Source organism: Lampris incognitus, unplaced genomic scaffold (assembly GCF_029633865.1).
Source record: "Lampris incognitus isolate fLamInc1 unplaced genomic scaffold, fLamInc1.hap2 scaffold_248, whole genome shotgun sequence".
Taxonomy (NCBI): Eukaryota; Metazoa; Chordata; class Actinopteri; order Lampriformes; family Lampridae; genus Lampris; species Lampris incognitus.
Genome location: NW_026611206.1, coordinates 1,615 through 73,703, shown reverse-complemented (window position 1 = coordinate 73,703; position 72,089 = coordinate 1,615). Strand labels below are relative to the sequence as shown.

Genomic DNA, 72,089 nt, shown 5'->3' with positions numbered 1-72,089 from the left:
CCTTATTTCGCTTTGGTTTTTGACTTCAGTGGACCTTTGTCAACATCATCCCCATCTTCATCAAACTACCCCAGATCACCGTTGAACTCCTCATCCTCACCCATAAGACGTCAACCACCTACCTTTGTGACCTTCATCGCCTGTACACACCTGCACCACACCAGTCTTCCCCTTCTGGTCCTGTTTTAGCTCCCTCACCTTCATCGTGTACAGTGTCCTTCAGTGTTTCGGGAGGCGACTCAAATAATTAATATGCTATTATTGTTACGGTTATTACTGGTAGACTTTACAGACTTTACATGGCTTACAAGTACGTAAACACTGTTTGAATCGTGTGGGATTTCTTCCAGACCTAAAAGCTGGTTTACACGTTGTCTTGGATAAATTGTAAGTTTACAAAACAAAAACAAAAATCCTAGCAAAGATTTGCCTATGGCAAATGATCAATATCTGTAAGACAAATAAGTGTATTCCTGAATTCCCTAACATAGGGGAAAAAAGGCAACACACGCCAATATTATCTCAAGAGGTGCAGAGTCTGTGAAAACCGCAATAGAAGAAAGTGGAAATGTGCACAGTCTGGATGTACTGTATATGTACGTACTGTTATTTAATGGAACAACATTTCTTTTAGCTATCAGTGCATAGCCAGCTAGACTGTGCAGTTATTTCTGTTCCTGTGTTCCCTTCCACACTTTTTCAAGTGAGTCAAGTTTTGCTACACAGAACCAACACACAATGATAACTAATTTATCTAATAATAAGTTCTTTAAACTAACCTGACCTCGTTTCATTAAAGCAGCTTCACACGTGCCTGGCAACCCAGTCTGAAGTTAGGTGCATTAAAGTATGTCCAGCGTCTGCTTCCACCTAGTGGTAGATATGTGTAAGTGCACTAGTATTCTGCATGCAGAAAAGAAAAATAAAATTCTTTAGTGTCACTGTCCATACGTACAATGAAATTCATTCTCTGCGTCTAACCCATCCACTGCACACACACTAGAAATGGTGGACTGTGAACACCAGGAGCAGTGGGCAGCCATAGTGCAGCGCTCGGGGACCAGCTCCAGTTCTTTGTCATCCCCTTGCTTCGGGGCACAGGCAGGAGTATTAACCCTAACATGCATGTCTTTTTATGGTGGGAGGGAACCGGAGTGCCAGGGTCAAACCCACTCAGACACGTGGAGAACATGTAAACTCCAGAAAGGACCTGGGATGGCCTGGGGTTCGAAACCAGGACCTTCTTGCTATGAGGCAACAGTTCTAACCACTGGGCCACCGTGCTGTCCACACGTGAAGCAGCCAGGAAGAGGCTGCTTAAAAATCTCTTTGAAACACTTGAACTGTCCTGAAAACAAACAAACAAACAAACAAACCAACAAATAAATAAATAAATCATTGGGCCTCATTCATCAACCATTCATAAGCACAAATTTGTTCTTACACACCCAGGGATTTTTTTTTTCGCTCTGAAGTTTGTCTCAGAGACCAGTGTAGAACCTGGTAAGTCACCTAGGTCCTGGTACTAGAACCTGGTAAGTCACATAGGGCCTGGTACTAGAACCTGGTAAGTCACATAGGGCCTGGTACCTGCTGGTAAATCACACAGGGCCTGGTACTAGAACCTGCTGGTAAGTCACATAGGGCCTGGTACCTGCTGGTAAGTCACCTAGGGCCTGGTACCTGCTGGTAAGTCACATAGGGCCTGGTACCTGCTGGTAAGTCACCTAGGGCCAGGTACCTGCCGGTAAGTCACATAGGGCCTGGTACTAGAACCTGGTAAGTCACATAGGGCCTGGTACCTGCTGGTAAGTCACATAGGGCCTGGTACTAGAACCTGGTAAGTCACATAGGGCCTGGTACTAGAACCTGGTAAGTCACATAGGGCCTGGTACCTGCTGGTAAGTCACATAGGGCCTGGTACCTGCTGGTAAGTCACATAGGGCCTGGTACTAGAACCTGGTAAGTCACCTAGGGCCTGGTACCTGCTGGTAAGTCACATAGGGCCTGGTACCTGCTGGTAAGTCACATAGGGCCTGGTACTAGACCCTGGTAAGTCACATAGGGCCTGGTACTAGACCCTGGTAAGTCACATAGGGCCTTGTACCTGCTGGTAAGTCACATAGGGCCTGGTACCTGCTGGTAAGTCACATAGGGCCTGGTACCTGCTGGTAAGTCACATAGGGCCTGGTACTAGAACCTGGTAAGTCACATAGGGCCTGGTACCTGCTGGTAAGTCACATAGGACATTCCAAAACCCTGCTCTGTGAATTCTTTGCCTTTTTCTTCTCTTATGGATCTAAAATAGCTGTCATACTGCAGCAGACCTCAACAGCTGGGAACAGAAAAAGATTTAAAGCCCCACCGCTAAAACTTTCCTGTTAGCCTTCGGTGTCTGGATTTATCTCCCGCTTTAGCTCCTCAAACTGCTGTTTTTTTCTTTCTTTTTCTACTGTACTACCTAGATTCTGTCAGCTCTCTCCCCTCCCTTCGGGTTCATCTCCTTGTCTGTGGCTAAATGCATGCCTTCCAGCTTTCACTTGACAGTTGAAATGCTCCCAAATGTGTTTGGCTTTGGATTAAGGATGTTGCTCGACCTGTTCTGCAGCCTCTCAGTATCAGGTACTGATACTGTCACACACATGTCCCATAGTCCTGTGTTTTCTGAATTAAGCTGAAGTCATCGTTATGTCATGCAGCAGAATTACAGTGTGCTGTTAAGATGCTCACATGCAAATGAATGAATGAATGAATGAATGAACGATGATTTATTTCCAACATGTAAATAAGTAAATAAGCAGGATATAACATACAGATAAGGGCAAATGAACTAAAGAAACCAAGGAATGGACAGAGACGGGGCAATAAACCCCCTCCGAGTTCAGTCATCAGGTCAAACTGCCTGCATCGGGCCGGACTGTTGGCAGATGTGTCAGGATACTCAGCTGTCGTCTGGAGGACAGATGTGCTGTTAAAGCAGACGCTTTCCTGGTGTCCACTGTGCACTGTAAAGTCTAAAAGTTAAGTTTACTTAAAGATTCAAAAAAGGACTGGTTGTTAAAATCCCTAGAGTTTGCACTAGGGATTTATTATTATTATCAAAATATTATTATTACTATTATTTTATTATTGTTGTTATTATTTTTACTGTTATAATAATAATAATAATTATTATTATTATTATTATTATTTTAGACCTAAAACAACAAATCTACAAGTAACTTGACAGGCAGCTGCCCCGTGAGGGTGTAGAATTCAAGATTACACTGTAAATTCTAATTAAGTGTACATAAAAAAATAGGAAACCAATAACACGTGGGAAAAGTATGTAAATTAACTTAATTGTGTCAACTTCATTTCACACAACTTGATACAATTAAGTTAATTTACTTGCTTTTCCCAAGTGTAATCGGTTGCCTATTTTTTTATGTACACTTAATTAGAATTTACAGTGTAATCTTGAATTCTACACCCTCACGGGGCAGCTGCCTGTCAAGTTACTTGTAGATTTGTTGTTTTAGGTCTAAAACAATAATAATAATAATAATAATAATAATAATAATACTATAATGATGATAATAATAATAAAAACAATAATTACAACAGTAAGAATAATAACAATAATAAAATAATAGTAATAATAATATTTTGATAATAATAATAGAAATAGTACTAGTAATAATAAAACAATAATAATAATAACAAGGATAATAATTAATAATGATAATAATAGTTAATAATAATAGTAATAATAAATACATGATTAAAACAAAAACAACAACAACAACAACAACAACAATAATAATAATAATATAACGTTATTTGTGTAGCGCTTTTCTAAACGATGGTAAAAAGTGCAAACCTGCCTGGTTGGAGGCTGTCTGACCTGATGGTGAATATAATGGCCTACCTGGCAGAATAGAAAACCTGTAGTGGTGGTGGTACCTAATGAGGACCTGACTGAGGACCACATCTAAGCTACAAGTGTCTTTGGGTGAGACGTGACAAAGGCGGGGGGAGACGGGGACCCCTCTGACATTAGAGGAATTAAGGCCCTCCCTGTTATTAGTGAGCAAAACTTTTCCTCGAAACAAGTCGACTTCGGTTGTTTAGTTGATCACGTCAACCGATCAGACATCTGGTGAGCACGTTTACTACAGTGAAAAGAACTAGTGCCACTCAAAACACAACCAGCAGAGGCTACGATGAAGCCCAGTCTCTTGGGAGGTCTGTACACTACTTCTCAGATCCAAATAGTGAGTCATCTTATGTTTTCAATCATATCCGATGCAACAGAAAGAAGAAACGTTACGGAGTCTGCTAGTTCACATAATAAAAACATTTGCCTCACTCCAAACACTGAATTAAAAACAGCTCAGCAACCCAGTCCAAAACCACGTAGTCATGCTTATTATACGTCAGTCTGTACAAATAACATCTTAAAACATTAGTTTGATACTTTGATAAAATACTATGTTTTCATATTATACTTGCAGAGATTATATATATATATATATATATATATATATATATATATATGTGTGTGTGTGTGTGTGTGTGTGTGTGTGTGTGTGTGTGTGTGTGTGTGTGTGAGGCCTCTACTGTACTTTTTTTTATTATATATTTTTTTGCCATTTATTTGATAGTGATAGTGGAGAGACAGCAGACAGGAAAGGCAGGGGAGAGAGAGGGGATGACATGCAGCAAAGGGATTCAAACCCAGGCCGCTGTGGTAAGGACTCAGCCTTATGTGGTACGCCACCAGAGTGCCCTCTACTGTACTCCTTAATGCACTGCAAGAATCAGTCATAGAGAGACAGAGAGAGACAGAGAGAGAGAGAGAGAGAGAGAGAGAGAGAGAGAGAGAGAGAGAGAGAGAGAGAGAGAGAGAGAGAGAGAGAGAGAGAGAGAGAGAGAGAGAGACAGAGAGAGACAGAGAGAGAGAGACAGAGAGAGAGAGACAGAGAGAGAGGGGGGGGGGGGGCGAGAGGGAGTTCAAAAGCTGGAAAATTTAGACCAGAGGTCAGCAACCTTTACTATCAAAAGAGCCATCTGAGCCTACCAACGTTATTAATGTGTCTAAATGAGCATTCATTTATGTGTTTTACCACATGTGTGCTATTTATTATTATTTGGTACTTTAACTTTGCATTTCCATTACAATAATACCATGTTTTGTTGTATTTGTGAAATTATACAACTACAATAAAACACAAACTAAGGGTCATTCAATTCATTGACAAAATCACAACTAGCTAAAACATATACTTTGTTGCAGTATAATAGCGTATTAAAATCACAACTAGCTAAAACATATACTTTGTTGCAGAATAATAGCGAATTAAAATCACAACTGGCTAAAACAGATACTTTGTTGCAGTATAATAGCGTATTAAAATCACAACTAGCTAAAACAGATACTTTGTTGCAGTATAATAGCGTATTAAAATCACAACTAGCTAAAACCGATACTTTGTTGCAGAATAATAGCGTATTAAAATCACAACTAGCTAAAACATATACTTTGTTGCAGAATAATAGCGAATTAAAATCACAACTGGCTAAAACAGATACTTTCTTGCAGAACAATAGCAAATTAAAATCACAACTGGCTAAAACAGATACTTGCAGAATAATAGCGAATTAAAATCACAACTAGCTAAAACACATACTTTGTTGCAGAATAATAGCCTATTAAAATCACAGCTAGCTAAAACAGATACTTTGTTTCAGAGTAATAGCCTATTGACAGCGCTCCCACCCGTTTGATGCGATTTCTGTTTGTGACGTCACTGCAGATCTTCTCCATATCAGAGCTGTAAGATGTAAGTTTTATTTGGGTTATGTAGTTCATGCTTGAGGTAGGGAGACTCTGGGCTAGCCACCGCTATAGAGGTTCGGCCAGAGGGAAAGAAGAGGTCCGGACGGGTCCCGACACGCTGAGTCGATTTGGGCCGTTTTTGTTTTTAATCATAGATCAGCCTCGTGTCGGACTCGGGCTCATTTAACTCCCCATATACGTGCAGAGCACACGTCTTGGCAGTGAATAAACGCCATAGATTATATCAGAAATATCATAAGTATACATTACACGTGCATTACACGTGACAGTTGACCATGCTGCGCGCGCGTGTTTGCGTGTATCGGAAAGAGCGCACGCGTCACAGAGAGCGCGCGTCACAGAGAGCTTAAAGTGATGCTGGTGTCGGTCTCGGGCTCGGGCTGGAGTTTTTGGCTCGTGCAAGGCTCTAAGGGGAAAGGTGCCGGGCCGTGACGTAGGCGGTGACGCACATTTTAGCTGACGAAATCTTAACACGCTTTTTTTTTCGGTGTGGAGAACGTAAGACTCACTTTTTGCCTATAAATGGAAAATAAAAACGTGAAAAAATAACCGTTGTTCGTTTCCATATAATTTTCCTCAAGGCCACAGGGGGCCAGCGGGGAGGGGCCAAAGAGCAAAGTACCGCCCCAGAACGGTGCTTGTCCAATCCCACCTTAGCAACGGTTTCTATGTGAGGGAGCTCCGCCAAGCTTTCAAGCACACAGCAAAATGCTGAAACGGTGTGCCTGTGGGGTCTGCAAATGGGATACTAGATATGTGGAAAGTTTGGAGGGGGGGTCATTTTCTTTCCCTTCCCGAAACCCAGAACGCAAGAAGCGCAATGTGGGCAATAGATTTGGCAGTATAGCAGACCCCATGGCTAGCTTAATCCATCCAGAATCAACACAAATACCTGTCTGCTCCAAGCTAAGCTAGCTACTAGCTATTATTGCTAGCTAATACAGCTAACGTATTATTACTGTTACTGTTACCCCCACAATGACTATTACCATTATTAACATAGCAACGTATTACTGATTACCATGTGCTGAATAAACTTTAGTCAGCCATTTTGTTTTTTGTTGTTTGATTGTTTGTTAATCACAGAAAATGTGATAAAGGTGAAATTCCCTGAAATGCAGTTATGCTCATGGCCCCAGGTCACAAGTGAACTGGTGTGCGGCTGAAACCAGGATTGTTTGACGGCGCGGTTCGTCTCTAAACCGCTGAGTTTTGTGAGCGGAAGTGAAACAATCTCCTCTGTAGCCAAACAGGAACGATATGACAAACCATAAGAAACAATCATTTTAAGATGAGATAAAGACTCACCGCGCTACAAAACAAACACACGTTGTCATGTTGTCACGCTACAAAAGGGTACACTCTATCTCCAAAACAGATAATAACACATAAATAAACGCTAAATAGTAACATCTGATAAAATATATGATAGTAAAAACATTAACGATCCAAAATTAAACATGACAATGGGAACTAATTAACACAAGTTAATATTGTTTAATTTCTGATGTATACTCTGTAGACATAGTAATGCAAAGTGAAATATACAAAATAAAAATATATTAATAAAGTTATATTGTTGCTTCTAAACTAAGTATTCTTTTAATTTTTTGGGCGGAAAGCATATAAATACACACTTTTTAAGTTAAAAATCTACAATTTGTGTTGCGTCATCACGTAATTGACTGATATATTGATTACTGTTTTTCTTACTTTCTAACGTTAACTGATTTCCTTCATATTGTGGCGAACGTAGAAGAAACGACCAAGGTAACTTTGCAGCCCCTTTATTGAACTCACACAGAAGCAAGAACTCACAGAAATGTGACGCAATACATGGGGGTCATCTAGTCGAACAACAAAGTTGTTCAGGGATTCAGTTCCAAGGTTACACAACACAACAGAATGACAACTACAATAAATAGTAATCACATAAACACATAAAACCACATAAAACACTTACAAAACATTTAATAACAACTGACAATCTGCACGCAGTGCCTGATGGGTAAAACAGGACAACTGGCACAATTCTGACGGGGTAGCGACTTCGCTACAATATGTCTATCTTGCACCTCCATTGTTATAAGAAACCACGCTGTAGCTGCCTTGTCTCGTACCCTACTTACAAACCTAACTACAGGTCGTATGGGGTCGTCTTTTGGTGGACGACGGTCTCCAATTGTCCTATAGCTGTACCTCAAGTGATCCAATTTGACTGACAAATCAGCCTTCAGCATCGAGCCCGCGAGGTTTGCAGCCGCCGCCACAGCGCCAGCATTTCCTTTGGACTCCGCTTGTGAACCAGCAGAACCGATCTGTAGGCACACGGCTTGTCCTTCTCCGCTTCTGGGAGGTCAAAGGTCAAAAAGCCCGGGTGGTGCCTGGGGGACAGTCCCAGTCTGTGCAGACACATGCCCAGGTACACGTCGTCGATGGGGAAGAGTTGCACCCTGTCGGACACCTCCCTCAGACGCAGAGCCAGCGAACCGGAGTACACCACCCCTCCTCCTCCGGCGTAAGGCGGGTACACGCCCTTGTAGAAACTCTCGGGGATGTAGTATTTGACCGTCGGCTCGCGGTTGGGCTTGGCGTTGCTGATCACGTCCCCCACGATCAAATCCATCAACGCCTCTGTCTCGTTCCTGCTGGCTCGCCACATGTTGTGCTCCTCCCACTGCTTGTGCAGGTAGTCCAGGAGGGCGCCCGTACGGACAAAGACGTCATCATCCCCTTTGAAGATGAAGACGGCCGAGGGGCAGTGCTCCTGCAGCCAGTGCCAGAACAGCAAGTCCTTAAGGGTCAGGTTGAAGAACGTGTCCCTGAAGTCCCACTGGAGGATGTCGCTGAACTGCTGGTTCTCCAGCTCCAGGAGTCTGTTGAGGTCTGGGTAGGGACCCGTGCTTGAATCCTGCCGCCCCAGCAGGAAAACCGTACGCACCAGTCCGCCTCTCCTGTTTATTTCTCCCCTCACAAAGCCACTTCGTCCCCACGTTTCCCGGATGGCCTGCCTGTTTTCAAAGTTGCCCACCTGGGATTTGACTGCGATCAGGAGCATGGGGTTGTCCAGGCCAAACGTCCTGTTGCCGCTGCACATCCCGGGCTGGTTGATAAGGAGCGGGTATTCCCGGCAGTGCATGGAAAGGACAAACGCCCTCATTTGCTCCGGCAGACTGTCGAAGTCACTCAGCCGAGGGGCTAAACACTTGTACGGGTCCGAGGAGCACGCCTCCTTGACCAGTGGGGAGAGTTTGGTTTTGGGCACCTTTGTGGCGCTGGTGTTTCCTCTCAGTATGGGGTTGTGCTGGCGGTCCCAAACATGCTGCAGCCGGTTCCACAGGGCGCTCTCTTCCAGGCGAAGGTTCCAGAAAGGCCCCATCGGATGACGGGCCAGAGCCTCGGAGTTGGTGGAGGCGCCCGGGGCAATGTAGTGAACTATAATCTGGGGCGGAGTGTAGGAGATGGTGACGAATATGGACACCATGACGTAGATGAGGAGGTGGCCGGTCATCATGCACGGCAGGAGGCACATGCACAGCAGTTTCCCGTTGCACCTGCAGCGGGCCATGGTGTGCTGTGTATGAATCACGCACGCACGCACACACAGACACACACAAACACACTAATTAACATGCAAAACACAAAATCATAAAATCTTGAAACGCCGAGAATCTGATTTGTCCCCTCGTCAGAGTCGGGTTGAGGGCTGATCCGAGCAGGTCTCTAGTTGCAGCAGGGATGCGCACTACAGCCACATGCGGACAAATCCTCCGGAGTTTCTATTACCTTGGTGACGCTCTGCTGAGACCTATTATCTCCACCGGGCTACAGACTCATGCATCATTCTTGCACGCAGGCAAGACGGCCCCCGTAGACATGCTACGGAGGGACGGACAAACCTGCAGCGTCCGCTCTCCTAAAGGATCGACTCCCTAAATCGGGACAAACCGTCACATTGTTCCTAGTGTGGGTTTTGCGCATCCCTGATGCAGTAGTCTATTTGGTTGGTCGTATTGGGAAAATCAAAGGTGATCGATTACCATGCTATACAAAAAAATAATGGTTTTCATATACCTATTGTGATTATGGGATTAAGTCAATCTCAGTGCACCTTGTTTGAGTCTGTATTCAAATTGTCCACTATTCCTCTAGTTAGTTGCTACTGTTACACAGTTGAAATCATATATATGATGACATATAATGAAATATGATGATTTAAAATGCATTAGAAGTACGTATTAGTAAATGGCCTTACCCGGTTGAGAGGAACCGACTGACAAGAAAAAAAAACAATGGCGGGCTGCAGTTTGCTTTGCTTTAATCCATCTTTCATTAGGACAGCCTCAAAACGCACCAGACCTGGACGTGCCTCGTGTTCATACGGACGGGTAAACCAGCAGGCACGATGCAAAACCCCGTCAGGTCAGCCCCGTCCTCCCCAGGCTGCAGCGGTAACCTGGGCGCAGCGTTTGGCAACAGGTGATCGCGCAATGACAGGTAGACGAGAGCGCAAACACTGCGCATGCGCGTCATTACTCCGTTTGAGGTCTTAATGAGTCACCTCAGCGCGGCACGAACCTTCTTTGTGAGACGCTGTTTACCGATTTGCATGAGGCCGAGGTGGAGTTGTGTGGCCTACATTTGCATGACGTGGAGTGCTGCGGACGTGACATGCAACCTGTAGGAAGGGGGAAAAATGCGTCAAATATGTTGTAGCGACCGGAAAAGGTGGTCGCTGTGAGTGACGGCGGCTCCGCGGTGGGGGGAGCGCAGGGGCTGATGCAGGGGTGGGCGATCTTATCCAGAAAGGGCCCGGTGTGGGCGAAGGTTCCAGCCAAGCAGTTACACACCTGACCCCACTAAACAACCAGTAGAGTCTTTGCTGAGGAACTGGATTAGGAGACGCAGGTGTGTAACTGCTTGGTTGGAACAAAAACCTTCACCCACACCGGCCCTCTCTGGACAAGCTCGCCCACCCCTGGGGGACTGTTAATGTTCGAGTTAAAATTGTGTTTTAGTTCATGTTTTGGTTGTTATTGTGCTGTTTGTTTTGAGGTTTGGACTTTAGGACCGTGATTAAGACCGATGTCCCGCCCCTCCCCCCTTTCTCCCCAATCAGCTCTGTCCATAACTGTAGTCCACTGACTTCCGGTTTCTACTGCAGCGGTCATACCAGTTTCCTGTTTGTTGGCGTATGCAGTTGACAAGGGCATATTATTCGCGATGCCTGCAAGATTTACCATGGATAAGTGTCAACGACATGCACACAACTGTCGACAAACTTTCACCTGCACCTACCAACAAACGGGTGAAAAGTGTCAAGGTGTAAATATTGTAACGTGCATGGATAAGAAGACACGCTGGCCGCTGGCTCGCGGGTCTGACCCTTTAGTCTAGCGGTTAGCGATGCCTCCTGCGGTGCGGGCGATACGAGTTCGCGTCCCGGCCGCGGCAGTTCCTGTGGTTGCGTTGGCCCCCGAATTCGCTACCCTGGTGTCAGGAGTGGGATGGGGCGACCGTAAGGCCATCGGAAGCGCATGCGCCCTGAGGCGTGAATGAGCTGATATGCTTAAGCGCGGGGACGTGCTTCCAGAAGGAGGGGGCTAGTGTAACATGCGTGGATAACGAGACACGCTGGCCGCTGGCTGGCGGGTCTGATCCTTTAGTATAGCGGTTAGCGATGTCTCCCGCGGTGCGGGCGATACGGGTTCGCTTCCCGGCCGCGGCAGTTCCTGTGGTTGCGTTGTCCCCCCCGAATTCGCTACAATATCAAGTTACTGCTGGAGCTAGCGGTGTGTAAAAACGAGGCATACTCCAAGGTAACAGTTAAGGGGCTTTAGTGTCGAACTGTTAAGTACCAACGATACAGAGATGAACTGACGCACGCAGGAGACTGCGTGCCTTACGTAACATTAACTACAGTTAACATCCACTGGGTGGCGCTATAATACCACCCGTAACAGTTACGTCCACAAGTATGAGGATGAGGATACTCATCCTCATAGGTGACAATCCACGGACAATCGTTAGCTCCACGACAATCCACTACTACGACTACTACCACTACTACTTGCAACTAAAGAAAAGAAGGTTGAGGAGATATGGATGTCTTATGCAGCAACATTTATCGAAGCTCAAACGAGGAAAACAGATTAGTAGTACAAGTGTGGACGCTGTGTAATGCCAACCAATTGTGAAGGTTACATCCTGATAGGGAGTAAACGTATATTAATCAAAGTGACATTATCCGGATTCTGGTCACCTGCAATACATGTCTAAGAAGAGTCAGCCTGACCTCCCCTGGCCATCTGGAACAGAGCCTCTGCAACTTTGGTCCCCACAAGTGACCAAGACAACTGCCTTGCCCATTCAACACAAGCAGACAGAGAGATATGAACCGAGACAGTCCTTGACCCAACGCTCCCAGGTTTAAAGTAGAGTAGAGTTCCTAGAGACACTGTGTCGTATTATCTTTAAACCTAGGAAGAAAATTCCACCACAACTTCCCTAGGGTTAGGGTTAGGGTTAGGGTTCCCTAACCACCACCACTGCTACTGCTAACGATAATTAGCCTTCTGTATAATACAGCCAATTATCATTACAACATGACACCCCCATGTTGTCTTAATTTAGAAGAAAGACAGCCACATTATTGTGTCATTTTACAGGGTTCAGTGAAATTTGTTTCCTGCATTTAACCCATTCTGTTGTATAGCAGCAGTGGGTAGCTGTGGTGCAGCGCCCAGGGACCAACTCCAGTTCTTTTTCCTATGTACTTGGTCAGGGGCACAGGCAGGAGTATTAACCTAACATACATGTCTTTTTGATGGTGGGAGCAAACCGGGTCACCTAGAGGTGACCCACACAGACACGGGGAGAACATGCAAACTCCATGCCGAAAGGACCTGGGACGGCCTGGGGTTCGAACCCAGGACCTTCTTACTGTGAGGCAACAGCGCTAACCACTGGGCCACCGTGATGCCCCGTTACTTGTTTGCCACGTCGATGTAATATTAGATAGGTTATACATTTTGGGGCCAAGACGCGACAGGCGTGGGGGTAAATCCGTGAATACTGGGATGGTATCCAGCGCTTTACCTGTGCCCCCATCCATAGGGTTAGTGGTTGTGTCAGGGTGGGTATCCGACATAAAATTTCGCCAAATCATCATGCTGATTGATAAGACCAGGAACGGCATACTGGATCGGTCAAGGCCCCGGTTAACAACGACCGCCATTGGTGCTGTGCCCTCACACGGTACTGATGGAAACTATGCGGCTGTTGGGGAATGTTGGAAAAGATGGAGGATGGGAGGGGTACATGAAAGACAGAAAAGGGACAAGTGAATACGAAAGATTTTAGGATGGCCACACTTGATGTTGGTACAATGACAAGCAGAGGGAAAGAAATAGCAGACATGAAGGACCAGTTGGAACAACAATCGAGTTTGAGGTAAAGGTAGGACTGCGTCAAGGATCGGCGTTGAGGCCTTTGTGATACTGATGGGCATCCTCACAGAACATCTTAAGAAAGCCACCATGGATCACGATGTTTGCTGATGACATTGTGCTAGCAAACAAGGACAAGGAAAGGTTGGAGAGAGATCTTGAAGACTGGAGAGAAGCGCTAGAGATCAGAGGACTAAAGATCAGCAGAGCAAAGACTGAGTACCTGTGTATAGATAAGCAAGTAGAAAGTCCAGGTTTGACCTTTGGAGGAGAAGACGTCCCAGAGGTTAACGAATTCAAGTACTTAGGATCGACAATACAGGCAGAAGGCAGTGTTGAAAGGGAAGTCAAGACACAATGCAGGTGGAATTCATGGAGAAAGGTAGCTGGGGTACTTTGTGACAAAAGAATGCCGTCGAGGGTAAAGGGCAAGGTATAACAATCAATGGGTAGGCCTGCCATGCTTTATGGTGACAGTGACGACAACAGAGAGGCTAGAATCTACATTACAGGAGGTAGCAGAGATGAACATGCTGCGTTGGTCCTTGGAGGTGACTAGAAAAGACCAGAAGAGACACAAAGACGCGAGAGCTACGTTCAAGATCAGAGGAATGGATGAGAAGTTGAGAGAGACAAGGTTGAGATGGTTTGGACATGTGCAGAGAGGAGGCATAGACTATACAGGAAAGAAGGTATTGGACCTGGAAATACCTGGCAAAAGAACAAGAGGAAGACCAAGGAGAAGGTGGAGAGACCAGATAGAGGACGACACGAGGAGGGTTGGACTGCGGGAGAGGGATGCGTCAGACAGAAAGCTATGGAGGGGAAAAATCCGCTGTGGCGACCCCTGCAGGCGAAACAGGGAACAAGCCGAAAGAAGAAGAAGTTAAGTTTAGGGACCAAGACATTAGACAATAGGCTAAAATTTGATATGGGACAAAATAACTTGTTTCAATGCCCAGACTATTCAAATCCCATTACACAGACCAGCTGTTTCATGTCAAACTGTGAGCCAGTAACACTGAACAACAACAACAACAACAACAACAACTTAGTTTTGTATAGCGCCTTTCAAGGGACCCAAGGACGCTCTACACTAGATACGAAAAAAGAAGATTAAAACAACTCCGCTTGCTCACTCATATGAATTTCGTATGTCGTCATAAATGTAAAAAAAAAACTTCCATAAATTGGAAATGCAAAAGTAAACGTCGTATGTCTACCCTTGTCTGTTTAATACGAGGAAAAATTCTTGCAATCTTTCTCTGTCTCTCTGCCCCCCCACCCCCTCTTTCTATCTGCCCCCACCCCTCTGTGTGGCACGGATGAGGGGGGGTCTAACAGTTTTTAAATTGAGCTCTGAATGATGACATCATGGGTTATATCCAACACGTCCTATTCTATTCTATTCTATTCTATTCTATTCTATTCTATTCTATTCTATTCTATTCTATTCTATTCTGTTCTATTCTGTTCTGTTCTGTTCTGTTCTATTCTATTCTATACTGTTCTATTCTATTCTGTTCTGTTCTATTCTGTTCTGTTCTATTCTGTTCTGTTCTGTTCTATTCTATTCTATTCTGTTCTATTCTATTCTGTTACCCGCTTGATCTACAATCCATCACGCAATTCCAAAAAGACAATCAAGACGTCCAATGACGGCCGTCGCTGACTTACTTTTCGGCCGCAAAACCCTTGACTGACACAGCCCTGGACCAATAGGAACAACGCCCTTGGTACCACGTGATCTCTCCAGCCCAGCCGCGCGCCCAGTAGGCATAGAGTAAGGGCGGGGTTAAGCGGCGCGAAGAGGGTTCGGTTGAGCGGCGGACGAGGGGGCCATCATCCCGGCGCCTCGGAGAGAAGAGCACAGTTTCAGGTCTTTCTGGCCGGATAGGACGTTGACGGGGAAAGCGGCGTCCTCGGACAGATGTTTAAATACCCGCTGGGTCTGCCACCGTCTCCACCCCGGGTAAGGGGGGGGTGTAAGGGGGGGGGGTTTGAACGCTGCTGCAGCGTGTCGCTGTTGTGATGTGCAACGGACGTGTTTAATTTGTCTGTGGCAAAAGTAGCAAGCTTGTTAGCGTTTTTGGGGAGACGCCAAGTATCAAGTCATTTGGAGACAAAAGGCGGCAGCGCGGCGTCTCCGCGTCCTGCAGGTGACTGGCAGCTGTCTCCGGCTCGCTTCTGTTGACTCCTCGCCATTTAGTTTGACCGCTGTAGCCCACGAGGGGGGCTTGTGCGGTATTGGTTTTTTAAATCGCCGCGGATAGTAGCCCTTTATTGAAATTGTGCGCGCGCGTGCGCGCGCGTGCACGCGCCTCCTCCTCTCCATAGTTTATTGTGCAGGAAGCGCTGTCCCGACCTGCACACCGACCTGGGTAATTAATCCCGATAGCCCCGCTAACAGCCGCCCCGCTAGTTCCCAAGAAGTTCATGCATGTTTTCACCTCCGAGGGCACGAGAGCCCGTGCTTTTTGTTTTTTTTTTATTGTTTTGTTTTTCCAGTGTGGATAATTTATGTAAGCCGTCGTTTCATTTTAACGTGACGTCTGCCAAAGCCAGCCTTAACCGCTGACAAAATTGCTCGGCTGAAAAAGTTGTCCGTCTCCTGCATGACGGCTCGTCACTTAACATGTGGGTTACACTGGTTTTGCTGTAGCCTCACTTGTTTGCGGAGCCCTGAATAAGAAGTTAGTCCCTAAAAGGCCGCATAAAACGCGTCACATTCCGTGCAGCGTGCAAGACCCTCGATGAGGGTCACAGAACCCCCCCCAAAACAGTTTGCTATAATAACCACTAACCACCATTGGCTGTAATTGCTTCTCTCATGGAATGGTCGGAGTGTGTTGGAGGGCAGACGCTGCATGTTTGGTGAGTAGTCTGGGGTTAAGCCCTGAACATTAATTCTGAGGAGGAGCTTGGACTTTCAGAGTAACAGTAAAAGATTATCTCCTTCCCTTCGGCGTTCACTTCAGTCGAGATGTCCGAAGCTCAGAGCTGCTGTTATCTACATTTGTTGGGCACGTTGGATCAATAATGACCTGAGACCGTCTGGTCCCGGGTATCAGGACAGCGTTTCTGTGTCTGAAACTGTGGACCAAGACGGAGGTTGGTGGATCCCCATGTGACAGAAGTATTTACGTTTTAAGTGGATCCAAAGGGAGACTGTAAAATATTAATACTGAATTTGGGTCAAATGTGTAATGAAGTGTAAGAACCCCAGTTACGGTCAAATATGTGTGTGTGTGTGTGCGTGGGGGGGGGGCTGGAGTTCTAGACTGTGCATGTGTGTGTGCATAATGTGTATGTGTGCATAATGTGTGTATGTGTGCATGTGCACACGCATGTGCGTGTGAAGCTGGCTTTCTAGAGTGTGTATGCATGTGCGTGCATGTGTGTGTGAAGCTGGCATTCTAGAATGTGCGTGTGTGTGTGTATGTGTGTGGGGAGCGGGACTTCCAGAGTGTGCATGTGTGTACATGCGTGTGTGTGTGTAGGTGTGAAGCTGGTGTTCTAGAGTGTGCATGTGTGTGTCTGAAGCTGGCGATCTAGAATGTGCATGTGTGTGTGTGTGTGTGTGTGTGTGTGTGTGTGTGTGTGTGTGTGTGTGTGTGTGTGTGTGTGTGTGTGTGTGTGTGTGGAGCTGGAGTTCTAGAGTGTGCATGCGTGTGTTTGTAGGTGTGAAGCTGGTGTTCTAGAGTGTGCATGTGTGTGTGCATACGTGTGTGCGTGTATGTGTGCATGTGCATGTGTGCGTGCGTGTGAAGCTGGCGTTCTAGAGTGTGCATGTGTGTTTGTGTGTGTGAAGCTGGTGTTCTAGAGTGTGCATGTGTGTTTGTGTGTGTGAAGCTGGTGTTCTAGAGTGTGCATGTGTGTTTGTGAGTGTGAAGCTGGCGTTCTAGAGTGTGCATGTGTGTTTGTGTGTGTGAAGCTGGCGTTCTAGAGTGTGCATGTGTGTTTGTGTGTGTGAAGCTGGTGTTCTAGAGTGTGCATGTGTGTTTGTGAGTGTGAAGCTGGCGTTCTAGAGTGTGCATGTGTGTTTGTGAGTGTGAAGCTGGCGTTCTAGAGTGTGCATGTGTGTGAGTGTGAAGCTGGCGTTCTAGAGTGTGCATGTGTGTTTGTGAGTGTGAAGCTGGTGTTCTAGAGTGTGCATGTGTGTTTGTGTGTGTGAAGCTGGTGTTCCAGAGTGTGCGTGTGTGTGTTTTCCTCTCTGGTCATCTGTGCATGAGAGGATGAGTAAAAAGGAGAGAAAGGTGAAATAAGCGCAGAGCGTGTGAATGGTTTTTGTACTTTCCATTTGTTTTTGTCTGATTCGAGCACCAAGACAGCCGGCCGTTCTCGCAGGCCTGCTTTTCAGCCACCACGGTGTCCCAACGAAGTCCAGAACCCACAAACTGCTCGGTGTTTTCAACAAGTTAGACATGATAATGAGATTAGACTGGGACGCAGAGACAAAGCGGGCAGCAGTGTCGGCAAACCTGCCAAACCTTTCGCCCTGTGGGTTATCTTGGCTTTAAGAGTCAGCGAATCGTTTACACCACAACTATTAATCAACTTGTTGAGTTTGTCAGAAAAAATGTCACCAAAAAACTCAGAACAGAAGTGTGTGCGTGTGTGGGGCTGACAGATACTGACAAAATCAAACCCCACGTTATGTTGTGACTAAATGCCTCCATGCTGATGGTGTGATGGTATTTAGTGGATGATTGCTGGTGCTTTCATGAGCGAGTCTCAGCGTTTTTGGTTTTTACCGATTTTCACTGAAAGATACCCAGATTTTATCGAAGGAGCAGATGGGTTTAAACTGATTTTCACCCGGATTTTGTGTTTCCACGGATCCAACAGTTGTTCCTGTTCGTGTGGGGTTATGTAACAGTGTCTTCATGGCTGTGAAAAATCAAAACCGAAGACGCTGAGCCTTGTTCGTGAGAATTCCTGCACAGGAAATGCAGATAAAGGACCTTTAGTAATGTGGATGTGATGACCAGGCAGGTCGAGACACTCGGTGAACGAGTTCAGAACACTGTCTCGCTCCACTGTAACGCAGCTTGATAACAACGACGATATTGATGTGTTATTGATATGTTGCCCGTCTTTAGTGTGTGTCTGTGTGTGTGTAGCGCTACGTGTACCGGTCGACATGTGTGCGTGTCAGTTAACGCATGTCTGAAATTGCTCCCCTTACCCCAATGGGTTTTTTTTTTCTCCTGTTGGCCTCCTCATCTTTTCTCCTCCACCTTCCTTTCTCACCAGGCTACGAACCGGCTGGGGTCACCGAACACGTCCTCGCCAGCTCACCGACGTCCACCGGGCTGCATCCGGCACACCGAGGGACCCAACCCACATGCAGGTCTTCTAGACCTACGTTTTATTACAGATCCATAGACTCCGCTAATGTCATGTGGACCATGCTATGCTAGCTCCGTGCTATGCTAGCTCCACGCTATCACTTCTACCAAGCTAACCAGTCATTATTTCCTGTCAGCTTGGAAAAGCCACTAAGCATTTGAGCCCCTGTTCCTTCAAAGGGGTCCACTCGGGGACATGTTATTTACCTTGTTGTAGCTAAAGTTGGGGTGTGGCCTCCCTTTTTATTTAGAGGACCGGATGGGAGTTTGGTCACTTTAACTCCCCCTGGTAAAATCTATGATTTGGAAATCCACCGCAACCACACAGCTGTGGTAGGCCTTAACACACACACACACACACACACACACACACACACACACACACACACACACACACACACACACAAGCTAAATTAACTGAGCTAGCAAAATACAAAATAATACTACACACACACACACACACACGGGCTACTATGTCGTCCATCCTCCCCTTCACTCCCCCGGTTGTAAAACGTCTCCTGGGGTGGAAGAAGACTCCTGCAGGAAGCGGGGGTGCGGGTGGAGGAGGAGGGATAGGAGGTGGAGGTGAGCAGAATGGAGGAGGGCAGGAGGAGAAGTGGTGCGAGAAGGCGGTGAAGAGCCTGGTGAAGAAGCTGAAGAAGACGGGCCAGCTGGAGGAGCTGGAGAAAGCCATCAGCACGCAGAACAGCAACACCAAGTGTGTCACCATACCCAGGTGAGGGGCGGACACACACACACACACACACACACACACACACACACACACACACACACACACACACACACACACACACACACACACACACACACACACACACACCTATTTGACTGGAGTTAAATGTGTTAAATGTGTTGTGTGAATATTCTCCTGAATGCTGACCTCTGCTGGTCAGTCATGTGAACAACAACAACTCAGCTCGAGTCAAGCATATCTGTTGACATGTGAAATTTTCAATAGATATCAATTTCCTGTGATTGCTGCATAATTTGAGTATGGGCCACATTTTTATTTGGGAGGGGGGGGGGGCAGGAGTTAACACAACAAAAGCCCTAAGCCAGGCTGTCTCTTGTGGTTTTGAAGACAGAGGTCTGAGGAAAAGGAAATATTGAGTGTTTTTACATTACATTACAAACAGTGTTTACATAACATTCAGCAACCCTTGCTGATATTTACCAATTATATTAATCTTCCGGGGGGAGGCACGGTGGCGCAATGGTTAGCGCAGTCGCCTCACAGCAAGAAGGTCCTGGGTTCGAGCCCCGGGGTAGTCCAACCTTGGGGTTCGTCCTGGGTCGTCCTCTGTGGGGAGTTTGGATGTTCTCCCCGTGTCTGTGTGGGTTTCCTCCGGGGCCTCCGGTTTCCTCCCACAGTCCAAAGACATGTAGGCCAGGTGAACCGACCGTACTAAATTGTCCCTAGGTGTGAATGTGTGTGTGTGTGTGGGGGCCCTGTGATGGACTGGTGGCCTGTCCAGGGTGTCTCCCCGCCTGCCGCCCAATGACTGCTGGGATAGGCTCCAGCATCCCCGTGACCCTGAGGGCAGGATAAACGGTTTGGATAACGGATGGATGGATGGGTTAATCTTCAGGAAAGCTGAACTCTTACGTGTAGCCCCTTTACAAAGCAAGCATTGGAATCACACATGCACACATGCACACACACACATACACACACTCTTTTTATCCCATGCCTACTCTCGCACAGACTCACATACAGATTGGTTGAGGCTACACTAACCTGGGAACATTCAAAAACTTTTTTCTTGGTTTTGGCTTTCCATCCACACTAAGCCGGTGTCACATTGTCATGTGATTAACGCTTAATTTTTGTGCGCATGCCTAATATAAGAAACTTTTTGCATTTCTTTGTGTTTCTGTGTTTCAGTGTGGACTACAGATTTTCTTTAAAGCGATTTTTTTTTTCTAAACCTGGTGGAAAATTTTCAAAATCTTTGGGGATCAACATGGATGCAGGCTTACTCTTGTGCACTGCCTCAAAAACTGTTGCCGCACACATTCACAGGTCGGACCGGCGATCTGTCTCACACACATATGCACAAACATATGCACCCTCGCACATACACACAAAATCCCCCACTCCGAAACCAAAATGCAGCAGCGAGTATGTCTACACATGAAAATATTTGTCGTGTATTGCAACCACAAAGATAGGTTTCTGTTGTGCAACACTGGGTCCACTTCCTCACTGCGCCATGCCGAGGGGCTGGCGGGGCAGCAGAAGTGAAACCTGATTGGAGGAAACGGCCGTCTGTCATGTGATGCCACGAGTGTTAGGTTAGAGTGTTAGAGGGTCGACAACTTCGGCCTGTTGTGGGAGTAGTGAAACCGTTTTGGTATGGACAGGGGTCATTTAAACAGAGAAGGGGTCCACACGCTAACCTATGGCCCCCAGCGCCCCACTGCTGGTATTTGGAAGGGGTCAGAAAAATCTGGGAGAAGTAGAACAGTCTTTTCTACCCAGTACAATAAGGACAATGTCATAGATCGTTCATAGACACCCCACCCCCCGCCTCACTTCTGAGATATCTCACACGAGCTAAGGACGCAGATAAAAGGGATTGACAAGATGTTACTGGGGCAACACGGTGGTGCAGTGGTTAGCGTGGCTGCCTCACAGCAAGAAGGTCCTGGGTTCGAGCCCCGGGGTAGTCCAACGTTGGGAGTCGTCCCGTTCCTCCTCTGTGTGGCGTTTGCATGTTCTTCCCGTGTCTGTGTGAGTTTTCCCCGGGTGCTCCCGTTTCCTCCCACAGTCCAAAGACATGTAGGTCAGGTGAATTGGCCGTACTAAATCGTCCGTAGGTGTGAATGTGTGTGTGTTGGCCGTGTGATGGACTGGCAGCTTGTCCAGTAAGTCTCCCAGCATGCTGCCCAGTAGCTGCCGGGATAGGCTCCATCATCCCGTGACCCCGGTTGGGATAAGCAGCTTGGATAATGGATGGATGGAAGATGTTACTATGTGGCACCAAAGGTTCCCGTTTAACCAAAGAAAGCAAGGGCAGTCCCCCTGCAGTCAGCTTTACAAGGCACATCATTTCTAATATTGCCCCCTCTTAGTTTTCCTTTACTACAAGTGATCTGCTTTGGTTCACCAGAGCCAAATGTGTGTAGTCTCAGAGTCTCTTCACCTATTTTGGGGAGGTTTAGCAAACAGGAGAGATCTTGATGCACAAAGGTATGCAGCCTACCTCCATCTAATAGACAACAAGTGAGTTGTCTTTTCACTGGAGTTTCTATCCAGGCAGTAGCCGTCTGAAGGAGAACTGTCTCTCATTTGGATTCACTGGGAGACACCGCATCTGCCGGCTCATTTACCTTTGTCCATTCATTTCCATCACAGGAGCAAAGGGCTTTGTGGTGACATCGATTACATTTCTCACAAGAGATGCCTTTGGTACGACAATCCTTGGCAACATGCCTGGTTCCACAACACAGAAAGCATCTTCTTCATTTTCTCAACTTCTCTCGCTTTTCAGGCACAGGCATCTCACTTGCGCTGTTTAGACATGTGATCATATATCGGTAAAAAGAAGCAAAATTGTCTGTCAGTTCGATTTGAAGCATAAGGTGCAGATGGCGTCATCATACGTGTGGGCCTCTTTCACGTTCCTTACTTGTGTGCTCCTTTGTGGTCTTGGTCATGTTAGCGGTGCGCTCTCGGATGTCCGCTTCCTTCTTCACGAAGCCCATCAGTTTCTCAACCTTCCAGAAATCCTCCTCCTCCGCTTTGTTTGGTAAACCTCAAGAGTCGTCTCCACAGGGAGGCGTTTCATCAGAACTGGACACAGCAGACTACCATAACGGTCAGAAATGACTGCCATAGAAGCCAAATCATGACTCTGTATTTTACAGTTATCATACAAATATCCACGTGCCTTGATATCACTGGCATTCTCAACAGGGTTAAGATTCAGATGTTTGGTCATATGTGCATTAATAACCAAATTTTGTATACCAAACCTTTTCTGTAGCCATTGTATTACGTTATCGTAATTTGCTTCAGTCAGGGGTAATCCTGCAACAACAATCGGTCTTTCGGTCGTGATGTCACAATGCCTCTGATCCTTGGAAGATGGCGCCCGGTGTCGCGTTGCCCTTGGAAACGGCCCAAGTCTGAAAGACCGATAATTGATTCATTTGTTTAGGTGAAGGCAATAACCTGTTATGATGGTCAATGTAGACAGTTAGATAAAGCTAGCTCTTACCTTTGCGAAGATCACGGTGTTGTCACAGCCTGTTGGCTTGAAGCTGTGGAGATCTTGAACCCATCCATTGGTAAATTGCCCGTGTGCTTCGAGGGATTTAAACGATTTAAACTGGTCCATTGTGTAAACACTAATACCATAGACGAGGTAATTTACCGTGTCCATATAAGTTAGTGGAGGAAGCTTGTCTGGGTCGTGGCTCCATTCTTTCGTTGGCAGCTCGTAGGGATCAATGTTATTTAGGGCATTCAATTTTGTCAAATAACGACGTTTGGCATCGGGACATAATTTGTCTCTGTATGTCACCTTTTCTTTGTATCGTTCTTTAAACATCTCAGTGAGGTAAGGGTAAAGGCAAAGGTAACGGTAATATATGGCAAAGTCAATGGCTAAAGTGCTAGCTAATTCGTAAACAATGCCTCTGATCCTTGGAAGATGGCGCCCGGCGTCGCATTGCCCTTGGAAACGGCCCAAGTCCGAAAGACCGATAGCTGCTGGAGCCGTGAGATATGACCTCACATAGCTAAACTTGTCTGTTTTTTTGTTTTTGTTTCTCAATTTGGGATTTTTGTGCACAGATGTCTCAAACTGTCCCCAAACGTGCTGCTACTAGCTGATATCCTCAGCATATTTATTAGTCATGAGTTTGGGCTGTCGAACATTATAACACATAGAGTCTCTTTCAAAAGACATTGAAGAGACTGTATCTCCTTGTGTGGTCCCAACCGCTCTTCTTATTTGGGTCATCCTCAGTGTTGTGTTGCTCATACTCTAAAACTCCCACAACAATGGAGGTTTCAGGACACAGCTGGTTCTGTGATATGCAGTACATAACAAGATAATCATCTACAATACTTTGCAATATCTGTTTAACTGAGGGAAATATACCATAATGGTAAAATATTCTTTTTCAAAAGCAATCATATACTGTATTACTTTGTCTCACAGTAACTAGTCATTTTAATCTGTGCAAAATAAGTTTAACAGAAAACTCAAAATAGTAGATTACTTCAGAAATTAGATAATTACAATGTAAAATCCTTAATCCATACAGTATATTTAATAAAGACCGAAAAACTTTGTACCAGTGTATCAATAATACAATAGTGGTACCAGAGAGTCAAATGTGTCACATGAGAGCGAATCACAATATAATGCTGTCATGATTGTTTTCACTACAGAAGGGTAAGATTTTGCCCATACATTTGCTTTAGTTTTGGGACTGTCTCTCTTATGGCTGCAACTACAAAAAGACATGCATGTTAGGGTTAATACTCCTGTTTGTGCCCCTGAGCAAGGCAATCGAAAGAAGAACTGGAGGTGGTCCGCGGGTGCTGCAGCAGCCCACTGCTCCTATCCCATAGGATGGGTTAAATCAGAGGAAGGCTAGCTAATCTTAGCATGTATGAAACTGCAACCAACAAAAGCTTGGTATTCTTACTCGATGAACGTCTCAAACGATTAGTCGACCACTGAAATTGCAATCGATTCATTTTCTTTTGATCAACTTGATTGATCAATTAATTTATTAATCATTTCATCACTTGTAACACACTAATAATGTAATGATATGACTCTTCGTCAGGCTTGTCTTGTCATTATTTAATTCCACGCTGACATTAAAGGGGGTGCGAGACAAAAATCGCTAAAAGTATTTTCACACTTTAATAAGGCACACAAACTACATACTAGAGTGCGTGCACCCCTGCCGAAAACGCTCCCCCTTTATAGTAAGCAGGTGAGCTTCCATGGGGGGTGACTATTGGGCAGTTGGTTGGTCTTCTCCTCCTCATCTCATGTCTTCCAGCTCACATCCCACCAAGGCCATTTCTTCAATTACTGTGTGCAGACTTGCTACACTCAGTGACTTTCTCATACATTCCTCTGCTATCAGCTAACAGTTAACGATAGGCCTTTATTTGTTCACATGGAGAAGACACTTCATAACACTACCTTTGTTCTGTTTCATACGAGCTTTAGGCGTCTATCTAAGCAATACAGGCTAAAGTTAAACATGGTATTGGTCATACACGGTCAAAGATTAAAAGTAAGAAAACACCATATATGATTATATGGCGAACAAATTGCCTTCACAGGCTCTTAAACAGTAGCACCACTACACAGTTAAGTCAAAGCTATGATGCTATTGTGTTTCAGGGTAGTTGTAACATTAGCGTAGTGATGTCAGGTTTAGCAGAGTGAACTAGTATTTAGTATGAATTAATGAAAAAAAATCAAAAGATTAAAGTATTTTAAAGAAAGAATGATGCCTGGAAGAAAGCGTGTGACTGATTAATAGATTGATTGTTAGATAGCGACCTTAACTGGGTAAAGGTCATTTGTCCTTCGTAATAGTTTTCTCCTGCATCATGTTGTTCAGGCTCCTTGCTCAAGTCATCACACCTCCCTGCTGAGAGACATACAGGCTTTGCAAACCACAGGTCAGGATATGACAGGAGTCTGCTGGAGGAAGCTGATAAGCGTTGGGATAGCAGGTCATGTGGATGCAGATCTGATGACCGTTCTGACCGCTCCTCCTCTCCTTGAGTTTAACTGCTGGAAGACTCATTGGAAATAATCACGTTTTTCAACAATATCTTGCTTTTTATATGTTTGTGTTGCAAGGATAACACTCTCTTAGCAGCCATAATACTGACCGATCTTCTGTACGTCTCTGAAAGGCCACAGAGCTTGTAACAACCGGTGGTATCATTGATGGGCAATCTCTGAATGGGAAAACTACAACCCTTACTTCCTGGTTAGCCACTGTACCATAGGCAGTTTACATTGAGATAGACAACGTTATATCATTAAATGTGAATAACAGTGCTATACACAGCGGTTGTATGTTGAAATAGGTAGAGTCCACAGCAGACTTGCTTGCATTTGCTACTACTGCTACTACTACTACTACTACTGCTACTAATACTACTACTACTGCTACTACTAGACATTTGCTAAGGTTTGATAAGCATTAATTTCATTTAAACCTACAGTGTGAACTTTTGTCTCCACCTTTTGGCAGTGAGAGTAATTACACAAACACTGTCGACGCGTGCTTGGTTAATAGTTACAAAAATACAAAGAAATTCCCACAGTCCCAAGACAACAATCCATTAGATAGAGTAAATTTAATAGCCACACAGCCTACCCCAAATATTTTACAAATACCAACCTGTCCAAGAGCAGTAACATGACATCCGTGTCTGCCATCAGTACTTTCTCTTCTTTCAGCGCTCTCCAACGAGGAAAATGGTTATCTGTGTTTGTCCTCGCCGTTGATCGCTTTCTTTTTTTTAAACTTTAATCCTTCCTCTCAACGCCGGGTTTCTTTTTTCTCTGGAGCATCGGAAACTACTCTGTCGCTACTTCAGCTCTGGTAAAGCAGTCGCGTCTATCATTTTTTCCCAAACCACTTTAGATCCAGCTTCCAGGTGACGAAAGCGTTCACATGCCTCTGGCTAACCCTAACCCCACTCTGACCCTAACCTGAACCAATCGGAGGCAGAATTTGCTGGTTGACATAAAACACATCACTACCGGTATTCCAGCGCTGGAATGTCACACCAAACACCAGATTTAAAACTCTCCCAGACGGCAAAATTGCTGTGGCCCAGACCCGTCCCACACCCGACACTTGCAGCCCAGATACCGCTTGGAATGATGACACTTGGGCGGTCCGCTCCTGTTTGCCAGATCTGAGCCAGAACCAAGCCATAGCAATGCCGCATGTGCCACATATTTGCCAGAGGTGGGCCATATTTGTTTTGTGATATTTGGGCCATATTCACCATTTACCACACGGGCCACTTCAGGGCCACATCCAGATCACATGTTACCCAGAGCATTGCATCTTTGCCAAAAAAGGCCCACATTTGATTTGGCATATTTGGGCCATATTTGCTATTATACATGTGGGCCACTTCAGGCTCACATCCATTTTGTCAGGGCCAGAAGAAGGCCATCAGGGCTTTAACGTAACGGATGTTCGTTTGTATGTAAAAGCCCTGCATGCTAGCTTTAATTCATAAAAATCAACTCGTCTCTACTCGGCTTCGCTTCTTTGCTGTCACAGAACAATTCGCTTTGTCAGTCGCACAAAACCTGAAGGGAAAGCGTTTAGCCTCAGGAGCCTCTATTTTACGCCAAGGATTTATGCCTGCACAGCCTCTTCATTGTCGGCCTGTCGAAATGCAAGCTGCATACTTGCATATTTTCAGTCGTACTTGCCGTCGTGTTTCCGTCACGCTATTGGGTGTTGTGTAGCTTTTGTCTCAACCATTGTTTTCAAAGGTTGCCGTCGTTATGTATGTTTGTTTTTTTTCAATGGAAGTTTAGTGTTGCTTTTTAGCATCACGCTTCATCCTTCTCAAGCTGTTGTGTCTAGACACACCGCGTGACGACGGCGCGTTTCCAGAAAGGAACGCCTTTGAATTTTTCAGCCTCTTAACGTCAATCACAACAAAAGGAAAAATGGGAAATCCTGGTTTCGTTGGGCCTGATTCATATATCGTTTGTACGTGCAAATTTGTTCTTTTACCCGTGGAATTTTTTTTTAGCTCTCAAAAAAAATTTTAGTAATTTTTTTTGTTTCTTTAAAAATGTAAATTATTATTATTGTTTTTTAGGTAGTTGTAGCAAAAAAAAAGTTCTCTCTTTTTGATGTAAAGCCCCTTGAGGCAAATTTGTCATTTGTGATATTGGACTATACAAATAAAATGGACTTGATTTGAATTGACTTGGCGGCACAGTGACGCAGTGGTTAGCGAGGTCGCCTTACAGCAAGAAGGTCCTGGGTTCGAGCCCCGGGGTAGTCCAACCTTGGGGGGTCGTCCCGGGTCGTCCTCTGTGTGGAGTTTGCATGTTGTCCCCGTGTCTGTGTGGGTTTCCTCCAGGGGCTCCGGTTTCCTCCCACAGTCCAAAGACATGTAGGTCAGGTCTGTAGGTGTGAATGTGTGTGTGTGTGTGTGTGTGTGTGTGTGGGCCCTGTGATGGCCTGGCGGCCTGTCCAGGGTGTCTCCCCGCTTGCTGCCCAATGACTGCTGGGATAGGCTCAAGCATCCCTGCGACCCTGAGAGCAGAATAAGCGGTTTGGATACTGGAAGGATGGATGGATGGATGGATGGATGGATGGATGGATGGATGGATGGATGGATGGATGGATGGATGACTTGACTTGACTTGACTTGACTCAAGATTGTCTGACAGTCAGAAGCAAAACCTGATGGTTATTTGTAGTCCCTCCCCCACCTCCCAACATCTGTATTCTCTACTTCTTGCAATAAACAGTCACCCAGGCTAGCAAGGACCTCATTGTTAGCCACTGTTGTCTAAGCTTCGACACTGTCTCTAAGACAGACTTCAGGGCTAAGAAATCCCTTGGGTGTGTCAGAACAAATTTGTACGTATGAACAATTGATGAACGAGGCCTGTTGTCCTGATCACATACTTACACAGAAATTTGTTGAGCTGCATGAAAAACGCTGCACGAAAACTGAAGTTGGCATCATTAGCAGCATGAGTGTTGTCTGTGTCTAATACCCGGTGTGGTTTTCCTCAGCCGTACACACAGACACGCACACTTCACACGTGTACCCTGATTTTGTGTGTTCCCATTTACAAACCATCGTTTCACAGACGTGTGTTGTTTTACGGTGTGACATGTTGCTGCATCACTGTCGTGCCCCAGAAGTCACGTGAAGGAATGTAAATGACTTGTTGTGTAGCTGCCTTGTGCATTCAGGCAATGTAAGATAATGGAAAATGTGGAAACGTCCGTTGTTTACTGACAAGGATGCGAGTAAATGTTTGATGGCGTGGAAAAAGTCAGTTAAAAAAAAAAAAAAAAAAAGTGTGTTTGATATTTTTCTTAACTTTTGCCGAGCTGAGGGTTGTCGGCCATTTTTGTTGTAGTCTATACACAACCCTCCCTTTTGCAATGATCCTAAAATATTGGTTTGATTTTTAATTGTTGGCTCATTTAAACCTTTACAACACCCGGGAAGCTGTAGATACACCCGGTGACCAACATTATCTAAATTTTCACATATGTTTGTGGTATATTTATATTTTATATGTTAATATAATGGACTATATATATATATATATATATATATATATATATATATATATATATATACATATGTGGAGGATAAGTCACATTGAGTAATTTCTTACATTCGCCTGCAATGCCTGATTGCAGCAATTCACTGTGTCCCATTTGGACCTGTCACATCACCTGTCATCCAATCAGCTTCTCTTATTGAGGAGGAGGAAGGCGGGGCCTTGCCACCTCTCAGCCAATAATAGACTAGTATGTTTGTGAAGTCATCCTACTAATTTGTGATGAAACATTTCACTTTTCCCATGTTATTTGTTTTTTATTGTTTTTATTTTTATCCTTTTTTTTTGTTTGTGTGTCTGTGTGTGTGCATGTGCATCTTGTTTGTGTACATGTCTTTGTGTTTTTGTGTATGGGTTGTCCGTGTGCGTCTTATGTGTGTAGTAATTGCTCAGATTTATGGGGTCTAGGCTCAGGCCACACCATAGAGCAGTGGGATTCCTCAGGCATGTATGGATATCAAGACTATAGCAGGTGACCACACACACACACACACACACACACACACACACACACACACACACACACACACACACACACACACACAGAGGAAAATACACAGAAACACACTTGGTACCTTCATGTTTGTACTCGCACACACACTCATAACTCATAACAGGGCGGACTAATATGATAACATAATTATATAATATCTAATACTAAAAATATAAAATATAAAAACATAAAAATGATATATAATACAATTGTATCATAATATAATAATTGGTCTACAATATAATACAAATAAGAATTAAAGTATTAAAAAAAAAATCTGGCATCCGGGTGGTGTGGCAGTCTATTGCATTGCCTACCAACATGTGGCTCGCCGGTTGGAATCCCCATGTTACCTCCGGCTTGGTCAGGCATCCCTGCAGACACGATTGGCCGTGTCTGCGGGTGGTAAGCTGGATGTGGCTATGTGTCCTGGTCGCTGCACTAGCGCCTCCTCTGGTCGGTCAGGGCACCTGTTCGAGGGGGAGGGGGGGACTAGGGGGAATAGCGTGATCCTCCCACCAGCTACGTCCCCCTGACGAAACTCCTCACCGTCAGGTGGTGACTCCACATGTTTCGGAGGAGGCATGTGGTAGTCTGCAGCCCTCCCCGGGTCGGCAGAGGGGGTGGAGCAGCGACCGGGAAGAGGGGGGGTGATTGGCCGGATACAAATGGGGAGAAAAATGGGGGGAAAATCCCCCCCCCCCAAAAAAAAGTATAAAAAAATCAGCAGTAAATAGAAACAAAAATGGTGTAATCAAAATGAATGATGTTAAGCATCTTTATTGTACCTTTCTAATATTAAGCCCTTGAGAATTAAAATACAAAAATACTAATGTGTCTCTGCAGGAAAGATAAATCTATGGGGTTAATATTGGGTGAGAAGGCTTTGCCCATGTGTGAAGCATGGTCAGCTACATGTTGGCTATGCTAGCTGACTGTGCCAGCTGTGGCTGTGCAGAAGAAGAGACGAGCGGTGTGTGTAGTTAGAACAGGTCGTTTTAGCCACACAGTCCATTGCAAAGACACATTCGAGGTAGTTTGGTGCAGTGCCTGTGCTTTAATGCTGGCTGCACCAGGTCTCGCTACGCCAGCTTAAGTTAGCCATCTTTATTTTTCTCTGTTCTTATTTATATGTGCCCCTTTGAAAATAACTTGTCCCTCAGGTCGGATGTGTCAGTAATTGTTGTCAGAAATGCCCCTAAAAACAGTCTTTGTTGTCAAAAACGGATTATCGATATTACAAAATCATAGCGCATATGTTAGCTTGATTGCTAACATGTGGTACCTAGCTTAACGATGAACATGCGCAACAGCACAGCTAGCATGCTGATCAGCCATTACGCGGCGTCCCTTGCTGGTGTTGAATAACTACACAACCTCGGGTCAGCGCCAGTCTCACACGAGCCGAGGGACAACATCGCCACCCAGTGGCGGCAATACTGGTCATCGCTGGTAAGAAATGACGAGTATAACTGACAAAAGTTCATCAGTGCTACAAATGTTCTGCACCACCATATTTTTTTTTTTACATCAAAATGGTGAAGGCGTCCCTCCTTTGGATATTAACAAATGTCAAAGCAGCAGTTAAGCACAAATATCAGGGATGGTCATTCCAGGTCTTATTTTCATAGTTTTTACCTTCATTTAAATATATCAGTTATAATGTCATTTTACTCACTGGCTGCATTTTGTAGGTTTTTGATACAGGGCCCCTACTGGATTCAGACCTGTTTCAACAAGTCCAACTTAATCCAGTTATCTAATCCTCATATTTGGAAGTGAATACCAAAGTGAAATTTAAGTTATTAGCTGAAATGTCCATTATGGTCAATGGTGGAGGACATGGCTGATCTACTTCCTGGTTCACCCTGCAGGAAGTAGCAGCCTATACTCACCGTAGGGAGGGGTAACCATCCATAAACTAGCTGGTCAGCACTGGTCAGAGAAGCCATAGATGATGGACAGTCATGGACACAGTCTGAGTGAGACACTAGGTTTTTGTTTTTTTTTTTTCATTTGAAGGACCGGTTTAATGCCGTTGTAAAGCTGAGTCCAGCAGTGACCCGACTTTCCAAAATCTCCAAAATGAAGCAGGTGAGTCAAATGACATCATAACCGATGCGCACGATGGCAAAAATCATGACAATAAGACCCAGGTTGTAAAAAGTGGAATTAGCCTTTAACTAAGTCGAGCGTACTTTGATTTCTCGTGGACGGAGAAATTCAGGTAAAATCTTCACAGAACCGCCTCCCGATTATGGTTGACTTTTACCCATCCCTCTGTCGCCTTCCCAGGTCGTTGGATGGGCGTCTTCAGGTGTCCCACCGTAAAGGCTTGCCCCACGTCATCTACTGTCGTCTTTGGCGATGGCCTGACCTCCACAGCCACCATGAGCTCAGGGCCATCGACGCCTGCCAGTACGCATTCAACCTCAAGAAAGACGAAGTGTGCGTCAACCCCTACCACTACCAGAGAGTGGAGACGCCTGGTAATGAGCCTGGAAATGTGTGTGTGTGTGTGTGTGTGTGGAGGTGGGTGTGGATGTATAGGACAGCTGCACCTAGCTAGGGTAGGTGTCAGTGTATGTGTTGCCTGTTTAATCAGTGATGATCCATAAATGAGTGAATGCTTCTTTAATCCAAACATAACAGCAAGCCGTGAACAACAGTTGCCAATTCATGATCATCAGTAACAACCTAGATGACGTTATCGCTGACAATATTATAACGCTGATATATTCAATTATAATTATAATAAAACCCAGTTCTAACACTGGGGGCGGCACGGTGGCACAGTGGTTAGTGCGGTCGCCTCACAGCAAGAAGGTCCTGGGTTCGAGCCCCGGGGTAGTCCAACCTTGGGGGGGGTCCCCCCAGGTCGTCCTCTGTGTGGAGTTGGCATGTTCTCCCCGTGTCTGCGTGGGTTTCCTCCGGGTGCTCCGGTTTCCTCCCACAGTCCAAATTGTCCCTAGGTGTTAATGTATGTGTGTGTGTGTGTGTGTGTGTGGGCCCTGTGATGGCCTGGCGGTCTGTCCAGGGTGTCTCCCTACCCGCCGCCCAATGACTGCTGGGATAGGCTCCAGCATCCCCGCGACCCTGAGCAGGATGAGTGGTTTGGGTAATGGATGGATGGATGGATGGATTATCACTGACATCAGTAACAACAACATCAACCCCAGTGATTACTGCAGTGGCAGCAGAGGTTAACAGATGGCAGATTATGTAACATTATACTTGAGTATAAACATCTCAGGTGCTGTCTTAGCATAGACTTCACATGAACGAACCCTGCTGTTTGACGAAACCAACTTAGGTGTAGTGGGTCAAAGGTGGCGCCACGGGGTGCCTTCTCCCGTGTGAGCTGGTGAAGGCCTGTGACTGACTGTTGGTCGATAGCAGAGGAATGTGTGGGAAGCTCGCTGACTGTAGCACGTCTGCACACAGTAATTGGAGAAGTGGCCTTGGTGGGATGTGAGCTGGAAGACGTGAGATAAGGAGGGGAAGAACAGACGACTGCCCTATCAATCAAATAATTGCCATGTGAGCGAATTACACGGGGGCACGGTTGGGGTGGCCAGATGGAGAGAGCCAGGTTGGGAATTTTGCCAGGACACCGGGGGCCCCCCTGCTCTTTGCGATAAGTGCCGTGGGCTCTTTAATGACCGCGGTGAGTCAGGACCTCGGTTTAACGTCTCATCCGAAGGACGGCATCTGCTACAGCACAGTGTCCCCCGTCACTGCTAGGAGATGTTACAATGTTACAATGTTTAATTTAGCAGACGCTTATATCTAAAGCGACGTACATCTGAGAGTTAATCCAACACAAGCAAGGATCTAGTCAGGAGGCGACAACGCAACTAAGTACCAAAAAACCTAGGTTCAAGTCCGATAGGCCATAGGTGTTAACAGGCAGTGCACAAAGGCAATTCATAGGGTGCATAGAAGTGAATATTTGCTTTGCGAGTGTTGATGGAGAAGTATAGAGAAGGTCAGAAGGAGGTACATTGTGTCTTTGTGGATTTAGAGAAAGCATACGGCAGGGTGCCGAGAGAGGAGGTGTGGTATTGTATGAGGAAGTCGGGAGTTGTGGAGAAGTGTGTAGGAGTGGTGCAGGATATGTATGAGGGGAGTGTGACGGTGGTGAGGTGTGCAGTTGGAATGACAGATGGGTTCAAGGTGGAGGTGGGAGTACATCAAGGATCCGCTCCGAGCCCTTTCTTGTTTGCAATGGTGATGGGACAGGTTGACGGACGAGATCAGGCAGGAGTCCCCATGGACGATGATGTACACGGATGACATTGTGATCTGTAGCGAGAGTAGGGTGCAGGTTGAGGAGAGCCTGGAGAGGTGGAGGTATGCACTGGAGAGAAGAGGAATGAAAGTCAGCCGGAGCAAGATGGAATACCTATGTGTGAATGAGAGGGAGGACAGCAGAATGGTGAGGATGCAAGGAGAAGAGGTGACGAAGGTGTATGAGTTTAAATACTTGGGGTCAACTGTCCAAAGTAATGGGGGGTGCAGAAGAGAGGTGAAGAAGAGAGTGCAGGCAGGGTGGAGTGGGTGGAGAAGAGTGTCAGGAGTGATTTGCGACAGAAGGGTACCAGCAAGAGTTAAAGGGAAGGTTTACAAGATGGTTGTGAGACCAGCAGTGGCACTGATGAAAAGACGGGAGGCGGAGCTGGAGGAGGTAGAGGTGAAGATGATAAGATTTTCATTGGGAGTGATGAAGAAGGACAGGATTAGGAACGATTATATTAGAGGGACCGCTCAGGTTGGACAGTTTGGAGACAAAGCAAGAGAGGCAAACTTGAGATGGTTTGGACATGTGTGGAGGAGAGATGCTGGGTATATTAGGAGAAGGATGCTGAATATGGAGCTGCCAGGGAAGAGGAGAAGAGGAAGGCCAAAGAGGAGGTTTATGGATGTGGTGAGGGAGGACATGCAGGTGGCTGGTGTGACAGAGGAAGATGCAGAGGACAGGAAGAGATGGAAACGGATGATCTGCTGTGGCGCCCCCTAACAGGAGCAACCGAAAGTAGTAGTAGTAGTAGTAGTAGTAGTAGTATGCCCCCCCCCCATCCTGGGGCAGGAAATTCCCCTCTGATGCTTTTCCCGAAGTTTCACGTGTTTTTTCCCCACATTTTGTTGTCGTTGTTGTGTAGTTTTATTCTCATCTGAATCGAGGCTGTCAACACAGAAGGCGTTGTCCATTGTCATGTGTTGTTTCTCACTGTGTGAATGTGAAGCCTTCTGAGGCTGTTAATGTGATCAAGGACTGCTATGTAAATACTCATATGAATACACTTGGTTTGACTTGAATTGTACTTTCAGATGCAGGTGACATCTTACACCCTCAAAGATCATGTTGTGTTTCTAGCGGCATCCATCCATTTAATGAACTGTGCCCATTTAATCCATTTCAGATTAAACAGGTATGGCGTCTATCCCAGCATGCATTTGTTGGAAGATTGGGAGTCGTCCTATACCGGAGGACCCAGAAACCCATGCAAACACGGGGAGAACATGTACTGAGACACCGTGCCACCATGTTAATGACATAACATGGCCAAAATAAATTATATGTTACAAAAGTACACATCATAAGTATGCAAAAATATATTTGAGATGTGTCAAACCATAACACAAGAGTTTCTCTTCAAAAAAATAATATATATATATATATATAAAATAAAAGTGTCCCAGTCACTGCCCTGTGGCATTGGGATTTTATTTTTCATTTTTTGCTAAACACTTGCCAGTACATTTATAGAGAGTTGCAGATTGTTAGCCACATAGAATACACCTTTTCTTAAATATCAAATTATTTCCAACCTAATTAAAGGAAACTAGCAGACATTTTTATCAGCGATCTTCTTTTCATACCATTCTGTTTTTTAGGAAATACATACTTTGTCTTGGAGTATAACATATGTATTGATGTAATGTGTTTTTTTTTTCTCAGTGCTGCCCCCGGTGCTGGTACCGCGTCACACCGAGATCCTGCCCGAGCTGCCGCCAATAGATGACTACACACACTCCATTCCGGAAAACACCAATTTCCCAGCGGGCATTGACCCTCCCAATAACTACATTCCAGGTGTGTATGACCTGTCATCAGGTGGGATTAAGGAAATTCCAGTTTTATTCAACGTCCCCCAGTGGACGCCACTGTGACTTGCAAGTCCCAAAATCTTTACCAACCTCTTCCGCCATTACACTGCCATCTTTATTTTTGGGATGGTAAAAGGTCAATTAACTCAAATAGTTTATTAGCTATTATCTATTTTTATCTTTATTTGCACTGCCATGCCAGTAGATACTTAGCTGTTTTTATCTTCCATTTGGATTTTATTGATTATTTGGTAGGTGCATTCCTAAATATGTGTTAGCTTTCTTTTTAAATATATTTCTTTCTGAGCCATGCAAATTAAAAACAAATTTCTGTCACTTGGTGATGGACGATCATTTTCTGAAGTTGAAGCTTGAACCCCCATTTGATAGTTTGCTATCTCACAAAGGTGTCTGCAGTATGGACTAACTTGCCATTTAAAGTGTAGATCTAGTTTTTGGCTGGTGATGTCACATCCTGTATAGATCCTACGCTCAGATAAACGATACATTGATTTACACAAATAAACCTACCATAGTACATGGTTTGTATTTCCAGTGGTGTGTCATTTTGGATTAATGTGTGTGTGTGTGTGTGTTTTATAGAGACCCCTCCACCAGGCTACATCAGTGAAGATGGGGAGACAAGTGACCAGCAGATGAATCGAAGTATGGAATCAGGTAGACGAGAGAAAAATTGGCCTTATGGATCTAAAGCCAGTTGGGGTTCAGGAACTCCTCTGACCGTTTCTCACCTCAGCTTTTTCAGGAACACATTTGGCTGGACTATGCAGGCATAACTAAAAATCGGTTACCCATACCTCGTGGAAAATCTGGGAAGTTTAGAGACTAGATTTCCAGTCACGGAAAGCACCTGGAAAAATTATAAAAATCGATCAAATGTCCTGGAGATATTTTTGAGGTCGGGGAAAACTGTAAAATCGGGCTGCGAAATTGTATTTTGACCCGCTATGGTTGCGTGTTTTCGGCGTAATATCAGCTGAAGTCACATATTTTTGTCTGTACTTTTGGCTGTTGAGGTACCACATCAGTGTGTGATGTTTAGGCGGTGCGTTCAGTCACACCGTCCATCTAGAAACTTGTGAGTCTTCCACTGATAGATAATACTGAATAATAATGTTTATATGACGTTCTGTCAGCAACAGTCGCCGTGTTTATCCGAGCAAGGAGTATGTCCTTGAAAAGTCCTGGGAAAGTATTTCCTAAAAAGAGTGGGAACCCTTATTTGGGTCTAAAGGTGTTTGCATTCTCATAGTGTGTTTTAATTGCATTAATTGGTCTGCCATTTCATTCTAGCCAAGGTTCGAAGTGTTTATCATGTCTGATTTACGTCAGGTGTTGTATTTCACGGTGTTTTCCTCGATGTCGTGTCTGTTCCAGGTTCACCAGCAGAGTTTTCACCTGGTACCCTTTCACCTGTCAATCATGGGCTGGGTAAGGACATCCCTGTCGCTCCCCTCTTTCTCTTGTTTCGGTTGCTGGCGGTGGTTTCGACACAGGTCTGAAAAGCACCTGATGATGTGTAGAAAAATATGTATCAAAAGTAATTTAATCTGTTTTGTTAGCATACTCAAGCTAACACATACAAGGCATTTAACTTGGTGTGGCGCTCACATGAAATACAGGGGGCTAATGCAACATAATAGTACTACTACTACTACTACTTTTGGCTGCTCCCGTTAGGGGTCGCCACAGCGGATCGCGACCCCCAACGGGCTGCTATATAGATACTATATGGGCTGCCATACTATATATACTCAAGGCTCAGCGTTTTCGGTTTTTACCGATTTTCACTGAATAATACCCAGACTTTTAAACTGATTTTCACCCGGATTTTATGTTTCCACGGATCCAAAAGTTCCTGCTTGTGTGAGGTTATGTAACAGTGTCCTCTTGTGGCGAAATTCGGCATGCTGGATGCCTTTGAAAAATAAAAACCGAAAACGCTGAGCCTTGTGTATACGTTATATACTATATATATAAACGGGCTGCTATATGTACATATACTTTATATACTATACTATTATAATGCAACATAATTGTATGGTATATAAAGGTAGACAAGGGGGGCAAGGGTAAATTAGGGTATAATGAGATTTTTTTATACCATGCAAATTGTTCCAAAATAATATGAAAGAAATGTATATGTCAATAGCGTGGTAAATTCACAAATGGGAATAAAAGAATGTAAATAGTGAATTCCTACAATAGGAATAATCCTTCAATTTGTTTTTGTTTTCTTTTTTGTTTTGTTTTTTTGTTGACTTGGTTGGCAATATTTATTTATCTATTCAGAAGTGTGGATGCCGATAATGTCTGGGCAAAATAACAAAGCTGTCTATGGGAGAAGGATTTGGGGGAGGCAATATCAGAGGAGATTTGGGCGGAGATTTTAAAACGAGTTCATAAATCCTCTATTTGCGCGAGGCGTAGCCTTATTCAGTGTAAATTGGTTCATCGCACCTATTATACTAATGCCCGTTTGTCCAATTTCTATGATGGGGTGTCCCCTGCATGCAACAGATGCCAGCATTCACCTGCGGATCTTATACATATGTTCTGGCTTGGCCCATCTTTGCATAAATATTGGACAGAAGTTTTTAATATAATTTCCGTAATAAGTGGGGGAAAAGTTGAGCCTGACGCTTTTGGTGCGTTGTTTGGAGTCTTTCCTATGTTACCAACTCTCTTTGCACTTAAAAAAAGACCTCCTGGCTTTTACCACTTTTTTGGCAAGGAGACTAATTGTAATTAAATGGAAGTCACAGGCGTCACCTTCTTGTTTTCACTGGGCTCGAGACGTTCTCTATTTTCTTAAATTAGAAAAACTTCGACTTTCACTGAGTGGTTCTGCTGATAAATTCCAGAAATTATGGGGTCCATTTTTTCAATTTATTAATCACATAACTTTCCCATTTATCCCAGACTGATGAACTTTTTTATGGTTTACAGTGCTACTGATGCTGGGCAGTGTGCAGTTTAACTGCTGTTATACCAATGTATTGTGGCATGTGTGGGTGGGTGGACATGTTGGTCCTTGGCTGGTGGGTCGGGCCCTTTAGTCGGGGCGCTGGCCGGTCGGCTGGGGGACACCACTGTTTGCTGACTGATGTTTTGCTTTTGGGTGTTTTTTTTTTTCTCCCTCCTCTCTCTTTTGGCTGCGTTTTTGTTTTTGTCTTAATTTTTTTGTTGTTTTTTTTTCTTCCTTTTTTATTGTTATTTTCAGTTTATTTTCTGAGGCAGTAATGCTGTTCTTGTGTATAACATTTTTGACTGTCACTTTTTTACAGTATTTTCATAATAGAGAAGTTTATCGTATATGTACATATACATATATATTTATACCTGTTTTGGATAAAAACATTTTGTAATGCACTGGTGGCGCACTTGTATTTTCATGTAAAACTTAATAAACAAAGTTAAAACATTTTTTTTTTAAAAAACAAAATAACATAACTGTCAAGTGTAGTATCGCATTATATCTGAAACCCAACTGAGAAATACAACAATGTGAGGAATGTCACTGGATTTAAAGCCTCCTAAAAACTTTTGATTTATTTGTCAGTATTGTTGTTGGTGTTATTGTTAACAACCGGAATTGGCAAATGGAAAATGTCCAGGAATCTCGTGTGGGAGGAACAGGAATTCGGGAGTGGCGAGTGTGTAGAGATGACCTGTCCCTCCTCTCTTTTTGTCCAGATCTCCAACCGATTACCTACAGTGAGCCAGCGTTCTGGTGTTCGATCGCTTACTATGAGCTTAACCAGCGGGTTGGCGAGACCTTCCATGCCTCCCAGCCCTCCTTAACCGTCGACGGGTTCACCGACCCGTCCAACTCCGAGCGGTTCTGCCTGGGCCTGCTGAGTAACGTCAACAGGAACGCCACTGTAGAAATGACAAGGAGGCATATAGGTATGGACAAGCCATGGACACACTTGCACATTTGCAAACTCAGAAATGCCGCCATCAGAAGAGCTGTCAGGTACGGTTAAGGCTGTGTTTAGACCGCCTGGTACAATGACCCAATTCTGTCTTGTTTCTTGCTGACATATTGCACAGATCAGGTATGTATTATGACTGTGTAACCAGGAGAAAAAGCACATGGAATCTGATATTATCAGATCTTGTTTTGACCACATTCATAGGTTGAAATAAATCAGATGGGAGTCTGATATCTGCCAACGAAACTCTCATGTGGCCACATTATTCGGGTCATTGTAAGTCACACATCATTCAAAATGCGACACTCTCAAACTCTTGTCATATTTTTTTTTGTTGGAGTTTTTCCCCCTTTTTCTCCTTGTAGCCAACCAATTACCCCACTCTTCCGAGCCATCCCGGTCGCTGCTCCACCCCCTCTGCCGATCTGGGGAGTGCTGCAGACTGCCACATGCCTCCTCCGATACATGTGGAGTCACCAGCCGCTTCTTTTCACCTGACAGTGAGGGGTTTCACCGGGGGGGCGTAGCGTGTGGGAGGATCACGCTATTCCCCCAAGTTCCCCCTCCCCCCTGAACAGGTGCCCCGACCAACCAGAGAAGGCACCAGTGCAGCGACCAGGACACATACCCTCATCCGGCTTCCCATCCGCAGACACGACCATTGTGTCTGTAGGGACACCCGACCAAGCCGGAGGTAACACGGGGATTCGAACCGCTGATCCTCGTGTTGGTAGGCAACGGAATAGACTGCTATGCTACCCAGACGCCCGCACTCTTGTCATATTTTGAATGATGTGCCATACACGTGTGGCCGACCAATCTCTCATATTGGCCTACATCTACGTGTTGCTTCAAGGGCAAACCAAAGAGTTACCCTGTAAGCAAAGGAGTCAGATTTAGGTCACTTTTAAAATGAGATGTAAACAGGCGGTTGAAAAAGTCAGATATGGGCAAAAAATTGTAATCGGTTGTTAAGACCTACGGTGGAAACATCACCTGCACCTGCACATGCTCACACACACACATACAAAGATACATATATCGTTGCAGTTCCCTTGTGTCAGTGAGTCTGGGTATATAGGAAGAGTAGAGTCAAAATCACACGGATTCGGGTGTCCGGGTGGCTTGACGGTCTGTTCCGTTGCCTACCAACACGGGGATCGGCGGTTTGAATCCCCGCGTTACCTCCGACTTGGTCGCGTGTCCCTACAGACACAATTAGCCGTGTCTGCGGGTGGGAAGCCGGATGTGGGTATGTCCTGGTCGCTGCGGCTGCGCCTCCTCTGGTCAGTTGGGGTGCCTGTTCGGGGGGGAGGGGAAGCGGGGGAATAGCGTGATCCTCCCACGCGCTACGTCCCCCTGGTGAAACTCCTCACTGTCGGATGAAAAGAAGCAGCTGGCGACTCCACATGTATCGGAGGAGGCACGTGGTAGTCTGCAGCCCTCCCCGGATCGGCAGAAGGGGTGGAGCAGCAACCGGGACGGCTTGGAAGAGTGGGGTAATTGGCCAAGTAAATACAATTGGGAGAAAAAATACAAAAATAAGAAAAAAAAATCACATGGATTCACGTCTGCACACATTCACAGTCACGTACAAAAATACACGTCAGAAGTACATGAACATTTCTGCTACAGTGGACATCCTTATCTGCTTCCCTTCTTGTGTTTATTAGTAGTGTTCAAAAGGAGAAGAGAATGTGGGTATTGGCACACATCACAAACGTGGTTTTGTGGTTACCGCAATGGCTCATGCTTGAGCACATAGTGTTGGGTTTAAATCCAACACGCCTTCCTTCCTCTCCTCAGCTTAGTTCGTCATCACTCTCCACTTCCTCGTCAAATGAAGACAGAAATTGTCCAAAAGATAATTTAAAAAGAAAGCAAATTCGTGAGTTTTGGCTTGCCCAATCATGTCGGCAGAGATGCAGTTGCTGAAATGATGAGGAAAAATACAGCAGATGTTAAAAAGCTGCTAAATAAACAAGTGTTAAATTATGCTGGAATAAAAAAAATCCCTTAAAGCTACGACCTTTAAAATCATCATTTTGGTTTGATTTGCTGTCACTTTTGGTGATACTGGCAACTGCAGTGACGTCTCCCTACCTTCTGCCCAAAGCCTGGGATAGACGCCGCCCCCCCACGACCCTGATGGGATTAAAGCTGCGTTAAAGAAATAATAATGGCGGCATGGTGGCACAGTGGTTAGCGCGGTCACCTCACAGCAAGACGGTCCTGGGTTAGACCCCCGGAGTTATCCAACCTTGGGGGGCGTCCCAGGTTTTGGTATGTTGTCCCTGTGTCTGCGTGGGTTTTCTCCGGTTGCTCCGGTTTCCTCCCACAGTTCAAAGACACGTAGGTCAGGTGAATCGGCCGTACTAAATGTCCCTAGGTGTCAATGTGTCGGCCCTGTGATGGACTGGCAGCCTGTCCAGGGTGTCTACCCACCTGTCGCCCAATGACTGCTGGGATAGGCTCCAGCGTCCCGCGACCCAGATTGGGATAAGCGGCTTGGGTAATGGATGGATGGATAATCATCACTCATATATTACATAGGTAGGTTTCATTTCACAGTCGTCCACCCTTTTCTTCATGCTGGACACACAGCTCCAGTTTGTCATCTACGGTTCAGCGCAATTAATGGAGGACAAATCCATAAACCTCATTAAGAGTAAAACTTAAACGCTGCGGGTTAGCCAAACCTAACATCACGCTACAGGAGTCTATCATAGTCGTTTTAATAGTCATTTTAAAAACATACAATTGATTTTGTCGCTCAATTCCCCTTTAGTGTTTGCTTTGCTGTGCCTCGGTGGAGTGACCCCTGCTGGTAGTCACGTCAAACATGTCTGGAGTTAGCAAGCTCTTCGGCGAGCATGTTGGCAAACAACTGTGCACCGCCATCCAGAAGATGCAGAGCAAAGCAACAACGCTGTCACTTCCGAATCTTCTGCAAAAATGAATCAGTTGAAGAAAATGGATGGCGAGCACATTGTTTGTTCGCCTTTGGGCCACCATAGTGAAAAGAAGGGCGGGGGTGAGGAGCGACTTAGCCGTGAGTTTGTGTCGTGAAATCTCTGTAGCACAGCCGTCCGATATCTGGTGGTCACAAAAATCACTTAATCCATGTTTTTTTTTCTTATTTTTTGGGTATATTTTTTCTCTCCAGTTGTACTTGACCAATTACCCCACTCTTCTGACTGGGGTCACTGCTCCATCCCCTCTGCCAATCCGGGGAGGGCTGCAGACTACCACATGCCTCCTCCAATACATGTGGAGTCGCCAGCTGCTTCTTTTCACCTGACAGTGAGGAGTTTCACCAGGGGGACGTAGTGCATTGGAGGATCACGCTATCCCCCCCCCCCAGTTCCCCCTCCCCCCTGAACAGGCGCCCCGACCGACCAGAGGAGACACTAGTGCAGCGACCAGGACACATACCCACATCCGGCTTCCCATCCGCAGACACGGCCAATTGTGTCTGTAGGGACGCCCGACCAAGCCGGAGGCAACACGGGGATTCGAATCAGTGATCCCCGTGTTGCTAGACAATGGAATAGACCGCCGTGCTACCTGGACGCCTCCTTAATCCATTATTTAAACACATTTAGATAATGGATGTGTCATATGCAAGGCTCAGCGTTTTCGGTTTTTACCGATTTTCACTGAAAAATCCCCAGATTTTTTTAAAAGGAGCAGATCAGTTTAAACGGATTTTCACCCGGATTTTGTTTCCGTGGATCCAAAAGTTGTTCCTGTTTGTGTGAGGTTATGTAACGGCGTCCTCTTGTGGCGAAATTCGGCATGCTGGATGGCTTTGAAAAATAATAAAATATGTTATTAAAATGCACACACACAGGCCAAGGGTCGGATTCACATTGCACTGTTTAACAAAGATGTAATGAATGACTAACTCTTCCTCTCTTTCTTGGTCTCATCCTCTTCTGCCTTCTCGCTCATCCACACCCCCATTCCCTGTCTGTCTGTCTCTAGGTCGCGGTGTGCGGTTGTATTACATTGGAGGGGAGGTTTTTGCTGAATGCCTCAGCGACAGCGCCATCTTTGTCCAGAGCCCCAACTGCAATCAGCGGTACGGCTGGCACCCTGCCACAGTTTGCAAGATACCACCAGGTACATGTTAACGTATAGTCTCTCTCTCTCTCTCTCTCCCTCTCTGGCTTAAGTCTTTAGAAGTCTCTCTACATGGTGCAGTCTTTTAACCTGTACAGTCCAGTAATGTTAAATGACGCCCCTTTTGTAGACAGTAAATCTATGCCTCTCTTCTCCCATCTGTAACCTATCCTCTCTTTTCAGGTTGTAATTTGAAAATTTTTAACAACCAGGAGTTTGCTGCTCTGCTAGCCCAGTCAGTCAACCAGGGCTTTGAGGCGGTCTACCAGCTCACCAGGATGTGCACCATCAGGATGAGTTTTGTTAAGGGCTGGGGAGCTGAGTACAGGTATGTTCCACTTTATTTAGATGAATTTGTCTCATTTCTACCTGAGTTCTGACCTCTAATATAGACTTGAGTTGGAGTTGGACCTGACCAGACCAGACCAGACTAGATTTGGGTAGTCCAAATCAGACCCGACCAGACCAGATCGAACCACGCCACACCACATTAGACTACACTAGACTTGAACACACTACAACAGATTAGACCATAGTAGACCTGACTAGACCAGATTGAACCATGCCACACCACATGCGACCATGCTAGACTTTACCATACCACACTAGACCTGACGGGACCAGATCGGACCACGCCACAATAAATGAGACAATACTAGACTTTACCATACCGTACCACACCACACCTGACCACACCTAATTAGACAAGACTAGACTAGACCAGGTCAGATTAGATCTATACCAGACTTGATTATCCCACAACAGACTTGACCAGATCAGATTAGCCCACTTCAGACCTGACCAGACCAGCCTTGATCACATCAGACCAGATCTGAGCCAATTGACCCATGTCAGACCTGACCAGATTAGCTCACACTAGACCTGACCAGAGCAGAGTAGCTCACATTAGACTTGACCAGACCAAATTAGACCACATCAACCCTGATCAAACCAGATTAGAGCCCACCAGACCTGACCAGATAAACTCACACTAACCTTGACTAGACAAGAGTAGCTCACACCAGAGCTGACTAGATCAGATTAGCCCACACTGGACCTGAACGGACCAGATCAGACTACACCACACTCTACCACACAAGACTGTACTAAACTTGACCACACCACACCAAACCTAACTACATCTGATTATTTCATACTAGACAAGAACAGACCAAATCAGACCAGCAACCGGTTGCACAAAGGTATATTAGAAAGGTATAAAGAAATAGACCAGTCTTAGTTTTGTTCTTAGACTGGTCTGATGTGATTTACACAAAAGCAAAGACTAACTTTAATGTTAAATCGTTAGCCACCCTACCGCCAGGCTAGCTCAGATCTACGAGCTATGTTTCCATGGTAACAATCAATGACACCTACTGACAACTGTCAAAAAAAGAAGAAAACATGGCTCATCATTTGTAGTTTTCTACCAACATTACGGAACAAGCGATGAGAAGGGAAAGTATTTAGAGATCTTTTTACAGACCTTACTACATTCATCACTAAATTTTCCAAGCAAAGCGTTCTTGTAACTGCTGTGTTCCTCTAGAGGGCACAAGTTTTCTGCAGGAATGAACGGAGCTGGGCACCTCGAAGTGGTTGCTTCATTTGCCGTGGTTTTTTTTTTTTTTTTTTTAGTTTAAAATTGTTATTAAATTAAAAGAACTGAACACATGGCATTGTTTGACACCAAGGTTAAGTAGACTTCAAATCCAAGTCATAGAAACCCACAATAAAGTTCTTACACCTGCATGTAGTACAAAGGCAACTAATAAATAAAGACTGGGAAATTAATCATCTTGTCACCGGGACCAAAGTTGACAAAACTCATTATGTTGCCAGCTCTGCTAGAACATTTCATTTTCTCTTACATAATTTGGTAAGCATTGTTCATTCTAATACGGTGTCTAGCTCACTCCTGTCTAGTTTCTAATGGTTTGTTATCTCTGCAGGCGACAGACAGTGACCAGCACCCCCTGTTGGATTGAGCTACATCTCAATGGCCCGCTCCAGTGGTTGGACAAGGTACTGACCCAGATGGGTTCACCCTCGGTCCGCTGTTCTAGCATGTCCTAAACGGCACCCCATTGACTTTAAAGCAAACTCAGACAATGGAGGAAAGACCCTTGATCTGAAGGACCAGACGATAATGTGACTTTTGTTTTGACTTTCATGAAATTTTGCCGTGATGCCATTATGACCTTGATCACCATGGCAACCGGACAACATCAGATCAAAAGCGGGCTGGTGTCAAAACACCTCTGGACCAGTGTCCTCATAAGGACCCATCAATTGCAGCATCCAAAGGATTTTGTGCTCCATATCAGAGGAATGTTACCCCGGGCTAGACCACTCATTTATTCTTGGCTCTCGAGTGTTGTGCCATGGAGAGTCCATGTCTATGAATTTTTTCTGCCCAACCCAAGTCTGTGCTGGCTGGTTTTACTGAATAGAAGTCCTCCATAAACATGGCTATCCAGGACACAAGACTGGAAACCAATGGCCAGAACCAGTGGTGGTTCAACCATGTGACATGGTGGGACTACCACTGGTGAAAACAGTCAACTGACATACTTAAAACAGCATGAAGTATAAATGAGTAAACAACTAGGGGACTCAGTGTTTTGCTCAAGGGCACTTCAATAGGCCATGTGACTTTTGTGGGGATTGAAAATTTGACCTTCATTGGCACAGCCAGTTGTCCAGGCCACCTCTTTACACCTAACACCTCTGCACAAGGTTGAAATACCGTCTACATTGTTTGAATTTTTTAGTAAATCTCTAACCTTGGCTGATGCTGATCAATGGAATAAGATTTTTTCTTTTTTTCAGTGACCAATCGTAATCCCATTGGGGAAATTCATCCTCTGCATTTAAGCCGTCCTAGCCATGTAGCTAGGAGCAGTGGTCAGCCGCCGTGCAGTGCCTGAGGACCAACTCCAGTTCCTCTTGCCATGCATCGGTCAGGCGCACAGACAGGAGTATTAACCCTAACATGCATGTCTTTGATGGTGGGAGGAAACGGGAGCACCCGGTGGAAACCCACGCAGACACGGGGAGAACATGCAAACTCCACACAGAAAGGACCTGGGATGGCCTGGGGTTCGAACCCAGGACCTTCTTGCTGTGAGGCAAGAGTGCTAACCACTGGGCCACCGTGCTGCCCAAACTTCAATTCATTGCTATTGTTAGAAATTTCTATGTTCGCCATGTCCCCCCCAATCCATTTGTTTTTGTTGTCTACATCACATCCTGATAATAGTGGACTGGCGTTACTTTTATTGAGGAAGTTAGGTTGACAAGAAGACTTCAGTTGTATAGACAAGGCATTATGGCGGGAACGGGTGATTTTCATCTGTCACCACAACCTTTTTACCTTTAGCTCATAACGGATAGTAGCAACTACTTACCCTTCACTCCAACCCCACTTACTCACATAGAAATACATAGTCACATACACACTCATGTCTTCCTATGGTTCTTATGCCGCTTAACCTGCTGGTTGCTCGCCTTTGCTTTGACTTTACACCATTGCACATTTCTCTTTGTGTGCTGGATGTTGACTGGGGCAAAACAAACTAGGATAGCACGGGTGATTAAATGAATATCATTAAGTTTGGTTTTTGGGAAACATTTTATCTGAAATGAAGATAAACAGCCTTCTGTGAGGAGTTTTAGTGAGTGGTCAAGTTACATGTCAGATACCACCTAGCTAAAAAAAAGTTAGCCAAGACATCCTTAAGGCGAGAAGTCAATACACCATCCCTGTCCCCTCTCCCCCCAGTCTGAATCCAGGAGCTTCTTCGGGCTAGTTAAGAGCATTTGGTGATAGCTGCAGTTAACAGTTTTGGCAACAAAATTTGTCATCTCTCTTTATTTCTGTAGTGATTTCATTATCACTCTCTCTCAAACATATACATAAACATAGTTTCATGCATCTGAGGCAAAGCTGAGGATAGGACTTGAGTAAGAAGGATTCACAAAGTGCAGTCCAATTAAAGAATGTGAATTAGTGTCAGTGTCACACTCTTCTGTCCATATAGTGCAAGACAAATACCAAAAATACGTGTCTTAGTCATTGGTGCAGCATTGTTAAATTTACCACTTTCTGCATGCCTGGTTTGCTGCCCTAGAGATATCAATAGGAAAAAGTATTTAATGCCCAGTGGAGGCAAGAGGCTTTGGGTAGTGACCGAAAGGGTGAGATCGCAGATACAAGCGGCTGAAATGAGTTTCCTCTGTAGGATGTCTGGGCCCAGCCTTAGAAATAGGGTGAGGAACTCGGACATCCGGAGGGAGCTCGGAGTAGAGCTGCTGCTCCTTCGCGTCGAAAGGAACCAGTTGAGGTGATTCAGACATTGATTAGGATGCCTCCTGGGTGCCTTCCTATGGAGGTTTTCCGGGCACATCCCACTAGGAGGAGACCCCGGGGTAGACCCAGAACTTGCTGGAGGGACTACAGGTCCAGTCTAGCCTGGGAACTCCTTGGGATCCCCCAGGAGGAGCTGGAGGGCATTGCTGGGGAGAGGGATGTCTGGAGTGCCGTACTTAGCTTGCTGCCAGCGTGACCTGACCTCAGAGAAGCAGCTGATGATGAGATGAGATGAGAGATGGAGGCAAGAACATGGGTCTTAAAATGGAAACCACCGAATGCACACTGCCCAACACAAAACCAAAATTCATGCTACAAGAAAAAAATACCTTTGAAGTGATCTCGAAAACCAGTTCTTAGGAATTTACAGATGGCAATGTTTGTTCCTTAGGGCAATCGGGCGATGCACTACCAAAGGGAAAAGGAGAGAATTTTTCTATCACATTCTACCAGTGGTCCACTAGCTGTGACTGTTCTAGACAGTTTGTCCTGCATCTGAATATCGTAGTCCAATCAGCACCAAGTCGTGTGCCATGGAGTACCACCCCTTTGGGGTAAGTTCAGTCTGGTTGAAAAATCGCCCAGATGGCTCTGATAGACTTTCATGGTAGGGTAATTTTTTTCAATCTGCAGACGCTGCAGTCTCTTGATTCAACACTTCATGCACTTGATTCAACTCCTTTGGATAACCATGACCTGGATGAATGAGAACATTCACAGACATGCAATCTCTATGGGTTCCAAGAGGGCTTGCTCTAACATGTTTGGGCAGCCAGCCGTACCTCATTGGCCACTGCTGTGTGGTGCTGCCATCCATCTGCGCATCCGCCATATTGGAGCAATCAAGATCCACGAATGAATAGATACAATGTGTATTGAGAGGTGCAGACTTCACTACAAAATTGAATGTAACTCGCTTAATTCTGAACCTATTTTCATGAAATTTGGGTTGTGATAAACGTGAGGAATTGAGCCATTTTACTGGTTACCTATTGTAATTAAATTCAGTTACTGGGGGCGTATCTAATCCGCTGAATAGCCACAACTTCCTCTGGGACATGCAGGCTCCGATCTATGAACAGGCAACATCAAGTGTAAATTATTTAGAATTTCAGCTTTTTTGAGTCCAAATAATTTCTATAGCCATTATTTTGGTATAAAGCTGCTTGGTTGCTTGGACAAGTATGGGCCTCTCTGACATGCAGCATCTCTCGTGGAAGGTGAAAAAGCATGAAACATTCAAGACGCATATGGACGGTTGACTGAAACTTTAAGAGCTTTCGGGACGGTCAACATTGCCACACAGTTGGACGAGAGCTACAGGATACCCGTGCATTGTCACAACGATGGGCTCAGCAAGAACCGCCACATTCTAGCCTGTCTTTTCGACTTTGTGAAGTTTTGTGGAGTGTTCGAAGGCTATCTGATGAAATCAAGGCCATCTAATGGATCAAGTTATTGTGAAGACCTTCCTCAGTTTTATTGGATTACTGGTAAAGCAGGTCTCTCCTATCTTCACATTCAAAGATATTTGTGAGGGAAAACTGATAGATGGCAGTTTATCTGTTGAGGACCACAGTGGATTTTTCAGTCATTGTAGAGCCAAACTAATTTTATTCAAGACATTTACAAGGAAGTACTGGATGTAGCTGTCCACAAATACTGTTAAGTGTGTACCCTAAGGAACAATCCTTGAATTATATTGCCATCTAGTGGTTACTGGTGATTACTGGAATTACTACGTGCGGTGAACTTAAAAAAACAAATTGTACAATGCAATGGGACAATTTCAAGCTAGCTAGCTGACTTAGGCTGATTTACCCATTGAACGGATCACCTTAGCCATCATCGCAGCACCCCCCCCTCCCCCGAGAGATTTGGCTGGAGCTGCCACTGAATTTCACCACGCTAAAAATGCCCTGTTTTCCTTAACTGTCACACGACAAATTTCCCCTTTGCTGTCCTGAATCAGAGTGTTGAGACGAGGACCTAAAAAAAATTCATTTGATTTCTTGGGGACATTCGGCTCTCACGGAAACGCTAGTTGGTCCCTAAATCAGTATTTCAAGAGTCCAAATCTTTTAATCTCCAAGTATTTAAGCTTTAAGTGTTTGACACGCTGGGTTATACTACAGTTCTTTCTCTCACATTCTTTTAGCTACATCTTTTTTCATTCTCATCTATTTTTATATATAAATATATTTAAAAAAAACTTTCTTTTTTATTAGAATTTAATATTTTTTTAGACGAAACCTTCTTTTTAAAACTATCAGACTGATAGATTACAGATGTGAAAAAGAGTCCAGACCTCAAAAAGTGCTTTTTTTTATTTTTAAATTTATTTCCTGGACTGTTCCGACAACATAAGCTAGCCGGGGATGAGTTGTAAAGAGTGAGGTCACCTTCTTAAAACAACTTTACGCCTACACTTTACTTTTTTTCTAAAGTTGATTTCCACACGACTCTTTACATCACCAGTTCTCCTTCATTAATGTTTAACAAACTTTTTAGATGAAGTCGTGGAAGCTGATCCTAAACCAGGGGTGCCCAACTCTAGGCCTCGAGGGCAGCAGTGTCTGCAGGTATTTGTTGCAACCCTGCACTACACCACCTGATTTGACTAATTCCTTTCCCTCCTTGGTCCAAGAGGTGAGCTAATTAGTTAAATCAGGTGGTGTAGTGCACGGTTGGAACAAATACCCGGAGACACTGCGGCCCTCGAGGCCTGGAGTTGGGCACCCCTGTCCTAAACCATTCGTTTGAATGGAGCCAGAGGAAGTCAGCCAAAGACAAATGGGTCTTCTTCTTATTATTTTCTAGAGTTTTGTATCGGGATTAAAACCAATCATGTTGTCTTTAGCTGTCTCGTTTGCCTGTTTGAGTTGCTGTGATCCCGTCTTTCCCACAACCTAATGCTTTCCAAACACACATCTGTCCAGGTGGACTTGATCATGATTATTATTATTATTTTTCATTTTCCACTTAGAAGATAAAAATTTCATAAGGGCTCTTTTTAATGTAAGGTCATAATATACAGGCAATTTTTTTCCCTATGCTTAGTTGAAAATAACGGATCAGCTGCTGGTTTTATTCAGCATAACTCGACTTACGGACCAGATTGATTTTACGGACATTCATTACCCGCCGAGGTCCATAAATCCCTGCAAATCCATTCAGAAGCGAGGTGTTTGCTGACTGAACGGTTTGACGTGGACGTGGTGTTGCGATGGCTGGATGTGGACATGTTTGGTTTTGTGCAAAAACTTCATTTTTTGTAGTCCTGACAGCTAACTGCCTTCAAAATAAACCTGTTTTATTTTATCCCAAAGAAGTTGGCTTTTTAGAGAAGTTGAAGTTTCTACAGCAATACTCAGTATTTATATAGTAGATCTTATTTTCCTTTTTTATATTTATCATACTCTTGTTCTTTTTCCTCCAAGAAAACGTTTTTGCATTTAGACAAACAAACTTTTTTGGGGATTTCTGTGTCCTTTGTACAGTGACGATGGTCTGGAAACTTTTTTTTTTCTTCTTCAGGTGTGATGCAATTACAGACAACTTCAAAACATGTACCATAATAAAGCTGTTTTAACTCCACGGACAATTTGTGTCCATGCCTGTTGTAAATGGGTGGGGTGGGGTGGGGTGGGGTGAGGTCACTTTAATCATCCTGCGAATTAAACGTGAAGGGATTTGGTTTGGTGACATATCAAGTCAGTTTTATTTGTGTAGCCAAATATCACAAATTACAAGTTTGTCTCAGTGAGGCTTTACAGCAACACAACATCCTGCCCTTAGACCCTCTCATCGGATAAGGAACAACTCCCTAAAAACTCCTTTAACAGGGAGGAAAAAGTAGGAAGGAACCTCAGGCAGAGCACCAGAGGAGGATCTCTCTCCCAACACGGACAACGTGCAATGGATGTTGTGTTAACACCATTTTACACAATACAACACTGAAAGAGGATAACACAAATATAATGGAAATATATAATTTATGAGGAATATGATGAGGAGGATGTCAAGCAGTGCCCACATCCAACGGCACAGCCCAGGGCCCGAGCCACGCGACCACCGTCACCATGTAAGCAATAAATAAATACAAACTTCACACATCTGAGTGAGAGGATATAACGTTAACATAGGATCACAACATTATATGGATTTAGATCGCCGGTTCGAATCCCTGTGTTACCTCCGGCTTGGTCGGGCGTCCCTACAGACACAGTTGGCCGTGTCTGCGGGTGGGAAGCCGGATGTGGGTATGTGTCCTGGTCGTTGCACTAGCGCCTCCTGTGGTCGGTCGGGGCGCCTGGTCGGGGGGAGGGGAGGGGGGAATAGCGTGATCCTCCCACGCGCTACGTCCCCCTGGTGAAACTCCTCACTGTCAGGTGAAAAGAAGCGGCTGGTGACTCCACATGTATGGGAGGAGGCACGTGGTAGTCTGCAGAGGGGGTGGACCAGCGACCGGGACGGCTCGGAAGAGTGGGGGGGTACAATGGGGGGGGGGGGGTCCAAAAGCAACAAAAGAAAAAGAAAATGTAATGCCAAACAGTGTCCAGGTGGCTACCACCATCACCATGGAGACCTGGGAGGAGGACAGACTGCGCATGCACACAAGGGAGACTCGCATCACACCGTTCACACGCAGAAGAAGAGAAAGGAGAGAGAGAGAAGAAGAGAAAGGAGAGAGAGAGAAGAAGAGAAAGGAGAGAGAGAGACAGGAAAGATGTATGAGAGAAGAGAACAGTTTGCAATAGTCAATCTATCCGGGGATGGCAGACCGTCGCCTCCTCTTTACGTGTGTATGGACACGCTTCTGCAAGTCACTTATACGTGTTCATTGACACGTATCTCACAGATGCCGCTAGGGGCGCCCTGTAGCCTACTAGGTCTGTCATGACGCAATAGAATGTCCAAAATATTGAACAAAGATGGCGGAGCGAATGTTCCTGACTGCTGTCTTTGCCAACTTCTCCCAGAAAGTACAGCTGTTTAACCTCTTCAGTGACGTCTGTCACCGCTTTAGAGTGACGTACACGCTCCCAGTGTCCCTTTTTCTGACACTTGTTGCACTTCCTGTTCATTGCAGGACACTTCCGCTCATCGGTGTGCTGCGTCTTGCCGCACCTCCCGCATTCATCTACTATGTTGGCTGCAGGACTGCTGCCACCATGACGCTGTCCGCCCTTTTTCTTGCGCCCCCAGTGGCCAGAAGACGGGATTGCGGCCCCAGTGGCAACTAATACGTGTCCATATACACGTATTTCGGTCTCGCAAAAACGTGTCCTCTGACACGTACGTATTGTGACGTAGTGTAGGGGGATGGGCAACATGATGGGCAACATGGTGCAGAAGGGCCGGGGTGTGTGGAGGTCTTTGTTCCAACCAAGCAGTTACACCCCTGGCTGGGTCTATTAGTCAACCAATAGTCTTTACTAAGGACCTTGATTTGCTTTCCTTTTAAGGTGTGGGAACGCGAATCTGCGTTTACAGCGGCCTCACCCGGTACCGTCCACGCAGTGTCTTTGTCCATTTCTGCGTCCAAGTGTTGTCTTCGTTTGATGGCTGGGAGAGCTGGCGCCGGATCGGCTGGTAGAGCTTGGTCTGCTGTGTCCTGTGGGCCCAGGGACCACGGCCCTGCCTGGAGCTGTGCGTGAAGAGGTAAAACCGAGGGCAGTCTGACAGGATGCAGAAGTGGGGCAGGCTAAGCTAACCGCTAGCCCATGCAGACCGGCGGTTCCGATAACACCGAGGGCGGTCTGGCGGCGGCCTCACCTGGCGTGTTCGATGTCGTCGTGAGGGGTGCGGGGAGGTGTGTCGAGGGTGTCTGGCTGGGGGTGCTGGCGCCGGATCGGCTGGGGGAGCTGGGTCTGCTTCGTCCGGTGGGCCTTGGGGACCACGGCCCCAGCCTGGAGCTGTGCCCGAGGAGGTCGTCCAGGACACGGAAGTGGGGCAGGCTAAGCTATCTGCTAGCCCATGCAGACCGGCAGTGCCGACAGTCGTCCTGGCTGGCGTTGGTTCCCCTGGACAGTGATTGTTTTGTTTAGTTTGGGCGTTTTTTTTATGTGTTTTTGTCTTTGTGTTGTGCTGCTGTCGGTTGGGGGAAACGGCATTTCATTTAATTTCATTTCACGTACGCAAGTGCATGAAGTGAAACAACAACGTGTCCCTGATTCCTGATTTGTAGACTTTGGTGTGTAAGTGCTTGGTTGCAACAAAGACCTGTACCCACACCAACCCTTCCTGGATCATGTTGCCCACCCCTCTTGAATCTGGTTGGCAGAACAGTGGTTGGTAAATTCACTGAGACAGAAACCGACCCGCCATGCAGGACAGGTTGTGAAGTACTAATTGAAGACTAAGACAAATAGATTTAAGTTTGGATTTAAAGGACTCAACAGACTCTGATTGTCTGATGGCAGCTGGCAGGTTATTCCACAAGAACGGGGCCCGATAGGAAAAGGCCCTGCCACCAGCTGACTTCTTCTGAAATTTGGGTACACACATGAGCCCTGTATTTTGGGAGGGAAGAGCTCGAGATGGACTGTACGGTGTAAGGAGGTCAGACAGGTAAGATGGAAGAGCTCGAGATGGACTGTACGGTGTAAGGAGGTCAGACAGGTAAGATGGAAGAGCTCGAGATGGACTGTACGGTGTAAGGAGGTCAGACAGGTAAGATGGAAGAGCTCGAGATGGACTGTACGGTGTAAGGAGGTCAGACAGGTAAGAGGGAAGAGCTCGAGATGGACTGTACGGTGTAAGGAGGTCAGACAGGTAAGATGGAAGAGCTCGAGATGGACTGTACGGTGTAAGGAGGTCAGACAGGTAAGATGGAAGAGCTCGAGATGGACTGTACGGTGTAAAGAGGTCAGACAGGTAAGAGGGAAGAGCTCGAGATGGACTGTACGGTGTAAGGAGGTCAGACAGGTAAGATGGAAGGGCTCGAGATGGACTGTACGGTGTAAGGAGGTCAGACAGGTAAGATGGAAGAGCTCGAGATGGACTGTACGGTGTAAGGAGGTCAGACAGGTAAGATGGAAGAGCTCGAGATGGACTGTACGGTGTAAGGAGGTCAGACAGGTAAGATGGAAGAGCTCGAGATGGACTGTACGGTGTAAGGAGGTCAGACAGGTAAGATGGAAGAGCTCGAGATGGACTGTACGGTGTAAGGAGGTCAGACAGGTAAGATGGAAGAGCTCGAGATGGACTGTACGGTGTAAGGAGGTCAGACAGGTAAGATGGAAGAGCTCGAGATGGACTGTACGGTGTAAAGAGGTCAGACAGGTAAGAGGGAAGAGCTCGAGATGGACTGTACGGTGTAAGGAGGTCAGACAGGTAAGATGGAAGAGCTCGAGATGGACTGTACGGTGTAAGGAGGTCAGACAGGTAAGATGGAAGAGCTCGAGATGGACTGTACGGTGTAAGGAGGTCAGACAGGTAAGAGGGAAGAGCTCGAGATGGACTGTACGGTGTAAGGAGGTCAGACAGGTAAGATGGAAGAGCTCGAGATGGACTGTACGGTGTAAGGAGGTCAGACAGGTAAGATGGAAGAGCTCGAGATGGACTGTACGGTGTAAGGAGGTCAGACAGGTAAGATGGAAGAGCTCGAGATGGACTGTACAGTGTAAGGAGGTCAGACAGGTAAGATGGAAGAGCTCGAGATGGACTGTATGGTGTAAGGAGGTCAGACAGGTAAGATGGAAGAGCTCGAGATGGACTGTACGGTGTAAGGAGGTCAGACAGGTAAGATGGAAGAGCTCGAGATGGACTGTACGGTGTAAGGAGGTCAGACAGGTAAGATGGAAGAGCTCGAGATGGACTGTACGGTGTAAGGAGGTCAGACAGGTAAGATGGAAGAGCTCGAGATGGACTGTACGGTGTAAGGAGGTCAGACAGGTAAGATGGAAGAGCTCGAGATGGACTGTACGGTGTAAGGAGGTCAGAAAGGTAAGATGGAAGAGCTCGAGATGGACTATACGGTGTAAGGAGGTCAGACAGGTGAGATGGGGCTAGCCCATTTAGGATTGTATAAGTCAGCAGAAGCACCTTGTGTTCTAATCTAACATGGATAGGAAGCCACTGAAGGGAGGTGAGAATTGGTGTAATATGGTCACATTTCCTAGTTTTAGTTAGGATTCTAGCAGCAGCATTCTGAACCACCTGAAGACTTTTAGTACTAGCACGTGGCAGACCTGAAACCAGAACATTACAGTAATCAAGTCTGGATGAAACAAATGCATGTACGAGAGTGTCTGTGTCGGCCATGGACAGGAAAGACCGGGTTTTTGGCTATGTTATATAAGTGAAAAAGGCAGTCTTGGTGATTTCTTAGTGGGTTTTATTTATTTACAGGTATTAGTACCACTACTACTAGAGCTGCTGCTTTAAATATACTGCAAGGACTGTTTTAGGACTGATATTGGGCTATACAAATAAAATTGACTTGACTAGAACTGCTACTACTACTACTACAGCTACTGCTACCAATAATACAACTACTACTACCACTACTACTTCTACTACTACTACTATTGCTGCTGCTGCTACTACTACTGCTACTACAGATACTGCTACCAATAATGCAACTACTACTACTAGTACTACTACTACTACTAGTACCACTACTGCTACTACTACTACTACTACTGCTGCTGCTGTGGCTGGTGTTATAACTACATTATTAACATTATTCCTATTGACATTATTATTATAGGTAGTAGGTAGTAGCATGTGCGGTCCATATTTAAACCATAGTACTCCCGATTGGCCAGTAGAGGGAGGTAAAAGCTCACAAACAGACCTGCCAACCTTCCCATCACGGTTAAATTCCACGTTTTAAAGTTAAAATATCTTGTGAATACCAGCCTGGTCTTTCATTGTTAGAGTGAGGTCTTATTCTATCCACAACAACCGTTATAAAACCACAAAAGTATTTTTGTGTGGATGCTGTAATAAAACACCCCTCTGCAGTGTATTTCTTATCTGCCAAGTTGTTTTTTTTTACCTCATTGTCTAAACTACTTTACAGCCCTGCTCACTTAGATATCTTTACATGCATCATTAGACATTTGAGACATTCAGAGATGTGAACTCTCAGATATTCTTAAATGTTTTGTTTCAGACAGCCGTGTGTGGCCCTTGGTTGTATATTGTGTGGCCCTTGGTTGTATAATGTGTGGCCCTTGGCTGTATAATGTGTGGCCCTTGGTTGTATCATGTGTGGCCCTTGGTTGTACAATGTGTGGCCCTTGGTTGTATATTGTGTGGCCCTTGGTTGTATAATGTGTGGCCCTTGGTTGTATAATGTGTGGCCCTTGGTTGTATCATGTGTGGCCCTTGGTTGTATAATGTGTGGCCCTCGGTTGTATAATGTGTGGCTCTTGGTTGTATAATATTTGGCCCTTGGTTGTATAATGTGTGGCCCTTGGTTGTAAAATGTGTGGCCCTTGGTTGTATAATGTGTGGCCCTTGGTTGTATATTGTGTGACCCTTGGTTGTATATTGTGTGGCCCTTGGTTGTATAATGTGTGGCCCTTGGTTGTATAATGTGTGGCCCTTGGTTGTATAATGTGTGGCCCTTGGTTGTATAATGTGTGGCCCTTGGTTGTATATTGTGTGGCCCTTGGTTGTATAATGTGTGGCCCTTGGTTGTATAATGTGTGGCCCTTGGTTGTATAATGTGTGGCCCTTGGTTGTATATTGTGTGGCCCTTGGTTGTACAATGTGTGGCCCTTGGTTGTATATTGTGTGGCCCTTGGTTGTATAATGTGTGGCCCTTGGTTGTGCAATGTGTGGCCCTTGGTTGTATAATGTGTGGCCCTTGGTTGTATATTGTGTGGCCCTTGGTTGTACAATGTGTGGCCCTTGGTTGTATAATGTGTGGCCCTTGGTTGTATATTGTGTGGCCCTTGGTTGTATCATGTGTGGCCCTTGGTTGTATAATGTGTGGCCCTTGGTTGTATAATGTGTGGCCCTTGGTTGTATAATGTGTGGCCCTTGGTTGTATATTGTGTGGCCCTTGGTTGTACAATATGTGGCCCTTGGTTGTATAATGTGTGGCCCTTGGTTGTATATTGTGTGGCCCTTGGTTGGATATTGTGTGGCCCCTGGTTGTATAATGTGCGGCCCTTGGTTGTGGTCTTCCGAGCCGTCCCGGTCGCTGCTCCACCCCCTCTGCCGATCCGGGGAGTGCTGCAGACCACCGTTTCTTCTCACCTGACAGTGAGGAGTTTCACCAGGAGCATGTAGCTCGTGGGAGAATCACGCTGTTCCCCCCCGCCCCCCAAACAGGCGCCTCAACCGACCAGATGAGGCGCTATTGCAGCGACCAGGACACCCACCCACAGACACGGCCAATTGTGTCCATAGGGACACTCAACCGAGCCGGGGGATCCCCAACATCCAGATGTGGGCCACTTCAGGCAATGATGCGGCACTGATGGTCTTCTTCTGGCCCTGACAAGATGGATGTGAGCCTGAAGTGGCCCACATGTATAATAGCAAATATGGCCCAGATATGCCAAATCAAGAAGTGGTGGTCTGGGCAACATGTGATCTGGATGTGGCCCTGAAGCGGCCCGTGTGGTAAATGGTGAATATGGCCCAAATATCACAAAACAAATATGGCCGCCTTTGGCAAATATGTGGCACATGCAGCATTGCGATGGCTCGGTTCTGGCCCAGATCTGGCAAACAGGAGCGGACCGCCCAAGTGCCATCATTCCACGTGGTATGTGGGCCGGATGAAAGTGTCAGTGCGGGACGGGTCCGGGCCACATCTGGGCAGGCAACGGAATAGGCGGCCACGCCACCCGGACGCCCCCTATCTTTGGGTGTCATCAGATAGGAGTAATTCAGCTGGTCTGGGAGAAAAACCAGGCCTCTGTGTTCAAACCTGTGATCAGGATCTCACCTGAGCTCCCCTGACTGCTGGGGCTTTACTGCTCCCGGCCAGCCTCAACCAACAACACCACACACACACACACACACACACACACACACACACACACACACACACACACACACACACACACACACACACACACACACACACACACACACACACACACAGATGACGGGTAAAATGTTAATTTCAGTTGGTGAATAATTTACATGTTGTGTACAGTTGTGTACTGGTACTTTACTTCACCAGCACATGGCCTAAAGGTTAAACCTCTCAGCAACACTAACACACACACAGAAATCATATGTCTGTGTGTGTGTGTGTGTGTGTGTGTGTGTGTGTGTGTGTGTGTGTGTGTGTGTGTGTGTGTGTGTGTGTGTGTGTGTGTGTGTGTTGTATGTATATGGCTGAAAGTAAAATGCCCTCTGAATTGATGTTTGCCCCAGTCTGTGCATGTGTGTGTGTGTATGTTTTGTAAATGCGTGTTTGTCTTTAAGTGCATCTGACCTTGTCTTTGTGTGTGTGTGTGTGTGTGTGTGTGTGTGTGTGTGTGTGTGTGTGTGTGTCTGTGTCTGTGTTTCTGTGTGTGTGTGTGTGTGTGTGTGTGTGTGTGTGTGCGTACGTGTCCATGTGTGCACACGTGTCCATGTGTGTGTGTTTGCGTGCGTACGTGTGTGTGTGTGTGTGTTTGTGTGCGTACGTGTGTGTGTCTGTGTGTGTGTTTGTGTCTATGTGTCTGTGTGTGTGTATGTGTGTGCGTGCGTGGCGTGCATGTACATTGTGTCGTGTGTGCGCGTGTGCAGGTTCGTGCGTGTGCACGTGGCCATGTATGTGTCTGTGTGTGCACGTGTCCGTGTGTGTGTGTGTGTGTGTGTGTGTGTGCATGTGTGTGTGTGTATGTTTTGTAAATGCGTGTTTGTCTTTAAGTGCATCTGACCTTGCCTTTGTGTGTGTGTGTGTGTGTGTGTGTGTGTGTGTGTGTGTGTGTGTTTCTGTGTGTGTGTTTGTGTGCTTACGTGTGTGTGTGTGTTTGTGTGTCTGTGTGTGTGTCTGTGTGTGTGTTTGTGTCTGTGTCTGTGTGTGTGTATGTGTGTGCGTGCGTGGCGTGCATGTACATTGTGTCGCGTGTGCGCGTGTGCAGGTTCGTGCGTGTGCACGTGGCCACGTATGTGTGTGTGTGTGCGTGTGCACGTGTCCGTGTGTGTATGTGTGTGTGTGTATGTGTGTGTGTGTGTGTGTAAAGCTTTGAGTGAGTACTCTCTAAGTGATGAGCGTGTGTGTGTGTGTGTGTGTGTGTGTGTGTGTGCACGTGTCCGTGTGTGTGTGTGTGTGTGTGTGTCCGTGTGTGTGTGTGTGTGTGTGTGTGTGTGTGTGTGTGTAAAGCTTTGAGTGAGTACTCTCTAAGTGATGAGCGTGTGTGTGTGTGTGTGTGTGTGTGTGTAAAGCTTTGAGTGAGTACTCTCTAAGTGATGAGCGTGTGTGTGTGTGTGTGTGTGTGTGTGTGTGTGTGTGTAAAGCTTTGAGTGAGTACTCTCTAAGTGATGAGCGTGTGCGACCATGACCAGGGAAGCCCGTCCTCCCGCTCCTGGTCCGGCCTGCTGAGCCCCTTCACACTCCAGAGCAGTAAGCGTTTCCCAAACCAATCAACACCGCATCCTGAACGTGCCTAAAGTGTCATGCAGGCTGGTAACGCCGGCAGCCATGTTGGCCTAGCTGCGGTTCAGCCGTGTATGGATTTTCCTTTTCACGTTTTATGTTTTCCTGAATGGTTTACAGACGCCAGGACATTAATTCCTGCGACGGTGGCGTCTGCTTTATGGGTGGGGTATTGATCTGGTGTGCTGCAGCAGAGCCGTCTGCAGAGTGCTTTCCCATATCTGGGAGAGTACTTCGGGATGGTGAGTGTGTAGCAGCAAGCTAACGCTAGCCTAGCGTTAGCGCCTCCTCATCCCCACGTTACATGGAATTCCCATTAGACAGCGATGGTAACAATGTATTTTGGATCAGGATCTATGTAGTTATGTATCGAAATATCAAATATCTATCTTTCTGTAAGGGGGTAGTTTTGATGGTTTATTGGTTGATGCTAGATCCAACGGGGTGTAGGCCCAGAAGTAGACGTGATTGGTTGTTGCGTCGGCCAATAGGCAGCGCGGAACCTCGAAGCGCACTGACTGCCAGACCGACAGACAGAGCAATAGTTGGGGTGAGTTAAGTTAACGTTAGTTAGCTGGCGATAGCAATAGCGGTAGGGTTAGGGTTAGGGTTACAGTACGATCTGGCAGTGTTAAGGTCAGTTGTAAGCTAGCTAGCTAAATGTTTCAGTGCGCAACATTTGTCCGAGGTTCCGCGCTGTCTATTGGCCGACACACCAGCCAATCACGGCTACTTCCGTGCCTACACCCCGTTGGATCTGGCATCAACCTTGTTTATTTCATCATCTTCATCTTCATCATCATCATCAGCTGCCTCTCCGGGGTCGGGTCACGGTGGCAGCAAGCTAAGTTGGGCTCTCCAGATGTTCCTCTCCCCAGCAACACCCTCCAGCTCCTCATGGGGGATCCCAAGGCATTCCCAGGCCAGATTGGACATGTAGTCCCTCCAGCGAGTTCTGGGTCTACCCCTGGGATGTCCTCCCAGTTGGACGTGCCCGGAAAACCTCCAAAGGAAGGTGCCCAGGAGGCATCCTAATCAGATGCCCGAACCACCTCAACTGGCTCCTTTCAACGTGAAGGAGCAGCAGCTCTACTCTGAGCTCCCTCCGCATGTCCGAGCTCCAGACACGCTATGGAGGAGACTCATTTCAGCCGCTTGTATCCGCGGTCTCACCCTTTCGGTCACTACCCAAAGCTCATGACCATAGGTGAGGGTTGGAACGAAGACTGACTGGCGAATTGAGAGCTTTGCCTTCCGGCTCAGCTCCTCCTTCACCACAACAGACCAGTACGACGTCGTGAACAAGACCCCGAGATACTTGAACTCCTTTGCCTCAGACAACAACTCATCCCCAACCTGGAGGGAGCAATCCACCATTTTCCGGTAGAGAACCATGGCCTCAGACTTGGAGGTGCTGACTCTCATCCCGGCCGTTTCACACTCCGCTGCAGACCGCCCCAGTGCGCCCTGGAGGTCACGTTCTGATGAAGCCAACAAAACCACATCACCTGCGAAGAGCAGAGATGCAATTCTGAGGTTCCCAAAAAGGACACGCTCCTCACCTCGGCTGCACCTTGAGATCCTGTCCATGAATATCACAAACAGAATAGGAGACAGGGGACAGCCTTGGCGCAGTCCCACACCCACTGAAACGTGTTTGACTTTGTGCCGAGAATGCGGGCACATTTATTTTCAGTTTTAAACAACATTTTTGTTTTGTTATTTTCCAACATTGATTTAGCATTCATGGACACAGGAAGGAGATTGAGGAACCTTTTTTTGTTTTTTTAAATCATTTTGGCCCTCACCGTCTGCCGTATTACTCACAGTGGCTTCGTAATAGCAGGCCCTGACACACGACCTGACCGCTGACCCCAGACTGCCATCTATCATTCATATGACTTTTGTTCTGACGTTGTTTGTGTGTCCTCCGTCGGCCCCGTGTAAGGTTCCTACTGGGCTTCCTTACATTTCACCTTCCTGACCCCTGGACACCAAACCTCAGGTATGTGTGTGTGTGTGTGTGTGTGTGTGTGTGTGTGTGTGTGTGTGTGTGTGTGAGTGTGTGCTGGGGGTCACAGGACTTGTATGGTAATCATGTATAAGTCATGTCTGCTAATTAAGACTGTGTTGTAACCTATGGCTGACCCCAAGTAACGCACAATAGGTAAACTAAATGCCTTTGTACCTGTAGAACTGTGGCCTCTTGTCCACAACCGTGGGTCGGATGTCCAGTGTGTGTGTGTGTGTGTGTGTGTACATGTGCTTGTTTGCGACTATGCGACGACAAAGTTGCACACATTTTTGAGTGATTTGTGTACCTTCGCGCTTTAGTAAATGAGTGTGAGTGAAAGAGCACTTGTGTTTTTGTGTGTTAAGAGTCTGTTTTTGTGTATCGGTTTTATTTTGTTTAAGGATGCGTAAATGTGTGTGTGTGTGTCTGCTTGTGTGTGCGTGTGTGCACGCTCTGGCTGGCTGGTAGTGCAGGACTACCTTGAGACGGTAACTGGAGCATAATGAGAGAAAAAGAGAAGGAATGAGAGCTGAAAGAAAAAAAGGAGAGTGGAAGAGAAAGCAGGAAGCGAGAGAGAGAGAGAGAGAGAGAGAGAGAGAGAGAGAGAGAGAGAGAGAGAGAGAGAGAGAGAGAGAGAGAGAGAGAGAGAGAGAGAGAGAGAAGAGAATAGCCAAAAAAAATGGAAGAAGGTAAAGGAGAGTCAGAGGCCTGGCCCGTGTAATTAGCCCTAAATGAGTTTTCCACTGAGTCAGTGGGTTGTGGCGAAGCAGCGCTGAGACAAAGATAGCTTGGAGGTCAGCAAGTCACCGAGTCATAGACACAGGTAGAGCCTGGTCACAAAGAAAGGCCCCTGAGGGCCACACCAGATGGGACGGGGCAGGGCAGGACAGGTCACAGCACATATCAGATATGATCATATTATGATATTAAACATCTCATTACTATAAAAGTACTCGACTGGAGATGGACTGCTGAGTAGAGTGTCATCAGCATAAAGTGCTCTCGTGCCAGCTGATGACGTCTGTGTTATCGGCTAGTTGCTGATTTCCTTGCAAGTCTTTTTTTTATCATCTGATAAATGATTAAATACAAATGTAAGTTCTTGAATAATTCAAATTCAGCACTTTAAGGCGCTGCCTTGTCTTTATTTGTTGTTTGTGTTATTTGTATTTGTCAAGTTCTGTTGTGCGTATGCTTTGTTGTGACTGTTTTTGTAATGTCAGCTTCGTTATTGTCACGTTGTTTTATATTCGTTTTGTGTCACTTGTTGTGTCAAGGGCAGCATGATGGCACTGGTGGCACAGTTGCCTCACAGCAAGAAAGTCCTTGGTTCCAACCCCAGGGTTGTCCAGCCTTGAGGGTCATCCCGGGTCGTCCTCTGTGTGCGGTCCAAAGACACGTACCGGTGAATCGGCCGTACTAAATTGTCCCTAGGTGGGAATGTGTCGACCCTGTGATGGCCTGGCGGCCTGTCCAGGGTGCCTCCCCGCCTGCCGCCCAATGACTGCTGGGATAGGCCCCAGCATTCCGTGACCCCGATTGGGATAAGCGGCTTGGATAATGGATGGATGGATGTTGTGTCAAGGTCTCCTCGTCTATAGGAGTTTAACTGGTACACTGTTCGACCTGTGGAAAACACATTTTGGTCCAGTCTTTGTTTCACACCTGTATGACTGACGTGACACCTGGCAAAGCTGTTGTTTTGTATTCGGCACAGATCAACAACTCTTTACCCCGAAATGGTGGTCATTTTTTTTGCAGTGATGAAGTCGAAATTTTACAGAATGCGCCTTTAAAGTCCGTGGTTCACTGAGAGGAGGACTGTACCTTTAGGTCAACCCCCACCTGTTCGTTGCTGAGGTTCCTATTTTTCAAAGCCTGTGTTGTAGCCCATGAGCTTCACTTTGGTAAACAAACCAGTGGGGGGCGCCCTGCTATTCAGAAATCCAATGTCCTTCCACAAAAGTCCTTGTAGATTCCAATATGGAGGCGCTAGCTCTGCACCATAACTAAAGAATCCCCAAAGTATTTTCATGCAGCAAACATGTGCATGAAAATGTATCCGTCAAATAGTAGAATGAATTCAACTGTTGCTTTTTGGGAGGGGCTGGAAACTTTGTGACAAAGTCCTAAAAAATGATGCCAAGCTGGCCCTGTTACATTGTTACAGTTAAGTGGGGAGGTGGCGAGTATTGGGCAGGATGTCCTACTCTCGCTTCCTGGCGTCGTGACCGCCGCGGGTCGATTTGGACTCTTGGTCGGCAACACAAATCACCACAAAACAACTCAACACAACACAACTCTGTAAAACCCAACTCAACACAGCAAACCGCAACACAAAACAGCACAACTCAACACAACTCATTAAAACCCAACTCAACACAACACAACTCAGTGAAACTCAACTCAACACAACACAACATGACTTAGTACAAACCAGCGCAACACAACGCAAAACAGCACAAAAAACAATACAAAACAGCACAACACAACACAAAACAGCACAACTCATTAAAACCCAACCCAACACAACACAACTCAGTGAAACTCAACTCAACACAACACAACATGACTTCGTACAACTCAACGCAACACAACACAACGCAAAACAGCGCAAAAAACAATACCAAACAGCACAACACAACACAACACAAAACAGCACAACTCAAAACAACTCATTAAAACCCAACTCAACACAACACAACTCAGTGAAACTCAACGCAACACAACACAACATGACTTAGTACAACACAACGCAACACAACACAACGCAAAACAGCACAAAAAACGATACAAAACAGCACAACACAACACAACACAAAACAGCACAACTCAAAACAACTCATTAAAACCCAACTCAACACAACACAACTCAGTGAAACTCAACTCAACACAACACAACATGACTTCGTACAACACAACGCAACACAACGCAAAACAGCACAAAAAACGATACAAAACAGCACAACACAACACAACACAAAACAGCACAACTCAAAACAACTCATTAAAACCCAACTCAACACAACACAACTCAGTGAAACTCAACTCAACACAACACAACATGACTTAGTACAACCCAACGCAACACAACACAACGCAAAACAGCACAAAAAACGATACAAAACAGCACAACACAACACAACACAAAACAGCACAACTCAAAACAACTCATTAAAACCCAACTCAACACAACACAACTCAGTGAAACTCAACTCAACACAACATAACATGACTTAGTACAACCCAACGCAACACAACACAACGCAAAACAGCACAAAAAACGATACAAAACAGCACAACACAACACAACACAAAACAGCACAACTCAAAACAACTCATTAAAACCCAACTCAACACAACACAACTCAGTGAAACTCAACTCAACACAACACAACATGACTTAGTACAACCCAACGCAACACAACACAACGCAAAACAGCACAAAAAACGATACAAAACAGCACAACACAACACAACACAAAACAGCACAACTTAACATACTGACTTGACAACTCAACACAACACAAAAAGGACGACATGGCACATCTCAACACAATGCAACGCAACACAACACATGTCAACACAACACAACATAACTTAGCATAACACAAAATAGCACAAAAAAACACAACTCAGTAAAACCCGACTCAACTCAGCACGAAACAGCACAAAACAACACAACTTAACATATTGACTTGACAACTCAAAACAATACAAAACAGTACAAAACAACACAACACAACGCAAAACAGCACAAAAAAACAATACAAAACAGCACAACACAACACAACACAAAACAGCACAACTTAACATACTGACTTGACAACTCAACACAACACAAAAAGGACGACATAGCACATCTCAACACAATGCAACGCAACACAACACATCGACACAACACAACATAACTCAGCATGACACAAAATAGCACAAAACAACACAACTCAGTAAAACCCAACTCAACTCAGCACGAAACAGCACAAAACAACACAACTTAACATATTGACTTGACAACTCAAAACAATACAAAACAGTACAAAACAACACAACACAACGCAAAACAGCACAAAAAACAATACAAAACAGCACAACACAACACAACACAACACAAAACAGCACAACTTAACATACTGACTTGACAACTCATCTCAACACAAAAAGGACGACATGGCACATATAAACACAATGCAACGCAACACAACACATCTCAACACAACTTAACTTAGCATAACACAAAATAGCACAAAACAACACAACTCAGTAAAACCCAACTCAACTCAGCAGAAAACAGCACAAAACAACACAACTTAACATATTGACTTGACAAGTCAAAACAATACAAAACAGTACAAAACAACACAACACAACGCAAAACAGCACAAAAAAACAATACAAAACAGCACAACACAACACAACACATCACAAAACAGCACAACTTAACATACTGACTTGACAACTCAACACAACACAAAAAGGACGACATAGCACATATCAACACAATGCAACGCAACACAACACATATCAACACAACACAACATAACTCAGCATAACACAAAATAGCACAAAACAACACAACTTAGTAAAACCCAACTCAACTGAGCACGAAACAGCACAAAACAATACAACTTAACATATTGACTTGACAACTCAAAACAATACAAAACAGTACAAAACAGCACAACACAACACAACACAAAACAGCACAACTTAACATACTGACTTGACAACTCAACACAACACAAAAAGGACGACATAGCACATCTCAACACAATGCAACGCAACACAACACATCTCAACACAACACAACATAACTCAGCATGACGCAAAATAGCACAAAACAACACAACTCAGTAAAACCCAATTCAACTCAGCACGAAACAGCACAAAACAACACAACTTAACATATTGACTTGACAACTCAAAACAATACAAAACAGTACAAAACAACACAACACAACGCAAAACAGCACAAAAAACAATACAAAACAGCACAACACAACACAAAACAGCACAACTTAACATACTGACTTGACAACTCAACACAACACAAAAAGGACGACATAGCACATCTCAACACAATGCAACGCAACGCAACACAACACAACACATCTCAACACAACACAACATAACTCAGCATGACACAAAATAGCACAAAACAACACAACTCAGTAAAACCCAACTCAACTCAGCACGAAACAGCACAAAACAACACAACACAACACAGTACAACCCGACTCAACACAACACAACTCAGTACGACACAACTCAACATGACACAAAACAGCACAGCACAACACAACACATGACACATGATAAAAGGTTTAAGGACTGTGACGCAGGACACACGCCCAGAGGTGTCGCTGGTAAATCCATCAGGAAAACCACAAACCAAACACTCAGTCACCATCCACCGCCTCACATCCCAAATGGACGGCTGGGTGTGTAGCAGAAACAGACCAAGGACCAAGACAAGTTAGTCGCCATCATGTCACCCACTTGTTTCACTACCCCCCCCGCCCCCACCCCCACCCCCACCCCCAGTTGATTCTGCTCACCACAATCAATACGTGAGGCGGGTCTTCTTCAACATCCCAGCATAAGTCCAGATTTTATTGGTCACCCGCGAGCTCGGCTGGGTGCTGGCGACCACTCAGACAAACCACAGCCCATTAGGCCCGAGCCGACAGGAAGTGTGCGCGTGCCTGGGATGACATCACGTCACCTTGTCGTGACCCCTGCACTCTGGTCGGGTTCAGAAGGTCAGCACACATTACAGCCACGCTGTCGTCCGTGTTATTGTACCGCGCTGTGATCCCCGTGGAACAAGTTTCACTACTGGTACTTTTAAAATGTCTCGTTATATAAATACTTGAAACATGAATTGAAGAATTGATAAATTCATCTTAATTTAACTAATCTTTACTTGTTTCATCTTATCTTTTCTTATCTCATCTAATCATAATTTATCTTTAATCTAATCTTAACATGATTTGATTGATTTAACTTGAGTCGTCAAGTTTATTTGCATAGTCCAAAATCACAAAGTTATTCCCAAAGGGCTTTACACTCAGACTTACTTTACACTTAACTTAACTTAACTTAACTTGAGGCAGCATGGTGGCCCCATGGCTAGCACCGTTGCCTCACAGCAAGAAGGTCCTGGGTTCGAACCCCAGGCCCTCCCAGGTCCTTTCTGTGTGGAGTTTGAATGTTCTCCCCGTGTCTGCGTGGGTGTGCTCTGGTTTCCTCCCACCATCAAAAAAAGACATGCATGTTAGGGTTAATACTCCTGCCTGTGCCCCTGAGCAAGGCAATAGGATGGGCTACATGCACAAGACATTTCATTGTAAGAATAGAATCAGTTTTTAAGAATACAATGTCAAATTAGCTTAACTTAATTTACATCAGCTTAACCATTGTGACTATTATTCATAGAATGGTTAAAAAATATTGGCTTCTCTTGCCAAATAGTAGTAGTCAGGGGCGCCGACAGGGGGGGACAAAGGGGACAGTTATCCCCGGGCCTCAGATCGGGGGGGGGGGCATCAAACTGACCCCTAGCCTTAAAATAATCTGCTGGAATATTTTGTCAAAAATAAATATCCGTGAAGATTTAACAAAGTATTTCTCAGTAACAAAAATGCTTATTATTCTATTATTGCTTATTTTCCTTGACATAGAGGTCAGAACAGATTCACTCCCCCCCCTCCCCCACGTCATGGTTTGGTCCGACTGTCAACAACGTAAACGCCACTCATTGCCTCATGCTCAGTTTCCAAAATGGCTAATACTAGGCAACAATCATCAGGTGCCAAAAAGAGAAAAGTAAAACAACAAAGGAAAAATGATGAAAAAGATTTAAGGGGCTCTATGGCCACGTATTTGAAAAACGCTAAGAGAAAAGTGAGTTTTATCTAGGCAGGCTAACGTTACATCTGGCAAACAGCAGAGCTAGAGCTGGTTGTTAGCTAGCTAGCTACGTTACCTACGGACAACGGCTAGCTAGGCTACTTCATTGATAGACATAGTTTTGCATTTTAACATCCAGTTAGCATAGTAGAGCCGTATAACCGTTTAACACAATGCTTCTTTGACCTCATCAATGACTTTGCAACCCAGAAAGTGCGGCGCTTTTCATTTGTTTAAATATTGGAACTGACGGGTTTTTAGGCCTATTGACAAAACATTTACAATGATGTGCATTTAGAGAAGGGGATGGTGAATACTGTGATCCTACTTTGGGACAAGTGATATGTAGCCTACATGAGATGATTTATACTGCACGGGGGGGAGGGGGGGCCTCGCGAGATCATCTCGTCCCGGGCCTCGGCTAGGCTGACGGCGCCCCTGGTAGTAGTTAGTAATATTGCGTTGAGTTCATCAATACACCAGATTTGATGTTTAACACAAACAACCAAACAAATGTTGTCTCTGGTTTTGGGTCATCACCGCCCTGTCATTGCCGTAATGCTCTTCAGCAAAGCATGCCGGTTGTTTTCTCCTCCTGGTGTTTTAGTGCTCCGTGTGTTATTGCCAGTGCTGCAGTGTAACTATGTACATTTACTCAAGTACTGTACTTATGTACAATTTTGAGGTACTTGTGCTTTACTTGAGTATTTCCATTTTATGCCTGCTTTACACTTTTACCCCGCTACATTTCAGAGGAAATGGTACTTTTTACTCCACTACATTGACAGCTTTAGTTACTAGTTATTAATACAAAGTATAAATCAACTAATAACGATATATTTTTATACGCTAAGCTACCCAGCAGTATATAAAGCTATGAAATTAGCTCCACATTTACCAGTTGCAACATTAAAGCGACGAACACATTATTGCATCGATAATTATAGCCCAATAATATGATATGATTCTGAAATGGCCATTCTGCATAATGAGTACTTTTTATTTTTGCCACTTGTATTGTTACACTGTGGCATTGCCACTTTTACTTGGTAAAAGTTCTGAATACTTCTTGCAGCACTGGTTATTGCTGAAACAGCATAACGTGAGCGTTCCTATACGCTTCCCATCGGCCTGAGAGTTAGCTCTTACCTATTAGCTAGCTAACTGTTTAAACTATTAGCTACTATCTAGCTAACTGTAACTCGCTAGCTAACTGTAACTCATGTCTCCCTATACACACGCCATTCACTGCATCTGAGGATGACTGATACACTGAAAAAGCTAAAACAAAGATGACCACGGGTGTGTCGAGTGGCTAATAAATTAAAAGACTGGGCAAAATAGTTTGTGACTGTGACTCTAAAGGGCTCATGTGAATGTTTATTTGTGTGTGTGTGTGTGTGTGTGTGTGTGTGTGTGTGTGTGTGTGTGTGTGTGTGTGTGTGCGCAGCCGCCAAAAGAGTCCCATGTTTGCATGTTTGTGTGTATTTGTATGGGCAAGATGAGTTTGCTTGTGTGTATGTAATCTATATGGATATCTCAAAGTCTCACCTTGTTACTTGTGTCAGTAATGAGAGACCGCGCGCGCGCGCGCGCACACACGCACCCCCCCCCACACACACACACACCTTTCCTTTCTTATCACTGAACACGGCGCTGTGAATACCTCCAACCCCAACCCCCCCACCCCACCCCCCCGCCGCGCGCTACATGGCAGGGGTGTGTGTGAGGTTATGAAAACAGTTAGGCTTAATAATTGATGTTCTGCATTTCAATCAATTTCACCACAGTGTTAGGCTAATTAAGGTTAGCTCCCGCCTCCCAGGGGCTGTGTGTGTGTGTGTGAGAGAGAGGGGGGGGGAGAGAGAGAGAGAGAGAGAGAGAGAGAGAGAGGGAGAGGGAGAGAGAGAGAGAGAGAGAGAGAGAGAGAGAGAGAGAGGGAGGGGGAGAGAGAGAGAGAGGGGGAGAGAGAGAGAGAGAGGGAGAGAGAGAGGGGGGGGGAGAGAGAGAGGGAGAGGGAGAGAGAGAGAGAGAGAGAGAGAGAGAGAGAGGGCGAGAGAGAGAAAAATATTTGAGTTTCGTGCATTAGTTGTGTGTGTGTGTGTGTGTGTGTGTGTGTGTGTGTGTGTGTGTGTGTGTGTGTGTGTGTGTGGTGTGTGTGTGGTGTGTGTGTGTGTGTTGGCCTGATCCTGAGGGCTCTATGTTCTATTTTATTTCCCAGTATACATGGGAATTCTCTATTTTAGGAACAAGCTCTCTCCCCCCCCCTCTCTCTCTCTCCCTCTCTCCTCTCTCTCTCTCCCCCTCTCTCTCCCCTCTCTCTCTGTCTCTATCTCCCTGTCTATCTGTCTCTCTCTGTCTCTCCCTCTCTCTCCCCTTCGCTTGCTCACTTGATTCATCTCTCTCTCTCCCCAGCAGGATCCTAAATGCAATTAACACAGCCGCTTTACTGCGTGCTAATTATTAACACACCACAGACACACACACACACACACACGCTGCAAAGATGATTATTTTATGCTGGACTAATTAA

At 45.5% G+C, this 72,089-nt stretch overlaps 2 protein-coding genes across 5 annotated transcripts; one reads left to right on the top strand and one right to left on the bottom strand.

The window, feature by feature from the left end:
- Positions 1-8,075: 8,075 nt before the first annotated feature.
- si:dkey-175m17.6 (N-acetyllactosaminide beta-1,3-N-acetylglucosaminyltransferase 2) lies at positions 8,076-9,410 on the bottom strand. Its single transcript, XM_056301952.1, has one exon. It carries the CDS (start codon positions 9,408-9,410, stop codon positions 8,076-8,078), a length of 1,335 nt encoding a protein of 444 aa, XP_056157927.1.
- Positions 9,411-19,114: 9,704 nt separating this feature from the next.
- On the top strand, positions 19,115-46,490 carry LOC130133207 (mothers against decapentaplegic homolog 2-like). 4 transcript variants are annotated; one of them, XM_056301948.1, is made up of 10 exons: positions 19,115-19,377; positions 29,391-29,480; positions 31,797-31,990; positions 35,464-35,598; positions 36,216-36,290; positions 37,011-37,064; positions 39,330-39,542; positions 43,559-43,696; positions 43,880-44,024; positions 45,649-46,490. In XM_056301948.1, the coding sequence occupies exons 1-10, from the start codon at positions 19,115-19,117 to the stop codon at positions 45,770-45,772; spliced, it is 1,431 nt and encodes a 476-aa protein (XP_056157923.1). In that variant the 3' UTR covers positions 45,773-46,490. The 4 variants fall into 4 exon arrangements, with proteins under 4 accessions (XP_056157923.1, XP_056157924.1, XP_056157925.1 ...); XM_056301949.1 differs by lacking the exon at positions 29,391-29,480; XM_056301950.1 differs by lacking the exons at positions 29,391-29,480; positions 35,464-35,598.
- Positions 46,491-72,089: the final 25,599 nt, after the last annotated feature.

Excerpts from the sequence above, each read along its gene's own strand:
- si:dkey-175m17.6 (XM_056301952.1), bottom strand. The coding sequence starts at position 9,410 with ATGGCCCGCTGCAGGTGCAACGGGAAACTGCTGTGCATGTGCCTCCTG.
- LOC130133207 (XM_056301948.1), top strand. The coding sequence starts at position 19,115 with ATGTCGTCCATCCTCCCCTTCACTCCCCCGGTTGTAAAACGTCTCCTG. Across the intron at positions 35,599-36,215 it reads TCCCAATAACTACATTCCAG|AGACCCCTCCACCAGGCTAC; the intron begins GTGTGTATGACC and ends TGTGTTTTATAG. Across the intron at positions 39,543-43,558 it reads AATGACAAGGAGGCATATAG|GTCGCGGTGTGCGGTTGTAT; the intron begins GTATGGACAAGC and ends GTCTGTCTCTAG.